The sequence below is a fragment of the Toxorhynchites rutilus genome, chromosome 1 (assembly GCF_029784135.1).
Source record: "Toxorhynchites rutilus septentrionalis strain SRP chromosome 1, ASM2978413v1, whole genome shotgun sequence".
NCBI classification, from domain to species: Eukaryota; Metazoa; Arthropoda; class Insecta; order Diptera; family Culicidae; genus Toxorhynchites; species Toxorhynchites rutilus.
Window position 1 is genome coordinate 81,467,423 of NC_073744.1, and position 72,089 is coordinate 81,539,511.

Genomic DNA, 72,089 nt, shown 5'->3' on the forward strand with positions numbered 1-72,089 from the left:
CTGCTTTGTTAATAAACAAAAATAGTCGCTGTCATTATTTATCCCCTCTCGCATCTTCCATGCCTTATCATCGACAGTATGAAAACGAACCACCTGTCAATGCCAGCTCCTTGGTCTGTAGTATGCGGGGGCTCTTAGGGTGCTCATACACTGTTTGACCGAAGCCAAATATTTGACTCTTTTTGACAGATAAAATTTGGTCAACGTGTACTGATCAAATATATTCTACACAAAACACGACAAGCAAATATTCAATTATTGGATGCCTAAAATATTTTTTCAGTCTGTTCTTCGAACCTGTCGGTGCATGGTTAGGTTACCTTGAATATTTCAGTTGATTTTTTCCATGTTCAGTGTTTGATATTGTTTACTACTGTTGAAAATTGAAGAGTGGCAAACAAAATAGTGTTTGTACAAATATCAAATCAAACCTTATCTGTCAAAAAATATCAAATATTTGACCTCCGGGCAAACAGTGTACGGCCACCTTTACCTCACGGACTTCCAGACTGAGTTGCCAGATTTGCAAGCGGACATTTAATTTTTGTTAGTCTTTTTTGCGATTGCAATTAAAATTCAAAAACTTCTGAAATTGTAGGAATCATAAATGAAAGCATTACAGGTCTGTCCAATTAGAAAAATGTCGCATTAAATGTAAGTTACTGTACTTTAAATAGCAAAATACGGTACTTTTCACGATACAAATCAAAACCTCAAAGTAAACTGACAATGTGATGGTGCTATCAATGAGCTATCAATAACGAGTAACTTATCGACGACCAACGGAGGGGAAATCGTAGGATTTAAAGTCTCCGTGAGCAAAGGAAAAGTAGAAGAATGAAGGGGAATACTTGTTTAGAGTATAAACAGTGGATCTCGCTGAGGCAAACTTTCATTCGGCATCGGACTGTTGAGCAATCCAGTTCACTTTGCTTTTGCTGCGCTTCGATCTAAGATTGGACCCCACCAGTGGTAATCCAACTTGGATATCGTCGTTTGATTTTTCTGTTCATTATTCGCGTTATTCGTATTGTGTGCTTTTCTTTCCGCGTCATAAATTGGACGCTTCGCGTAGTGTGTGATGAGCAAGAAGAAGAGGAAGGCAGCCTCGAGCCCTGCAAAAAACGAACGCATTGCCAGGGGCAATAAAATTTCGAGGCAAGCGTCGTCTAATGATGCACGCGATGTTGGTGCAGTGAAAAGCGCTCGCACTGAACCGAGCCTTCGCGAGTGCGACACCGACAAAAATCGAACAACATCGAAGTAGGCGATTTCGGCGCGTCGGTCGAAAATTTAAACGTTACCCAGGCAGCAACCAAAATCAAGCTCCCCCCGCTGGTGGTGAAGGCGGTCGCTCTTGACAAACTCATCAGCGAATACGCATCGATTGGTGTTACATCAGGGTACAAGCTGTGTGGCATAATTCAGTCTTTTTTCAAGCAGTTAACATTGTTTGTTTTCCATCATCATAAGGGCTTCGTTGGTGCCTTTGAGAATGCATCAATGCATTAAACTGACATTATGGCGAAGCAAGCGTAAAGGTTGTGCGCCAAAAAAATTATTTGGGGAATACCAAGCATCTTGAATGTCTTACTGGAATGGTATAAGTTATTTGGGTTCGCGTGCCAGTCGCAAAACTGCCTTCAACTAGGATTGCATTTGTGCAAATATTGATCATAATGAAGTATTGCTACTGTTTTCGAGGTTGTTATTAACAAAAAGAGTTCATTTCGCTTGTTTAGTCACCAAGAAAGTAGATGTCGTTCTAGAATTTTGTATGTGATTAGGTTTCGCTTGCTAGTAGCAAAACTTCCTCCACTAAGGGTGACTGCTGCGCTTCTCTCGAGCGTGAGAAAGTAATGAAACTTTTTTCGAGGCCAGTAATTATAACAGAAGCGTTTCTTTTGAGAATAGCGCAAAATGATGAGAAGTGTTTATATTCCTAGTAGTTTCAAGCCACGAATGTATGGCTATGTATGCATGCTATGGCGAACGCTTGTTTGGCGCTTGGTTTACGTTGTACGAACGATGCCGATGCGGTTCCTTTGAGGCAATGCTATTTCAAAAATTATTCTACTAAGCATTTGTTTCTAAAATTTCACAGCATTATAGAATAATATCCGAAGGTATAAACAAGCGACTTATATAAAATAACAGCGTAGTTCTACGTCAACAATGCGGTCGTATCTTGGACACAACATCCTATGATTTTTTTAACGTTGAACTCGGTCATTCTTTGCACTAGCGAATGCACTTTAGCCTAAGTTGTGTGTTTCTTCTCACTCTGCTATAAAATTTGGAGAATGAGAAGATCTGGGAAAATTACAGATGAAAAAACATAGTGTGTAAATTCAAGCTACAGTAGAATTCCGATTATCCGCGGAACAGTCAGACAAACTCACCGCGAATAACGAAAATCGCGGATGACCCATTAAAGGACTAAAAATAAGGTGCAAACGCGAGAAAAAGATGTTTCAACATAAAAACTATGTTTTATTAATACAGAAACCATTAAACTATCCATCTATAACGTCGTGTACACCCGTGGCTAAATAATGTAAAAGTCATGACCACCACAAAAGAGCATGGGCCTACCACTCACAAACAAATTCCGGAAAGGTCTATTGATTTACTATGGAACTCGCAGTCGCGAATAATCCACAGGGCGGATCACCCGCTCGCGGATAATCGGGGTTCTACTGTCATAGTCTTATTTATGGAATAAAAACATTTGCTTGCAGATAATATAACTTGCATATATTTTCGCAAATTAAAATAATCTGGCATCTCTGAAATTGAAGTAAACAGTCTGTATTAGTGAAGCGAGTATTATGATTTTGAGAAGGAAAAACGAATTTTTTAGTGTAAATTATGAATGAAAATTGATTTTTCCGTATCAAATAAGTATTCTATGTGAATGCGAATCACTTTTTTTTTGCAAGTGGTCAGAAAATTTCATAAAAAAATGTGTCTGAAATTGACGTTATATTATAATAACTAATTTTAGTAGGAATATCTGAAGATTCAGAGGAAATAGGTTAAGTTAGGTTTAGGACTGCGCGCTTCTAGTTTTTTTTTTATTCTTTATTTGAGAGGTTTTCAGCCTCCTGGGCTGGTTCGCCTCTTTATCGACGGCATTGCCGCAAGGTTTCGTTGGGAACCAATTGCACATAAAATTATCACATAAAAATTGGACGTAAAAATTAAACACATATAAATCCTTTTGCGAGACATGACTTAACAAAGAACTTGCTGTTTGCTTGTTGGACCAGATGGCATGGATGTCCTCGGACCATGGCTCCAGGCCAGTGGAGAGGAAGCCGTGCCGTTGAAAATGCCGGCGTGTTCTTATTCCCCTTCATCGTGGAGGGGAACGAACAAGGATCTTCTTGACTGATCCATTGTTCAGACGCTAGATCATAAAAAATAGTTCGGCATCTTTTAGGTAGCAGACAAGCGCTGCTACTCTTGCTGGATCGTCCTTCAAGATGTCCCTTACACTCCCGCTGATTCCATGCAGGTTTCGTAGATCATCGAATTTCGGGCAACCACACAAGAAGTGCTCGACGGAGTTGTGGATTTGGCAGAGGTCGCAGAGTAGATGGTAGTAGACTCTATTGAATCCGTGTGAGACCGAGCAGTGACCGGTCCTCAATCTGGACAGGATTCGTTGTTCTCTCATTCCTTTAACATTGTCAAACCTGACAATCGTGCCCTTGACTTTTCTGAGGAACTGCCCCCTCTCTGCAAACCACCTTTCGGTCCAAAAGGTGCGGAAAGAGTTGGTGATCCACAACTTCACATCGTCAAGCGGCACATCCCGAGTGAAGAACGGTCTGGTGTGACCGATTCCGCCAAACTGGTCGGCCGCTTCATTCCCTGCGATGCCGTTGTGTCCGGGGACCCACATGAGCACAGTGTCGGGCAATATGTTCTTCCTGATGGCCTGTACCCATGGATGTTTGGACCTGGTCGCACCGATGGCATCAATGGCGCTTGCCGAATCGGAAACGACCAACAGCGGCTTGGAAGATGAGGTTGTAGTTGCCTCGACGATGCCGGCCACTTCGGCCGAGAAGACCTGGCAGATGTCCGCGAGTTTCTTGCTGGAAATCAGACTATTATTATTATCGCTTACCCCAAATCCAACTCCCGATGGTCCTTTTGAGCCGTCCGAGTATCTGATCTCGTGGAGACGGTATTTTTCTGCTATGATGGCCTTGAAATATTCTAGCAGACCGATCGAGCTCGCCCTGGCTCGAAAGTTGTCCCTAATACCGTTCTCGACGAGAACAGTTGGGAACCTCCAGTCGTTCGCACCAAACCAGGATTGTTTTGCCACTGGGGAGAGGTTGGCGTGCGCCACCCGCTGCAGGATCGTGTTGCTAAGGGCGGTCAGGTGGGTCTCCCCTCTACCGCTGGTTTTCGACAAGAAACTGGCAGTCCTGGCTACGATCGCCGAGTCTATGATCAGATCGAAAGGAGGTTCTCCAATTTCGGCGCAGACAGAGGCAGCTGGTGTTGATGGCAGTAGACAGGAGACAGTCCGTAGTGCTTTGTTGTAGATCGGTGCCAGAGATTTATGGAGCTTGTCTCCAGCCAAACACGTCAGTTCAAGGCCATAGGTGAGGCGGCTGCTGATGATGGCTTTGGCCACCCATAGCCGAATATTTCTGTTGTTGCTCCGGTGCGGTTTGGAAATGGTTTTCAGAAGGTTCAACCGGGTGGCACAGCTCTTCTTAACTTCCTCGAAATGGCGGAGGAAGTTAAGTTTGTGGTCAACAAACACTCCAAGGATCTTTAGCGTTTTTTCGGCGGGGAATGTTGTTTTTGTATAGCTGGACCCTGATGTCTATCGCTGCAAATCACCATATGACCGCTCTTCTGCGCTGAAAGTCTAAATCCTCTCTCGGCCGCCCACCGGCCGATGGCATTGGTAGCTGCCTGTATCCTGATGCGTGGAATCCTATGGGTGTCACCCACTGCCATCAGAAGAATGTCGTCCGCGTAGACAAACACGAAGACTCCCCCAGACAGGACCTGGAACAGGCTATTCATGGCGACGAGAAAGAGGGTGACGGCAAGAACAGAACCTTGAGGTACTCCTGTTTCCTCGTGGAAAGCTCGGGAACTGATGTTACCAATTTTGACCTCAAAGGTTCGGCGTGTGGCGAAGTTCTTGATGAAGTGCAGTAATTTCCCGTCAACGCCCCAATCTGCCAGAGTTTCTGCACTAACGGGATCCATGTTCTGTTGTATGCCTTTTCTAGGTCCAGTGCTACCATCTCCATGTGCTGACGGTTCCTGTTGGCTTCGGCTATCACGTCTCCGAGGGTCGCGAAGTAATTGTTGGTGCCCATACCCGGTCGGAAGGCGAACTGTCGATAGTCCAATTTCCTATTTTCGGTTAGAAAGGTGACCAGGCGTCTATTCGCCATTCTTTCCAGGATCTTGGATGAACAGGAGGTTAAGGAAATTGGACGGTAGCCTTTCACGTTGTTGCTGCTTTGACCGACCTTCTTCTTCTTCTTCTTCAATGGCACTAACGTTCCTAGAGGAACTTCGCCGTCTCAACGTAGTATTACTTGCGTCATTTTTATTAGTACTTAGTTGAGATTTCTATGCCAAATAACACGCCTTGAATGCATTCTGAGTGGCAAGCTCTAGAATACGCGTGATCACAGTGCAAGTCGGAGGAAATTTCTTTGACGAAAAATTCCCCCGACCAGAACGGGAATCGAACCCGAACACCCGGCATGTTAGTTATGACGCTAACCACTCGGCCACGGGAGCACAACCGACCTTAGGTATGGGTATTACTAGGCTGTGTCTCCAACCCTCGGGAAATTCGTGTGTATTCCACAGGTCGTTAAAGATGCTGAGAAGGGTGGACTGTCCGAGCTGAGACAACTGTTTCAGCATCTTATAGCCGATACCGTCAGGGCCAGTTGACTCACCTTTTGCGGAACGTAGGGCAACAGAAAGTTCCTCGATGGTGAAGTTCCGGTTGAGAGGATTATTAGGACGACTCATAGGGACTACAAAGTTGCTGACCGAAGTGATACCCGCTCCCTGTCGACGGATGAAATCGGGCTCATATTCGGAGATCGAGGACAATCCCGCGAAATATTCGCCGAGCGTGTTCGAAGTATCTGCCGGATCGCTGAAGGTTATACCATCCACTTGAAGAATGGGATTGTATGGCCTTCTCTTCCCATTTAGTGCATTTACTCTGCGCCAAAGATCCGCAGAGGACTGGTTTTCGTTGATAGACTCCAGAAAACCAGTCCAACTGTCTAACTTCGCCTTCCGGATTAACCGCCGTACTCTGATGTGTTGCGCTCGATACCTGTTCATAGCAGCTTCCTTCATTGGGTCTCCTACTGGTAGTCGTTTGGTCGTACGCAGAAACTTTCTCCGCTTCTTGACCTCCCACTTGATGTCCTCGGACCACCAATGCAGCGCTTTTTTCCCCGGAGTGGTTTTCGTTCTTGGGATGGAGGCTTCGGCCGCCTCCATAATGGTTTTGTTGAAAGTGGCAATGGTGGTTGGGTTGTCTCTAGATATCAAGAAGTCGGAGGATGTTTGAAAGGCTGTCCAGTCAGCTCTTTCGAAGATCCATCTTGGTCTGCGAGTAGTGAGCGGCGGCGGGCCGTTAAAGCTGATGGTTATCGGGTGATGATCGCTGCCATGAAGGTCGTCGGCTTTGTTCCACCCTAACCTATCCACCAAGTTGAGACTAGCTGCTGAAATATCAATGGCTGTGTTGCTCGTACCTCTACGGAAAGTGTCAGTGCCGTCATTTAAGACCGAGAGCTCCATCACCTCCAAGAGGTCGGCGATGATATTCCCTCTGACGTCTGGTGTTTGCATTCCCCAGTTGCGGTGATGAGCATTGAAGTCCCCCAAGATGATTTTTGGGTCCTCCAAGCCTGCTACCGCTTCAAGCAGCTTCCGTCGTAGTTCCGGGATTACGCCACACGGCAGGTATATACAAATGTTGGTCACCGGAATCGGGGCCTCGATTCGGACTGCTATTATTGGCAGGTCAGTGGATATTTGTTTTCGCAAATGGGGAATGTTTCTCCGGACACCCAAAGCAACGGAGTGTTGCAAAACAGAGCCCCGCTTAGTGTACCAGTGGAATCTACCCCCGACAATTTTCTGTATGTTTGTTGTGGAAATTCGATTTATCTTTTGGATAGCGATGACGGACGGACATAGCTCTCGGTCAAGAATCTCCAGTTCTCCCAAGTTGTTGTACAGTCCATTGGTTGTTCCATTGCAGAGCGAGGTTGGAGGATGTGTTGGTGGGCATACTTTCCTGGTGATGGGCGGTGTGGTGGGGTATCGGAGGTGTAGTGGTACTGAATGTGACGATTCCCGGTGGAACTCCACCGACGATAACAGGTTGGGCAGCCATTCCACTCGGAAGCAGCCGAGGAAAGGTGGTGAGGTTCGTTGGGGAGCTGGAACTCCCGGCCATAACTTGCGTGAGATCTCCTCGGCTACGTCTCCATGCATCATAGATATTGGCATCGGACCTCGCTTCGGCTGGTATAGGCGAAACAGACCTGTCATGAGCTTCCAGTGGAGTGGTTGTGGCGACCGGCTTAGCCCTGGCGGCGAGACAAGCGGATCTTCGGCGGATTGGGACATTAACTGTGGATGGTGTTGTGTCGGCAGCTGGAAGGATCGCAGTGGCAACGATACGCGGTGTTGTCGAACAAGACAGCGGTGCGCGGCGACTGGGAGTAGAACTCTCAACCAGCGTTCGTTCACTTGACCCGACGACGGGAAAAAACGGTTCGGCGTCACTGCAATCCTCTGCGCTACTTTGTGATTTGGCGGTGGATACTTCGGTGATAATGGCACAGGGTAGCGGAAGTTGCACAATGTCGGCAGAAGAAACTCCAGTGAGATCGATCGGGGAACGAGTGATTCCACCCTTGTGCGTCCCGAGATCTGATGCAGTTCCCACGCAGTCCTTCGGGGAATAGACGTTGCCGCCCTTGTGCGTTCCGATTTCTGGTGCTGGTCCCACGTGGTCCTTCGGGAAACAGGTGTTGCCACCCTTGTGCGTCTCGAGTTCAGGTACAATTCCCACGTAGTTCGTCGGGGAATAGGTGTTGCCACCCTTGTGCGTCCCGAAAGCTGGATCGTAAAATACTGCATCTCCCTGGCGCCGGGGGTAGACCGTCAGTACCGGTGGGGGTATAACGTCCGCACTGACGGGGCCTCGACTACCAGGGAATATCGCTGGGTTTCGTTCTTCATCGACGTTGGTTTGTTTCTTCGTCCACAGGCTGCAGAGGTTGTCCAGCAGTTCCGGTGGGGGTGTAACGTCCGCACTGCTGGGGCCCTGCATTCCTGGGGCTCTGCTGCTTCGGTCAGCGACAGTTCGCGGCGAGGGATGCTGGAGTTTGTCCGTCGATTCCGGTGAGGCTGTAGCGTCCGCATCTACGGGGCCCCGACTATCCCTACCGGAGAGCTGATTGGTGAAGTAGTGGTTGGCGACAGGTGAGGTAAGAGTTGGACGAAACACTATTTGGGCTGACGGTCCTTACCGCTAGTCAGCGGTGGGTATGGAGAGTCTAATCGCTGATTAGATCGAGGGTTATATGGAGGCAAGGCGGGTTGCTTGCCTACTGTTGACGATCTCTGACGGATGTCCCTCGGTGGTTGTGTAAGCGGGGATTCAGGTTTTCTTTTATTCGAGGGCGTTGCATTTGTAGTTCGATCTCCAGACTGGGCGGTAAGAAGTACTGGTGTAAACGGAGATGGTGTTTTCGTAAGCGTGTCGTCTAGTTCGTTGGATTCTATGTCGGAGTCAGAGGAATTGACCAAGCTGGAGTTTTGTGGTAATATGCTTGTGGATTTGGCCGGTCGGGAGGATGTAGGGGTGTTTAACAAGGAGGGAGGGCTGGAATGGGTGACTTTTATTACCTCGGATGTTTCGACACTTTTTGTTTGGGGCAATAATGACCTGGCTTTAGATATCTCCTTCTGTTGCAGAGTGATGATTTTGTGCTTCTGGGTCAATCGTTGCTCCATGGCCGCTAGTGTATTGGCCATCTGATCGATTTTATCCACCAGAGACTTGATCATCTCCGTGTTTTTTAACGCCTCGATACGTTGTAACTCCATTGAAGCGGCCATGTTCGCGATAGTAAGATCTTTTTCTTCTATTTTTTTCACCAGGTCATTTATTTTTCGATCCGGGACTGCCTCCTTATTTGGTATGTGGTCGGGTACTCTGTCTCCTCTGACAGCTTGGGCATAGCTTACCGACCGACCATTTTCTGCCTCAAAGATTAATCTTGCCATTTTGTAATCGACGTCCCTGTCCACTTTAAGCTTTTGTATTGTATTCTCCTTCCGGTATTTCGGACAAGAACGGGAAGCAAGATTGTGACCTGCGGAATTGCATCTGCTGCAGAATGAGGGCTGCTGGCATTTGGGACCTTCCGCCGGAATCGCATGGTTAACGGAACAATTCGCACAGGTTGGCGTATTTTGTCTACACTTGGTTTTTGTGTGACCGAATGCCCAGCATTTAAAGCATTGCATGGGCGAAGGGTAATACGGCCTCGTTCTTACTCGCAGATAGCCAAAGTAGATGAATTCAGGTGTACATGTACCATTCACTGTCAGGATTAACGCAGGAGTGTTTTCTACTGCGTCTGGACCGGTCCGTCGTTTGAGTCTTCTAGCCGCTGTCACTTTTTGGTCTTTGAGGCAGTCCACAATGTCCTCCTCCGACATATTAATTGTTTGTGCGCAACTGACAACACACTTGGTGCTGTTCAAGTGTTTGTGGTAGGTGACCTTGACGTTTGTACCATCAGATAATTGTGTCAGCTGTAGTAGAGCATCCGCTTTTTTTTTATTACGAACTTTAAGAGCGTAAGCCGCACCATTGCTCTCTGGGAAGGCGCCCTCGATTTTCTTAACACAGCTCTCAATAGATTTACGAATGAGAAAAGGTGCGGGGGGAGGTCCTTATCTTTACCGTCATCGCCAACACCAGTAATGCGCAGTACAATAAGCTCACCGTGTTCACCATCCGGATTCATATGTTCTGGTATCGTTGCTCCCGAATAACTGCCTTGAATATTGCGGTAGTTCCCACCGCCTTTATGGCCCCACACCGCGGGTGCGGGGCCGGGGACATCCGCCATGGCGGCGGCCCAGCGAATACTCAATCACTACCAAACACCACTAAAATGTTTTTGTTATCACGCACTACGGGGGAGGCCCGACCCTTACCCGACAACCGGGACGGCTTCTATGTCCACAAACAGCACGAAAATTATTTGTTTTGTACAATTAAAAAGTGTTACAAATTGTACACCAAACAGGATAACACAAACGATATGTCCAAAAACTTGTGTACGGCGCTGTAACCGCACCAGCGCTAGCTACTCAACAAACGTAAACAATTGTTCACAATACTACTGGTACACACGATATTCGCGGCGGATAAACAGGCGGTACGGACACAAACTAACGACGGTAAAACTCACTTCCACGGCCTGCGTGGTGCCCCGTGAAATTTACACGTACAATTATATATAATGTTAGACAAAATAAACATAAACAACGATTATTCGCGGCGGGAGAAAAATCTATGTCTACTCGCTTGCGATATAACAATGGCTGTGTGTGGCGCGCTTCTAGTGATTAAATAATACCAAGCAGATATTTTCATTCAAATTTTACCAATTGAAAATTGCCTTTTAGCCTTCTAATCTGATGGAGAATAGTTTGGATCCCAAACTCGAATGTCGCCCCTAGCCATCGCGGATACTTCCGTTGTTTCGGGTTGAGGGTGATATTGACTCCTTAAAGGCTGATTTAGACGATGCCAGTCAGCGCTCTAGTTGAAGTATCCAGTGAACAGAGAACAGACACTCTGTTCAAGTTACTTGTACCAGTATCGAACAAGTAATTGGCCTCTAACTTGAACAGAGTGTCTGTTCTCTATTTACTGGATACTTCAACTAGAGCGCTGGCTGGCATCGTCTAAATCAGCCTTTAAGGTGGCAAAATATTGATTGAGGTTAGATCGGATGTCGGAGCTGTTACGATATTGAAGACCCTTATTGTCAATAATTTCGATCGTGTAAGGTGCCCAATATGCAAGTGAATCGAATAACGTTTATTCAATGTGTATATATGTTACAAGGTAGTGTCATATAATGATTGGTTAGCAAAGGTTATACATATACGTTACAGTACTTAGTTGAGATTTCTATGACGGATAACACGCCTTCAATACATTCTGGTGTGTTCATTCAAGCTCTAGAATACGTGTGACCACAGTGCAAATCGGAGTAAATCCCAAAGAACGGAAATCGAACCCGAACCTTCGACATGATAATGTGGGACTCTAACCACTCGGCCACGGGAGCACTCAAATCGATGCGTCCTCGTTTGTAGAATTCCGAATCGACTAGTTTGACGTCAGCAGGGATCGGCCATTCGGATACGTCGAACGGTTTCTCCGGCAGATCGCTAGTGATCCGTGGCGCTACGAGAAGTTACACCTCAGTAAAAAAAATCTCCGACATACGATTCAATCGTCGCTTGTACCTTATGATGGAGTCAAGTGTTCGCATCGTTGAGGCCACTTAGGCCTCGTGCACAAATTACGTAACGCGATAAGGGGGTGGGGGAACGGTGGTCGAGGTTGCGTTACTTTCTGTGTATTAGTTATAAATTGCGTTAAGTAGGGGGGGGGGGGGGCGGTGGTCCAAAAATATGGGATGCAGAGTTCAGCAATCCACGGACTTTAACCATAGCCGTAACGCCTGTTTCGTCTGACTTCCTACGCTGGCACACAAAGTCGCAGCTGTGCCGGGTCAAATCATCTCGCTTTGACTGCTCGATGTCGTTTCACTACGATTCAGTTGAATTATCTCTCTGGCTGCGATCTGCACAATGGTCGTTTTTGCTTGTATGATTCCCGAATGTTAGATGATGTGAAGCAAAGTATGGTGTCGTTTGCCACACTCTCTGCAGTTGTGTGATGAAGCACGTTCCCTCGCTCGATGGCCTTTCTGTCGTCTTCTTAAGGTTTCGCATTTCCAGAGTTCGTGATTACCTTTACAATCCGCGAATTTTTGATCATTCTTATTATCAAGCTTCGATTCATTAGTGGTGATCTTCACCCCCGCTTTCGTTTTTCCACTTTCGTATCCATTTAAATTTTCCAAATAATTCTACACTGTTCTTGCTGGAACGCCGTCGTCTTCGAGTAGCTGAGCAGAACTCCTGATTCCTGCCGTATTTCCCAGGTTACGTGCGTCGCTTTATCCATCCGCGATAAAATGATGTTGAGAAGCATTTGCTCGCCAAGCCCTTCCACTGGCAGATCTAGTTTCTTGAGCGCTTCCATAACCACACACTCAAACTCGTCTCACGTCATGTCCTGAAAGTGTCAAGAACGAAACACCTATCGTTCAGCATCTTGGTACAAACGGTACAAACAGTTTCATAGCATTGAAATCCGCATCGCACCGCGTTTAGGCGGATTCGCCGCCGCGGATATCGCGATGGTTTTTGCTCGATTTGTAATCACTTTCAAAACCGCCCCGCTCTTTGTGACATGGCTCATTTACAATACACTGTAGATCCTCCGCTGCGGTTTTACTCGCGGAATCCGCGGCGGCGAATCCGCCTAATGCGACATCAGCCTATGTCAGGTCCGAGCGGTTTGCATTTGATTTCCACATTCGTGAACGAAAGAGCTTTCCCGCAAACGAGATCGCACCCGCGCCCGCATCGTATCGCGTCCACGATGTCCTCAGCCTTAACATTCATATTGTGAAGTATGCATTAAATATCTTTAAATAAATCTGGCATCACTACTTTCTGTCAGTTCCCATACACGTTTTCAATTGTCCTTAAAATAGCGGCTCTAGTTTTTCTTGGAAATTTGGTGATAATATTTACTTAAAATTTAAATTCATTGCAATTTTGTCAGGACATTGCCCCTAACAATGGCAACGAAACTTATTTCGAGTTATAACGATCCAGCTATTGGTAAGTATATCATTACATTTGAGATTGCAAAACGCAAAACGAGAAAAATGATGAAATCTTTTCGCAGGTGGATTAATTGTTGCGGAACTGATTAAGGATACGAATCCAATTGAGATTGGCTGGGGGAACGAAACTTCAATTTCGTTTACTAATCGCACTCTCATTTCCGTAACCAACAATGATATTTTGCGTGCATTGTCTCGCGATGCACCCAAGTATCAACTTTATGGTAAAACGCCGATTGAACGCACTCAAATTGATCATTGGCTGACATACACTCTGTCGTTCGAAAAAAATGCTGTAGATGAATTGAACTATCTCAACAAATGTCTCGCCCCGCTTACGTATTTAGTTGCGAATCATTTAACAATTGCCGACCTAGCGGTGTTCAATGAGTTATTTAACAGCTACGATGAGTTGAGGGCTATCGGAATTCCGGTGCATGTTCAGCGATGGTATGACTTACTCTCTGCTCAGTTGCCCTGCAAAACAGTGCTTCAAAATCTTCCGAAAGTGGCAAAAGTCGTTAAAAGAATGATTCGGGCTGGAAGTGCTGAGAAAAGCAACGAAAGAAAACAAGAAGGAAAGTTTGAGGAACTTCCAGGAGCCGAGATGGGAAAAGTCGTCGTTCGCTTTCCACCTGAAGCGTCTGGCTATCTTCATATAGGACATGCAAAGGCAGCATTGCTAAACCAGCATTATCAAAAAGCGTTCCAAGGCAAGCTGATAATGAGATTCGACGACACAAATCCTGCGAAGGAAAATGTCCATTTTGAAAAAGTAATTTTGGAAGATTTAGAGATGTTACAAATCAAACCGGATTTATTCACACATACATCACAGTATTTCGATTTGATGTTGGACTATTGTGAACAATTAATGAAACAAGGGAAAGCTTACGTTGATGACACCGAACCAGAAGTAATGAAGAAAGAGCGAGAAGAAAGGATAGAATCGAAAAACCGAAACAATTCGGTTGAAAAGAACCTACAAATGTGGAAGGAAATGCTGGAAGGTACGGAATTTGGTCAAAAACGATGTGTTCGCGCCAAAATCGACATGTCTTCACCGAATGGATGTATGCGAGATCCGACCATTTACCGATGTAAAAATGAACCACATCCTCGCACTGGAACCCAATACAAAGTTTATCCAACTTATGATTTTGCTTGTCCCATTGTCGATGCTATTGAGAATGTTACTCACACGCTGAGAACGATGGAATATCACGATCGAGATGACCAGTTCTATTGGTTCATTGAGGCGCTTGGATTGCGCCGTCCGTATATCTGGGAGTATAGTAGACTAAATATGACCAATACTGTGCTCTCAAAGCGAAAACTGACTTGGTTCGTGGAACAGGGGCTTGTCGATGGATGGGACGATCCAAGATTCCCTACGGTGAGGGGGATTCTTCGCCGAGGAATGACCGTTGAAGGATTGAGAGAGTTCATCATAGCCCAAGGTGGGTGGTTCGTACTTTGTTCATATTTTTCTATAAACATATTCCACTTTTTCAGGATCCAGCAAATCGGTAGTTTTCATGGAATGGGATAAAATTTGGGCATTCAACAAGAAGGTTATCGATCCAATAGCCCCGCGTTATACAGCTTTAGAAAACGAAAATCGCGTGGTCGTGAATATTTCAGGGGCCAAACTAGAAGCTGTGCAAGTACCAGTACATCCGAAAAATAGCGAAATCGGTATGAAAACAGTATGGCTCGGTCCGAGAGTGTTAATTGACTATGTCGATGCAATTGAATTGAGGGAAGGCACAAATGCTACGTTTATAAATTGGGGTAATATCATGATAAAGAAAATCCAAAAGGATGCAGTCGGTAGAATTACGTCCATCGACGCTGAATTGAATCTGGAGAACAAAGATTTCAAAAAAACATTGAAATTGACCTGGCTTTGTGAGCAAGAGGCCACGGCGTATCCTCCAACATATTGCGTATACTTCGAGCATATCATTAGCAAGCCGGTGTTGGGCAAAGATGAAGATTTCAAAACTTACATAGGACATCAGACAAGGGTTCATTCATTGTCGACTATTTTCTTCTAGTATACTGATATCAATTCTTTCCAGACGGAGGTACCTATGTTCGGTGATCCAGAGTTGAAAAGTCTAAAGAAGGGCGACATCATACAACTGCAGCGCCGTGGATTTTTTAAGGTAGACCAAGCATACAAACCAGCCAGTGAATTCAGTTCTGTCGAAACGCCCGTTGTGCTGTTTTCTATCCCTGATGGGCATGCAAAGGAATTGCCTACCGCCGGTGTCCCGAAGAAAAAATCCGCTGAAGCAACAAAGGTAAGAAGTGCTTTAGTCGATATTGGTCATTCGCCTCCGGGAATTCTCCAACTTCAATCATTTTACGACAATCGCCGTATAGAATAGTTGGTTGATTCATGTTGCTAGGTTCCATCGCGGTAACATAGTGTTATCATGGGCGTCTCGCAGCTATTGTCTTGGCCTGTGACCAGGTTAGATTACGCTCTACTGCTATAAAAATACTGTTCAATTCCACCCAGAATCCTTCCAATTAAGCCGTATTCCAACGGGCGGTGGGTGGACGAACACTCGTATTGGGTGTGCGATAAATCACACAATTCAAACGTTCAATAAATACCACGCACTTGAATTAGCACAAAACAACATATATTTTCATTTACAGGACTATTTACATTTATTTTACAGCAAAATCAAATTTGAATTATCGACGAACTACACTCAACAGACTATTCTACGGTACTATACATCTATTCTTCTACTCTACAATCTATCTCTCCTTTCTTCCTATTTTATCCACTTGACGAAAACCAAAACAAAACACCACACACATTTACGGCACTCACTGCCGTTCTCGATCGAGCGCACTCTCGTTGTTGTATTGCTGTTGTTTCCATATCGTTGTAGCTCTTATGTTTTCTGTTGTTCTCTGAGCGGTTATGGTTTCATCAATCCAGGGATGTAGTGTTGGGTGGATGATAACTCTCCAACATTCTCACCCACCCTGAAATTTCCGAAATTTCTGAAATAAAAAACCTCTTCGACAGGAAAGGGAGTGGGGTGCAATGGGATTCGAAGCTATGGGTTTAATTATCCCGATCCTCAATTGGTAACATGCACAGTTTTTCCACCGGACGCTTCATTATACCTGAAGAAGTTTTGAGCGTCACAACTCGCACAACTCCATCGTCCCCCGGGTGAACCTCAACAATCCTCCCCATTTTCCAACGCATAGGGGGCTGGTTGTCATCCTGAATGATCACCAGCTTGCCAACTGCGATATACACAGGTGGTTTCCATCGCTTCATTCTCCCTTGCAGCTGTGCCAAATAGTCTCTGCGCCATCTCTTCCAGAAATCCTGTAGACGTTTTTGAATCAACTGCCATTTGTTCAAACGATTACTGGGAACTGCTTCTATATTTTCTTCCGGGATCGCCTGCAGAGAAGTTCCGATCAAGAAGTGGGCAGGCGTCAATGGCTCTAAGTCGTTTGAATCCTCAGACATCTGTGTCAATGGCCTTGAATTGAGACACCCCTCTATTTGGACGAGTAGAGTGCTCATATCCTCGGGAGTCGCAACACTTTCGCCTAGAACCTTAAGCAGGTGGATTTTAGCAGATCGTACGGCGGCTTCCCACAAACCTCCGAAGTGGGGCGCACTGGGGGGATTAAAATGCCATCGAATCCCTTGATTGGCACATTCCTTCGAAACTCGACTATGGTGACTACTATTTTTCAATATCAAATCAGGAATTCTCGTAGTTTATTTCGAGCTCCGACGAAATTAGTGCCATTGTCGGAGTAAAGATCCGTGCACATTCCTCTTCTTGAGATGAATCTCCGCAATGCTTGCAGAAATCGGTCGGTAGATAGGTCATTTACAAGCTCTAAGTGTACCGCCTTCGTACACATGCAAACGAAGATTGCACCATAGGCCTTCACTGCTGGTCGTCGTGGGGCTACCCTTAGGTAAAGTGGTCCAAAGTAGTCAACGCCCGTTCGTGAGAACGGACGAGATACGGTGACCCGTGCTGATGGCAGCTTTCCCATAAATTGTTGGATTGCAGACGGCTTTGCTCGGAAACACCTCTGGCAGTGATGCACAATGTAGCGAGCGAGATTCCTTCCGCCCAATGGCCAATAGTGGAGTCTTACAGCTCCTAATAGTAGTTGCGGTCCTGCATGAAGCAGCTTCTCGTGGTAGTACCTTATAATGATTTGCGTAAAATGATGCCTAGCTGGCAAAACAACTGGGTGCTTCGTTTCTTCGGATTCCGCTGAATGCTTCAGTCGTCCTCCAACTCTCATCAACCCGTCCTCGGATATATATGGGTTGTACCATCGAAGCGGAGATTTTCGGGGAACCATTTCCCCTTTAGACAATGAAATCCATTCTAGATGAAAACATTCCTGTTGCACCCTTGAAATTAGCAGCCTTTCTGCCTCTTTCAACTCGATTGCGGAAAGAAATCTCGTGTCCTTACGAGTATTTATTGGTTCACGAAGCAGTTTCATCAACCTCAGCCAATAAGCTGTACACCGGATTAATGCAATGAACGATCCAAACTTCCCAAAATACCAATCGTTGAATTCCACCATTCCAGAAGCAATGTTGGTTACTACTGTACGACGCTTCTCTTCCTCACCTTCTTCAACCGTAGAATTCTCTGGAAATGTTGGCCAATAATCGGGGCCCTTCTCCAACCAAGCTGGTCCATGCCACCAAACCTTGTTCTCAATGATGTCCTCAGGAGATATACCCCTGGAAATGAGGTCCGCAGGATTCTCAGCTCCTGACACGTGTCTCCACTGACAGCCAACTGATATCGTTTGGATTTTCGAAACCCTGTTAGCGACAAAAACATTCCAAGTGGATGGGGAAGCTGCTATCCAATGAAGGACACACGTCGAATCCGTCCAGAAAAACGTTTGCGCTGCTACTCTCGTCGAATCACGAATCTTCTCGAACAGTAAAACCGCAAGAAGTGCCCCACAAAGCTCTAATCTCGGGATGGATTGGGTTTTCATCGGAGCTATCCTTGATTTGGAAAACAGTAATCTGACCCTAATAGTTCCACTCGAATCCATGCTCTTTATGTAGACACATGCTCCATATGCCTTCTCGGACGCATCTGAGAAACAATGTATCTCGACGAGGATCGCATCGGGTATGATCACGCAGCGTTCAATGCGTATTTCGTTCAATAGCGGAAGTTGTCGGTGATAACATCGCCAGGTCTCACCCACCGTCGAAGGGACTGGGTGATCCCAGTTCAAATTTTCGTCGTTCTCATCCTTTAACATCCACAATAATTGCATTATAATCTTGGCTCTGGTTATGACAGCACCCAAGAGACCAAGAGGATCGAAAAGCGTGGCAATGACTGATAGAATTTTTCGCTTGGAAAGTCCTGTGCTGGTGTCCAGTATCGGAATGTTGAACTGGAACCTGAAAGTGTCGGTGTTCGTCATCCATGTTAGGCCAAGTGTCTTCACTGACGGATCGGGGTCCAAGTTGATACCCTCCACGTCTCGAATCGCTAAGGAATCTTCTGCGATTCCCTCCAAAACCATCGGATGATTTGATGCCCACTTCCGGAGGTGAAAGCCACCGGAATTCATCATATTGTCGAGTTGAATCCTCAGCTCGATTGCTGACATTACTTCATCTGTACCGGTGATGATGTCGTCCATGTATACATCCTCGCACACCGCCCTTGCTGCTAATGGAAAACGACTGCCTTCATCCATGGCTAACTGCTTGAGAGTACGAGTAGCGAGAAATGGTGCTGGCTTAGTACCGTACGTTACTGTGCCCAACTCGTAGGTCTCCGGCACATCGTCGGGAGAAAAACGCCACAAAATAGATTGCATAGATTTATTCTTTGGACAGACGTTGATTTGCCGGAACATCTTTTCCACATCGGCAACGAGCATGATCTGTTTCGTGCGGCACCGAATGATGATCGATCGTAGGTCTTCTTGGATCACTGGCCCCACCAGCAATCCATCATTCAACGATACTCCGGTTGAGGTTTTACACGAAGCATCGAAGACCACCCGTAGTTTTGTGGTAGTACTGACTTCCTTGACTACCGGGTGATGAGGCAAATAACACCGTTGAACCTCACCAGAAACTTTTTCAACCTTAAGCATATGACCGAGTCGAAGATATTCCTGCATGAAAGCCAAATACTGATCCCGTAAGTTGGAATCGCGTGATAATCTTCTTTCCGTTCCCTGAAGTCGACGTAGTGCGATTTCCTCGGATTTCCCTAGTCTGCTCAGAACGCCATCGTCCTTGGGCAAAGCCACTGTATATCGACCGTCCATTTCACGCTTTACCGTTCGCTTAAAATGTTCCTCACATTGAACTACCTCCGGTGAATAATGATTTGTTGATCCAATCTCTTCACATTCCCAAAATCTAGCAATCAAGGACTCCAAACTTCCCGAAGCGGATATGTTGCAGTTGACCTGAATGGATTGACTTGGTACCGACAAGCCTCCACATACTACCCAGCCGAAGACTGACTCATTCAATGCTGGCAGTCTCTCACCCAACGAAATCTTTCCACCAGTTCCAAAAAATTCGAAGAAAGCTTCTATACCCAAAACGATATCCACACCCTTGGATTGGAAGAATGCAGGATCGGCCAGTTCAATGCCCTTTGGAATCGACCACCCCTTTGTATCCAAATTTTTCACGACCCTCTCGAATCCCTCTAGTAGTGTGTGAAGTTCGCTGACCGATTCCCTAGTCAATGTTGGAAGATGAAACAGTGCTTGAACTTGACGCTTCCGCAACTGTTTACTATTGTCAAACCGCTTCAACAACATTTCCCAGGCGATCTGATAGTTGGCCGTCGTAATTTTCTGCGGGTCTATCAGGCTCTTCGGTTCCCCCTGAAGACATCCCTTGAGGTAGTGGAACTTTTCCACTGCTGGCAACTCAGTTTTATAATGGATGAGCGAAGTGAAGAGGTCACGGAAACTCAGCCACTCATCTATATCCCCATTGAACGACGGTAGACTTATTTGAGGAAGACGCACACGATCAGCACCAAAACCAACTGACTCGTTTGTTCGGACGGACTGCTCTAGTACCAATGGACCCTGCAACCTTTTGGATTTGTCTACGAGGAATGATTTGGCTCGATAATATCTATCACTGAACTCCTGGCGTTCCTTATCGTATGATTCCTCATCCGCGAGATAATCCTCATGTGCCCTAATCTCAACTAAAGTGTCACAAAACTTCTCCCACAGTTCATCAATTTTCTCTAAACGGATGTCAACATCCGTAACCGTTGACGTTTCCTCATAGTCCTCCACAAAACGCCAGATGTCGTTGAAGGAAGCCTGGACATCGTTCAACCTCGCTATGAGCAGCTTCAGCGAAGGAGCCTTCTTGGCAGCGGGTATCATTGGCGGCATGTTGATCTCACGTTATCGGTACCGTTAGTGAAAAGGGATGAAATGTGTTGGTAGTAATCGATCGAAGTCCTAGCTCCGCTAGGCATATACCAGTGTAGTTTACCTTAAAACGTAAACGTGTGCACCAAAATAATTATGGTATGCAACAGCGCAACGTTGAATCCTTGATCGTCACAAGAAATAATGATCTTCACGCTCCGACAGGACCAAGGGTTGGGAGAAGAAGAGAGGTATGCTATGTAGTTTTCCGTAAACTAACTTCGGCGGACATATACCGTTCCAACTCACCCTCAGAAACAATAGTCGCACCAATTCCAAACGATAAGTTGATTATGCTCAACAGCAGCGAATAATCAACAGCCAAATACCAATATTCTCGCAGGGATCAGTGTGTAGGAATGAGTCGAAGAGGATATATTTATTTAAAATGGTGTATTAATCTTGCCTAGCTTCGGCACATATACTGCTCTATGCACTCACCCAGGCAAAATATTAGCTGCACTTCCTCTTCTTATCTCATATGTCGTATTATGCTACTGTCCTCCTCGAATATGACGTTGTGGGTGGTAGTGGTGTCGATGTTTTCTTGTTATGCTCCTCTCTAACAGCAGGTATCCGGAGTCGATCAATCTTCGGTGTATCGGCTCGTACAATTTAATTTTCCAAAGGTGACAGCCCTCGTCAGCGCGCTCCAATTCCGTAGAATGTAATTTTGGCGGGTCCAAAGTACCGAGAATAATTCGGTGTTAGTATCCAATAGTGCGCTAGCTTCGACTGCACATATATTTATTTGTTCTCACTAACCTGAGCAAAAAATAATGTTGCCAATGTCCAGCGTATTGTTCTCCTCCGATATATTGCCTTGTGTAGCTGATTCCAATGGCCGCAGTGCTATTCGATTCCTTTCCACAATATCGATGATGATGGTAACGATCGATTCGGTGACTTCCACTAGTCAGTGCTCCAGACGGTTCCAGATCCGGTTCGAAGGACCATCAATGTTCAATTCCACCCAGAATCCTTCCAATTAAGCCGTATTCCAACGGGCGGTGGGTGGACGAACACTCGTATTGGGTGTGCGATAAATCACACAATTCAAACGTTCAATAAATACCACGCACTTGAATTAGCACAAAACAACATATATTTTCATTTACAGGACTATTTACATTTATTTTACAGCAAAATCAAATTTGAATTATCGACGAACTACACTCAACAGACTATTCTACGGTACTATACATCTATTCTTCTACTCTACAATCTATCTCTCCTTTCTTCCTATTTTATCCACTTGACGAAAACCAAAACAAAACACCACACACATTTACGGCACTCACTGCCGTTCTCGATCGAGCGCACTCTCGTTGTTGTATTGCTGTTGTTTCCATATCGTTGTAGCTCTTATGTTTTCTGTTGTTCTCTGAGCGGTTATGGTTTCATCAATCCAGGGATGTAGTGTTGGGTGGATGATAACTCTCCAACAAATACATTGAGGCTCCGTCGCCAGGTATTTGGCCTCTGCTGCGATGTTTATATCGGCTTCTGGTGGCAACGCAGATGGAGCTCAGTATTTGAGATCCAGTTGTGTAGTCATATACCACAGGCATCGGTTGACAAACACCGTTCTTCGAAGAATATTATAGTTCAACTCATTGTTCTTCAAGATAGCAAACGGCTTTTACTATAAAAAATCAAAATAGTACAAAATAGTTTTTTCCGTCCAAAGGGCCTGGCCGGGTAAGGGAGTACAAAGTCCCCCCAAACCAAATCACCAGCTATATGGCAACCCCTATGTGGTTTGACGTAGGATCTATAGTGAAAAATGTACTTTTTCGTTTATTTCACGCCATCCTCAATAGATTCGAGATAAAAATTTGAAAAAAATACTGAATGTGCATCAATAAAAATTATCAAAAAAAAAATGTACTAAAAAATATTGAAATTTCAAAAAAAAACTTTTTTGGGACTTAGAGATTCAGTACTACTCTAATTCATATTTAAATGTGTTCCTACGGCTTTTCTAGATATGTGTGATTTTTTCCAGATTTTTTTCAGTGTTGCGCGGTACAAAAAAATATTTTTTTGTATTTCCAAAGGGTCTGCCTGGGTAAGGGAATAAAAAGTGCCCTCAAACCAAATCACCAGCTGTATGGAAAATATTGTATAGAGTACTAAATAAAACATTTTGCCAGTAGTACCATATATTTGATTCCTCATATGGTACTCCATAGGATCTATGGCGAAAAATGTACCTTCTCGTTTTTTGCACACCATTCTCAATAGCTTTGAGATAAAAATATGGTAGAAAATATTGACGAGTGCGTTTTTCACCAAGTTCCTATGGTGTACCATATAAGGACTCAAATATTGGGTTGGGGGTTGGGGTCGTATATTGTCAATATATGGCAACACCTAAACATATCTTGTGTTGTACTTATCGCATCGGGTCATACTATACGGCTATTTAAAGACGACAATCTGTGCTACATGTGTCGTTTTGACATTGTTGGGATTGTCCTTTTCAGTCTCAAGTTATAGCGCGTCCACCCAGCAAGAAATTCGCCATATTTTACGTTTTTACTACCTGCGAGGTAAAACTGCAACGAAGATGGTTTATGGACCCGATACTGTAACGATTCGCATAGCACAGCGTTGGTTTGATCGATTTCGTTCTGATATAGTGGCTGTCGAAGATACACCCCGTACTGGTAGGCCAATCGTCGTGGAAACCGATAAAATCGTTGAAATCATCGAAGTAGACCGGCATGTGAGCACTCGCTCGATTGGCCAGGAACTGGGTATAGACCATAGAACCGTTTGGAACTATTTGCAGAAGATTGGATTCCAAAAAAGCTGGATGTATGGGTGCCACACGAGTTGACGCAAAAAAATCTTTTAGGCCGAATCAACACCTGCGATGCACTGCTGAAACGGAACGAACTCGACCCATTTTTGAAGAAGATCGTGACTGGTGATGAAAAGTGAATCACGTACGACATCCTACAGCGAAAAAAGTCGTGGTCGAAGCGCGGTGAGCGGACCCAAACCATCGCCACGCCCGGATTGACGGCCAGGAAGGTTTTGCTGTGTGTTTGGTGGGATTGGAAGGGAATCGTCCACTATGAGCTGCTCTACTATGGCCAGATCCTCAACTCGGTTCTCTACTGTGAGCAGCTTAACCGTTTGAAGCAGGCGATTGACCAGAAGCGGCCAGAAATGATCATTAGGTATAGTGTTGTTTTCCATCAGGGCAACGCTCGCCCTCACACATTTTTGATGACCCACCAGAAGCTACAGGAGCTCGGATGGGATGTCCTATTGCATCCTGGCTCGGATGGGATGTCCGGACCTGGCTCCAAGTGATTATCATCTCTTCCGGTCCATGCAAAACGCTCTTGGTGATACTAAGTTGGCCTCAAAAGATGCTTGCGAAAACTGGTTGTCTGAGTTTTTTGCAAATAAGGAGGGGGGGTTTTTATAAGGGGGGGATAATGAAGTTGCTTTCTGAATGGCAACAAGTTTGCGAACAAAACGACGCATATTTGACTTAAATTGGATAATTTTAAGTATGTTAAATAAAGCGTCAAATTTCGATCAGAAATACGACATTTCTTTTTCCCCAACCCAAAATATGGTACTACTGCCAAAATGTTTTATTTAGTACTCGAAGCAATATTTTCCATACAGCTTGGTTTGAGGGCACTTTTTACACCCTTCCCCAGCCAGACCCTTTAGGAATATAAAAAATATGTTTTTGTACCGCGCAACACTGAAAAAAATCTGGAAAAAACAAAAATATCTAGAAAAGCCGTAGGAAAATTTAAATATGAATTAGAGTAGTACTGAATCTCTAAATCCCAATTTTTTTTCAAAATTTCAATATTTTTTCAGTACTTCAATTTTTGATAAAAAATTTTTTTTGATAATTTTCTTGCTACACCGTAGTAAAATGCACATTCAGTATTTTTTCAAATTTTTATCTCGAAGCTTTTGAGGATGGCGTGAAATAAACGAAAAAGTATTTATTCACCTCGAGTCTCAACTTAAATTTTCTCTTGCATACAAAAACGTAGTAAGAAACACATGACGTTCCGCATAATGAGGCTTGGTTTAGTTGGAGTAGCATATTTATCTAGGGTCAAAGCCACAAAAGGATCTTCTTCAAGAGCAGAATGTGATGAGGTATATCAGCTTTAGTAAACAGAACATTGCAAGTTGTTATTCACCTATGATCACCTTGCTCCCAAACATGAAAATAATTTCTGTGCTAATTAATTGCTGAGATTAAAGCTTTTTACGATCACTAGAACTGATTTGATCCATATAATGTCTCTTGATTCATATAATGTTGATTATGTCGAATTATCAGTCGGGAGAGTATAGCAGTTTTCGATAACGACACGGTTTTCTCCACGTTTTAAAATGTTTCGAATTGTATGTTTTCATGATTAACTGTATTTTATTAGTCAAATCATTTCATTCGATACCCATATGCGGGAGTTACATGAAAAAAGTAATTGGCCATTTTGGAGTTAAATTTATCATAAATAACTGTGCTCTACAAGTCAAGCCCTTTCATCTGATTCCCATCTGATGGGGTTTTCGGAAGAAATGTAGGCTGCCATTTTGTAACGGTCGCCATTTTAGATTTACATATTTCATAAATAACTGTGTTCTACTACAGGTGAACTTCAATATAACGTAGCCTCGATATAACTTCACTCGATATAACGTACACATTTTCTAAGTTTAAAGCAATATTTTTTTCTGAGGGAACAATAAATTATCTATATTATTTTAATACTAAAACTTGTTTTGTAAGTTCAACCAATCCCGAAATACAATCGGTTTTGTGATTCCAGATTCTAAGTGAATCAAGCTTTAATCAACAGTACGAAGGGAAACATCATGAGAAAGGTTGGCTTCGTCTTCTAGTTGAATTTATTCATTAACCTTATCCAAACAGCAACACAATAAAGTAATATAAGCTACGTCTCACAGTTCTTTCTTATGTTTCGATATAACGTACAATTTTGAAAGGGAAAAGTACGTTATATCGAAACTAGTCAACACCTTCATTTGATACCCATTTTGAAAAAATAGATGTTTCGCCATTTTGGATTTGCATTTTTCATAAATAGTTGTGTTCTACTAGTCAAGCTTTTTCATTTGATATCAATATTGATGAGGTTTTGACAAAATATGTAGTCTGTCTTTTTATAACGGCCGCCATCTTTGATTTCCATTTTACATAAATAACTGTGTTTGTAATAGTCAAGCCCTTTCATTTGATACCTATGTTGATGGGGGTTTGAAAAAAAACATTTTTCACTATTTTGGGGTGGCGGTCATTTTGGATTTGCATTTTTCATAAATAACTGTGTTCTACTAGTCAACCCTTTCATTCGATACCTACTTTGAAAAAATACATATTTCGCCATTTTGGCGGTTTTGGATTTTGGATTTTTCATAAATAGCTGTGTTCTACTAGTGAAGCTTCTTCATTTGATACCCATATTGATGTCGTTTTGACAAAATATGTAGTCTGTCTTTTTATAACGGCCGCCATTTACATGAATAACTGTGGGGACCACTGTGTCCTACTAGTCAAGTCCTTTCATTAAATACCCATATTTATAGGGTTTCGAGAAAATATGTAATCCGTCAAAATTTCCAAACATACAAACAGCTCAATGAACCCGCTTATAAAGCAGCATGGGAAACTTATATTTCTTCCGCACTGCTGCAGGCCACGGTTCGTCAGAACGATCCGGTTCTTTACCAAGAAGCCGGCTCTTAAAAGAAACACGGTTCTTTTATGAACCGCAGTTCTTTTTTTAACCGTGGTTCTCATACGAACGGTTCTCAAATGAACCGTGATTCTAATAAGAACCACGGCTCATCGAAAAACCGTGGGTCTTTTCCGATCCGTGGTTCATTTAAGAGCCGTTCGTTTGAGAGCCGCGGCTCATTTTTTAAGAATCATGGATCGTACGCTTTTTCTGAAAAACCGGCTCGTGAGCGCTCACCCATCTCTAAGAGCCCACACCACTACAGACTTTTTTCAGCCGACAAAACCGACCCAACTGAATCGGTGTATTGTGCGCACATGCATACCTCTCCGTACTGATTAAGAAGCCGACCGAACTATCGACCGACAAGTCAGTCTGCAGTCTACAGGGGCTCTCAGACAAATTGAATCAAGATTTTGTTTAAAATTCCTCACAAATGACACGCTATTTACTTATACTAACGCGAGGACATTTATAGCATACCTGGTGATTGTCTAATTTCGTTGGGTTTGAGATATCCGCGTTGACGGCATTGAGCTTCGTATTACGAAATGGGGGAGTAGGCATGACAATATGTTTTAAAAATTTTGAATAAAAATTGTTTTTCCCAAATCAAATTAGTACTCCATGTAAATTGAAATCACTTTTGCTTGTTAGTAGTGAAAAAATATCATACAAAAATTATGTCTAGAGATAATATTAGTAATGGTAAGTTTTGGTGAAACCATCATAGAAAATAGTTAAAATTAAGGTCAGAACAACGTACTTCTAGTAGTTAAATAACGCTAAGAAAAAGTCACAGAAGGTTGTGTCCGAGACACGACCGCATAGTTGACGTAGGATTACGTTAGGCTATCTGTTAGGCTGATTTTGGATGTTTGAAAAAATATACCGTTAAACTCTTTGATAATGATCTGATGATCCTGAAAAGGGCCGTTTGGTTTGGTTGTTGGGTATTTTTTGTTCATTTCACCAGTGTTACAATCGAGTTTCGGTATCAGTGATAGAAAGTTGTTTCAGCTCCGAGGCACGTTTACGAGATTTGGTTTTCGTTGACACTATCACGTCGAGCTAAACGGCGAATAGCGTGTTTGATACACTGGATATTGTCATGTAGAACCTTGCGATACGCTTCGATCCTCCTTTGTCTTCCTTGCCGCATGAAGTCATGTTGGTTGATGTTGATCTGATGTAACCACACTTAAAACACTTAAAACATATATGTTTACCGATCTGAGCGTCGAACAAAATGAGAAATCTGACTGAGCAGCAGCATCAACAGAAAGAGAGAACATGCCTGAAACTTTCTGCTCATGATGTTTGCTGTTGCCATCAGTACTGGACCGATGCGGGACACAGCTCGATTGTTGATGTTAGGCTTCGATGTTTATCGCCGCTGCTGCTGCTACTGCCACTTAAGTTCGATATGAGACACAGCTCAATTGTTGGCCGCCCAGATTCGATGTTCGTCTTGAAGTTCACTGCTGCACTTTCACGATTCCAAGAAGCGTGTGCTCGCACTACTGATGGAGAGAGCGTGCCCGAAATGCTCCGCTCGCGATGCTTGCTGCTGCCACTAGTAGAGTAGTAGTAGTTTGCCGCTGCTTATACTGCCATAGAAGCTTGATGTGAGGCACAGCTAGCCTATTGACAACACAGTTTCGATGCTCGTCTATATATTAGCCGCTTTCACTGCTGCTGCTCTCCACTTGTTGTTGTCCGTTCCATGCCGTTGTAAAAATGAATAAAATCCACGAACGCTCCATCCTTTTATATCAATTGGTATGTGTGAAGTAGGCGCCTCCTACTCGATTGTCATGCAGCTAGCCGGTGAACGAACGAATCGGGCGCGGAAAAGAAATGACGTCAATTTCGATCAATCAGGCCTAGGTATCTTCTGTTTGGATAGTGGTTGAGACTTTTTAATTGTTCGATTGTTAGTTACATGATATATATTTTTTTATTCAATGTGAAAAATTATTATGGAGTGCCGACAACGTATGATGCAAACATCTCATCAATCCATCATGAAATGAATGAGCAATAAACGTTTGAAATTGGACGGGTCGCTCATTTATTTTCAAACGATCATTTATTTTCTAACCGGGAAGCAGTTGACATACTACGCTTTATGTACATGAAAAACCACTTTTAACATGCGGGGGAAAAATCTTATATGAAAATTGCCAGATGTCAATGTTGCCAAGCGTAGTTATTGATGGTTAACCCTTCCGTTACGAGCGTCGTCTATAGACGACATCCGCGCGACGAGCTGTGTGTACGAGCGTCGTCTTTAGACGACATGAAATTCATACTGCTCTTCGATCACACCAGCGCGATGTGCATACTTTTCGGCGCAGTGCTCCGTACAGGGGTAGCACTTCGGCGGAGCACCCATATCACGAACATCGACATTTGATTTGCTATTATGGTGCTACTCGCCCGTGTAGTTCGCGCAAAGGCATCGGCAAAATATTATTTTAGAAAATTCCTTGAGGCATGACCGGAGCCGTTTCGCAATATATATATATATATATATATATATATATATATATATATATATATATATATATATATATATATATATATATCTTTATCGACGGCATTGCCGCAAGGTTTCGTTAGGAACAGATTGCACATAAAATTATCACATAAAAATTGGACGTAAAAATTTAACACATATAAATCCTTTTGCGAGACATGACTCAACAAAGAACTTGCTGTTTGCTTGTTGGACCAGATGGCATGGATGTCCTCGGACCATGGCTCCAGGCCAGTGGAGAGGAAGCCGTGCCGTTGAAGATGCCGGCGTGTTCTTATTCCCCTTCATCGTGGAGGGGAAGGAACAAGGATCTTCTTGACTGATCCATTGTTCAGACGCTAGATCTTAAAAAATAGTTCGGCATCTTTTAGGTAGCAGACAAGCGCTGCTACTCTTGCTGGATCGTCCTTCAAGATGTCCCTTACACTCCCGCTGATTCCATGCAGGTTTCGTAGATCATCGAATTTCGGGCAACCACACAAGAAGTGCTCGACGGAGTTGTGGATTTGGCAGAGGTCGGAGAGTAGATGGAAGGGTCCTCTATTGAATCCGTGTGAGACCGAGCAGTGACCGGTCCTCAATCTGGACAGGATTCGTTGTTCTCTCATTCCTTTAACATCGTCAAACCTGACAATCGTGCCCTTGACTTTTCTGAGGAACTGCCCCCTCTCTGCAAACCACCTTTCGGTCCAAAAGGTGCGGAAAGAGTTGGTGATCCACAACTTCACATCGTCAAGCGGCACATCCCGAGTGAAGAACGGTCTGGTGTGACCGATTCCGGCAAACTGGTCGGCCGCTTCATTCCCTGCGATGCCGTTGTGTCCGGGAACCCACATGAGCACAGTGTCGGGCAATATGTTCTTCCTGATGGCCTGTACCCATGGATGTTTGGACCTGGTCGCACCGATGGCATCAATGGCGCTTGCCGAGTCGGAGACGACCAACAACGGCTTGGAAGATGAAGTTGTAGTTGCCTTGAAGATGCCGGCCACTTCGGCCGAGAAGACCTGGCAGATGTCCGCGAGTTTTTTGCTGGAAATCAGACTATTATTATTATCGCTTACCCCAAATCCAACTCCCGAAGGTCCTTTTGAGCCGTCCGAGTATCTGATCTCGTGGAGACGGTATTTTTCTGCTATGATGGCCTTGAAATATTCTAGCAGACCGATCGAGCTCACCCTGGCTCGAAAGTTGTCCCTAATACCGTTCTCGACGAGAACAGTTGGGAACCTCCAGTCGTTCGCACCAAACCAGGATTGTTTTGCCACTGGGGGGAGGTTGGCGTGCGCCACCCGCTGCAGGATCGTGTTACTAAGGGCGGTCAGGTGGGTCTCCCCTCTACCGCTGGTTTTCGACAAGAAACTGGCAGTCCTGGCTACGATCGCCGAGTCTATGATCAGATCGAAAGGAGGTTCTCCAATTTCAGCGCAGATAGAGGCAGCTGGTGTTGATGGCAGTAGACAGGAGACAGTCCGTAGTGCTTTGTTGTAGATCGGTGCCAGAGATTTTGGGAGCTTGTCTCCAGCCAAACACGTCAGTTCAAGGCCATAGGTGAGGCGGCTGCTGATGATGGCTTTAGCCACCCGTAGCCGAATATTTCTGTTGTTGCTCCGGTGCGGTTTGGAAATGGTTTTTAGAAGGTTCAACCGGGTGGCACAGCTCTTCTTAACTTCCTCGAAATGGCGGAGGAAGTTAAGTTTGTGGTCAACAAACACTCCAAGGATCTTTAGCGTTTTTCGGCGGGGAATGTTGTTTTTGTATAGCTGGACCCTGGAGTTGGGACCCTGATGTCTATCGCTGCAAATCACCATATGACCGCTCTTCTGCGCTGAAAGTCTAAATCCTCTCTCGGCCGCCCACCGGCCGATGGCATTGGTAGCTGCCTGTATCCTGATGCGTGGAATCCTATGGGTGTCACCCACTGCCATCAGAAGAATGTCGTCCGCGTAGACAAACACGAAGACTCCCCCAGACAGGACCTGGAACAGGCTATTCATGGCGACGAGAAAGAGGGTGACGGCAAGAACAGAACCTTGAGGTACTCCTGTTTCCTCGTGGAAAGCTCGGGAACTGATGTTACCAATTTTGACCTCAAAGGTTCGGCGTGTGGCGAAGTCTTGATGAAGTGCAGTAATTTCCCTCAACGCCCCAATCTGCCAGAGTTTTCAGCACTAACGGAATCCATGTTCTGTTGTATGCCTTTTCTAGGTCCAGTGCTACCATCTCCATGTGCTGACGGTTCCTGTTGGCTTCGGCTATCACGTCTCCGAGGGTCGCGAAGTAATTGTTGGTGCCCATACCCGGTCGGAAGGCGAACTGTCGATAGTCCAATTTCCTATTTTCGGTTAGAAAGGTGACCAGGCGTCTATTCGCCATTCTTTCCAGGATCTTGGATGAACAGGAGGTTAAGGAAATTCGACGGTAGCCTTTCACGTTGTTGCTGCTTTGACCGACCTTAGGTATGCCTAGGCTGTGTCTCCAACCCTCGGGAAATTCGTGTGTATTCCACAGGTCGTTAAAGATGCTGAGAAGGGTGGACTGTCCGAGCTGAGACAACTGTTTCAGCATCTTATAGCCGATACCGTCAGGGCCAGTTGACTCACCTTTTGCGGAACGTAGGGCAACAGAAAGTTCCTCGATGGTGAAGTTCCGGTTGAGAGGATTATTAGGACGACTCATAGAGACCACAAAGTTGCTGACCGAAGTGATACCCGCTCCCTGTCGACGGATGAAATCGGGCTCATATTCGGAGATCGAGGACAATCCCGCGAAATATTCGCCGAGCGTGTTCGAAGTATCTGCCGGATCGCTGAAGGTTATACCATCCACTTGAAGAATGGGATTGTATGGCCTTCTCTTCCCATTTAGTGCATTTACTCTGCGCCAAAGATCCGCAGAGGACTGGTTTTCGTTGATAGACTCCAGAAAACCAGTCCAACTGTCTAACTTCGCCTTCCGGATTAACCGCCGTACTCTGATGTGTTGCGCTCGATACCTGTTCATAGCAGCTTCCTTCATTGGGTCTCCTACTGGTAGTCGTTTGGCCGTACGCAGAAACTTTCTCCGCTTCTTGACCTCCCACTTGATGTCCTCGGACCACCAATGCAGCGCTTTTTTCCCCGGAGTGGTTTTCGTTCTTGGGATGGAGGCTTCGGCCGCCTCCATAATGGTTTTGTTGAAAGTGGCAATGGTGGTTGGGTTGTCTCTAGATATCAAGAAGTTTGGATGTTAGTGTGCATTGCTGGTACAGGAGTACCAGCAATGCACACTAGAAACACATATGTTTATCGATCTGAGCGTCCAACAAGAATGAGAAATCTGACTGAGTAGCAGTAGCAGTAGCAGCAGCAGCAGTAGAGAAAGAGAGCATGCCTGAAACTCTCTACTCATGATGTTTGTTGTTGCCAACAGTAGTGGACCGATGCGAGACACAGCTCGATTGTTGAGGTTCAGCCTCGATGTTTACCGCCGCTGCTGCTGCTACTGCCACTTATGTGAGACACAGCTTAATTGTTGGCCGCTCAGATTCGATACTGCACTTTCACGATGCCAAGAAACGTTCTCGCACTTCTGACGGAGAGAGCGTGCCTGAAACGATCCGCTCGTGATGCTTGCTGCTGCCACTAGTAGTGAAGTAGGCGCCTCCTACTCGATTTGTCATGCAGCTAGCCGGTGAGAGAACAAATCGGGCGCGAAAAAGAAATGACGTCAATTTCGACCAATCAGGACTGGGTATCTCTGTTTGGATAGGGGTTGAATTTTTTCAATTGTTCGATAGTTAGTTATATGATATATACTATTTTATTCAATGTGAAAAATTGTTATGGAGTGCCGTAATCGTTTGATGCAAAAATCACATCAATCCACCATGAAATGAATAAGTAACAAGCGTTTGAAATTGGACATTTTTCACGATGCGATCGATTTTCATTTTTCAATTTGTACCCCAATATGTTCCCGAAAGACGTAATCCTACGTCAAAAATTTTCATACAACTTTTAGCAATTTAAAACTGCCTTAGGGCCGACTAATCTGATAAAGAATAGTTGGCCTCATACAAACTGATGTTGTATCCAGATGTCGACAACATTCCGCCGTTAACGCGAATAAGGGCAGACTTGCATGAAATGTCATTTTGCCGTATGCGATGTATCAAAATACATTGCATGAAAAATTGAATACAACGCAGGTTACATGCTCGAGAGCTTTTGTGACGTGTAAGCGAAGATGCCGCGTGTATAGCTACGCAACACTAGTCCATGGTGGTGATCTTGCGCATGGAAGAGTGAAAGTAATCTAGTTTCTCAAGCAGCTGGTAGAAGAGTCATAATAACTTCGACCGTACATGTTCTGTGTATGAACAGAGCTGAATTATCAGAATATTTTTTTTCTTTTCAGCAGCAGATCACTGCAACGAATGTGGTGACGGTGAAAGTGCAACCTGTTTCATTAACTTCCGACCAAATAAATAATTCAATAGCCCAACAGGGTGATAAAGTAAGAAAGCTCAAAGCTGACAAGGCTTCCAAACAGGACATTGATGTTGCTGTGAAAACGCTTCTGGATCTGAAGAAACATTTCAAGGAAGCGACTGGTCAAGAATGGAAACCGGAAGTAATCGCTGCTACTAGTATTGTTCCTGCAACAGCACAAAACGATCATTCGTCCGCAGAACAAATTAATGTCAAAATTGTTGAGCAAGGTAACACCGTACGTGATTTGAAGGCCAAAAAAGCACCTAAGCCAGATGTAGATGCTGCAGTCAAGACACTGCTAAATTTGAAGGCAGAGTATAAGTCTATCACCGGCCGTGATTGGAAGCCCGCGGTTGCTCCAGTGAATGTAGTCTCGGTTGAAAACGATACGAAATCCATCAGCCCAAGCTCCGCTGAATCAATTAATGATAAAATTATAAAGCAGGGGGATAACGTCCGAGTTCTAAAATCAAATAAAGCACCAAAACAGGAGATCGAAGCACAGATTAAAGTTTTATTGGATCTAAAATCAGAATATAAATCAGCCACGGGACAAGATTGGAAACCTGGTTGTATTCCTCCAACAGCAACAAAACCTCCGAAGGAATCCAACACTTCGGAGACTAAAGAGTCCGAAATTTTGAAGCAAATTGCAGCACAAGGAGATAACGTACGCACACTCAAAACCAATAAAGCTGAAAAATCCGTTGTCGAGGCCGCAGTGAAGATTTTACTGCAGTTGAAGGCTGATTATAAAATACTGACTGGTAAGGAGTGGAAACCAGGTACTGTGACAACATCGTCGATTTCTAAATCTGACAAGGAAAACATGGCACCGTTGCCAAATGAAGCCAGATCCACTTCAGAGAAAGATGCATTAGTAGTTGAAGTGAATGCTCAAGGTGATGTGGTAAGAAACATGAAGCAATCTGGCGCTCCTAAAGAGCAAGTTGATGCTGCAGTAAAAAAATTGCTCGAGTTGAAAGAAAAATACAAGAAACTTACTGGAACAGATTTCCCTGTTGCTGGACGTGCTTCTAAGCAAACTGTTGCTAAGAAAGAGAATAAAAAGGAAGAAAAACCCAAATCGAAACAAGAAACGCTGAAACCGAAGGATGATGGAGCTAAAAAACAAACACGTCTTGGCTTGGAGGCTACAAAGGAGGATAATCTACCTGAGTGGTACTCACAGGTTATAACAAAGGGGGAAATGATCGAGTATTACGATGTATCTGGGTGCTACATATTGCGCCATTGGTCTTTTGCCATCTGGAAAGCCATCAAAACGTGGTTCGATGCGGAAATCACTCGGATGGGCGTGAAGGAATGCTACTTCCCTATTTTTGTATCACGAGCCGCTCTAGAACGCGAAAAGGCACATATAGCAGATTTCGCTCCCGAAGTTGCGTGGGTTACAAAAAGTGGAGAATCTGATCTAGCCGAACCCATCGCTGTGCGCCCAACGTCGGAAACCGTTATGTATCCAGCGTACGCGAAGTGGATTCAGTCCTACCGAGACTTGCCAATACGTTTGAACCAGTGGAATAATGTTGTGGTAAGTATGAATTCGTTCCCTGATTCATTATCTATACTTACCCTGTTTCTACCTTAGAGATGGGAGTTCAAACATCCACAACCGTTTTTGCGTACGCGTGAATTTTTGTGGCAGGAAGGTCACACAGCATTTGCCAGTCAGCCTGAGGCGGAAGAGGAAGTCTTACAAATTTTAGGTATTACATTACATCCTCTTTCTCGATTCTATACCATTTTCCAGATTATTATTCACTCTTATACTTTGTTAGTCCATTGCTATCTTTGTTCGTTGATTTTAATTGGTTTTTATACAGGGTGTCAACTACCTGGTAAAAACATGAAAATGAGGGAATATAAGAGAATTGGAACAGTGTCAGGGAATGGCAGGGAACTTCGTCACCAATTGAAAAAAAATGCAACTCCGCCGATTATAATTTTGACTATTGCTGTAATTAGAAAGTTAATGATACCAAAAAAGGTCTTCAATAGTTTGACTCTGTGTAGGTTTTTCAGTAGGTTGTTTGATTTTGCCTGTAGGTGAAACTAGTCCTTCAGAAGCGCAAACAGCGCTAAAGTAACGACTTCTACATTTACACTGTTTTTGCTAGTATTTGGCAGATATGTTTGCGTAAGCAGAAAGAGAGATACGATAAAATTAAAAAGTTGTCTGCCACTCTTCCCCGACTGTCAACTGAAGCGAAAGTATGGAGTTTCGATATTTTTTTCCTTTTGTCATAAACTGCTTTCTATGTTACAGAAAATATTACTATTGTCTGTAACATAGGAAGCATAACAGTAATAAGTTAGAAATGGCAGGTAAAACCACCCTCCAATGCATTTGGCTGCCTTTGGTTCACAATTAGGGTGCTGAACACTTCTTTCTTCTATAACTTGAACAAAAGCGGAAAACTTTTTGTCTCAATCTAGGTCATGCGGAGTCAATCAAATTTATTTTTTGAAGTGCATTTTGCATGAAAAAAAAAATTGCAACTCTTGTACACGTGCATCTGTCAAATGTTTCTCCACTCAAAGGAACAAACGATTTTGCGACTCGGAATTTTTTCATTTACGTTTTTGTGGCGTCACGAATTTTGTGTATGCTCTTAATCTTCCCACCTTAGGGGCTGTCCACATACCACGTGGCCAGAAAAAGCAGGATTTTGGACACCCCTCCCCCTCCGTGGACAAGCGCGGACATTTACAATACCCCTTCCCTGTTGTCCAAGTGGACGTTTCTTCTCTTCTTGGAAACAAAACTATATTGCGTAGAAATTCCATTTCAAGTTCGTTTCTATTTTCTATTCTATGTTTTCACATTGATAAAAATGTTAGTTTTATTAGTAATAGCGTTTTGATCACAATTTTTCGATTTTTTCCCTTACGCTGTCCGTGCAGTTATTTCGTTCAGTCAGAACATGGAAATCTATCACTCTCTCACAAAAATAAAATGCAAAATAAAATTTTGCATGAATTGCAACCAGTTTCTAATCCGTAATGTTCAGCCTATTCAGGATGGTTTCGAACAAGCTGTGACAAGTTGTAGGTTGTCTCTCGTTCCACACAAAGGATTTTTTTCCAATTCATTTATTTGTAAGGCTCAATCGCATAAGCTTTGCGGAGCCGCTAATTCAAGGTTTGTTTATACAAAGTTTCAACTAATTGCTATGTTTAGTAGGATTCGACCGAATACTCGCGGTTTACTCGAGGTTAAAAGGGCAACAATTTTTGTGGGACAAGACAAGTTAGGGATCAGGATAAGGAGTACCGTAGTCTTAACAGAGGGTTTCCACACGCACTGTAGCATTGTGCATAATCACCAGGGATATCATCTGGTGTTCGACTAGCTGTCGAGGGTGGGCGACGGTGAGATGAGGGGACAAGACAAATAATAATAAGTTGAAATTGTTGCCCTTTATTTCCACCGATGATGATCTAAAGATGCATTATCTGGTGAGTACAGCCAAAATAAGTGCTCCACCGAGTAGCACATCCCAGCCGAACTCCAAGCATTTTTGCCGGGCTATCAAAGAAACATGAGATTTGGCATTATTCTGGTGGAACAGCTTTCTTATCATATTGGCTAATTATTAATAGCTGATTTTGGTTCGTTTAGTTGCGTACTTGTATTGGTTGTAATTTATAATGCATAATGCAGAATTCTATTCGAATCTCACCAGACAAAGATCACTTATTTCCGGGTGAAGATAGGCTTTGGGGATAACTGATTATGGTTCAATTCGCTTGTCTCAAATATTTTTCGCTCAACATTGTAAATGATTGGATTTTAAATCGCCTGTTATGATTTCAAAGCTGCAATTTTCAGTTGTTGTTGATTATCATCAGTGGCGGAAGATCACTACTAGGAACACTGCTCCAGATATACGGCACTCATGAAGGAATTAGTTGTTCGTGTTCCATTTTCGCAAAACATTGGGAGTTCTCATAATAGAAAGCGGTTTTTACACCAAGAACGGAAGCTGAATCAAAACCAGCACCTAAGAAAACTATGTCGTGTATTTTAAATATTAAAATATTCTAACATGCTTTGATGGCAACTACATTCATGTATGATCCCATAAAATAATGAAAATGAATCGATCGCTCCCAATTCATGTGGGTTTCACTCAGAATACACATTTCAACAAAAAAACAACTATATGAATAAATATAGATGTTCAGCACTATGAGACAGCTCATTACTTTTTGTCGTTAAATACGGATGAATTTATTGAAAATTCAGAAGAGTTTCCATATATTGTTGAACACAGATGTGAATGATGTGAATAAACGTGTTCGCGTGGATATTGTCTATACTTCCTTCCCCCTCATTGTGGACAAACGTGGATATTTCCGTAACCCCCACCCCCTCTAAAGTTCTCCACGTTGTATGTGGACAGCCCCTTATATTTTCCATCTCGCTTTCAGCAATATTAGAATTGCTGTCGGTATTGCTTACAAACAGACTACCGCCGAATATTTCACCCATACTACATACCCTATATACAGATTCGAGAGGCTCCATTGTCGAGTTTGGAACCTAAGTTTGCCATTAATTCCTGAATTATCGGTTCTGTTACAAGTGGTCTTCAAACAAAAGTGTTATTTTGAAAACCATAACAAGAATGGTAGCAAAGCTCGGCGAATCTGAATGGAACCAGAAATATCTTCAGCGGTTGGTTCGATGCTAATCCTAGCGACAAGGGTAAACAATCTAATGAAAATGAACTGTGTTGTAATATATGCCCTATTTCAGATTACGACATTGGGAATAGAGGAATCTCTGGTAAAGCTATTAACACATGCCATGAGTTCACCGGTGAACTCAGAAGCCTGTGAAAAACCTATGGATATTTAACAATGGCAGTCAATGTGCTAAAGGAGCATATGTCACATTCGATATTGCACACACATCTGTTGACCCGCACTCAGGTGACCGTCTGGTCAAACAGGCATTCCCATTGAGAAAAATTGGCGTTTGAATAAATCCCAATATGGTGGATTAAATAAAGATTAAATAAGAATTGCGGCAAAATACAGAGAAGAGCAGATTTTTGTTTGGTGTCGTAGTTTGATGTACCACCCCCGGAAATGGAACATGCATTTATGGTCATATAAATATGAAGACAGAGAGTCATATTTCGATATTTTCAACTACTGTTGCAGTTCGATCCGCCTGACCTCAAGAAAAAGAAACTACTGAGAAAACACGTGAATATCGACAGAACATATGAAGCGTCTCTAATCATCAAACATTCTGTAAAGGTGCTTGGAAGTTACATTTCTTACATTTTTATATTTTTTGAAGCGCGAGCTAATTTTTAGCCCGCGAGTACATCCACCTCGTCGATCTCATATTACAGTTTTGTTCGTCAGCCAGTGTCGCTGACAAGGTTTAATTATTTTTACTGACACTAATTTCAGTACCGCGAATAAAAAAAATAAGCTCGGGTTTCTATGTGACTCGTGGACGGCCAGTTCAATATCCGCGCGACTTAAATTCCTAATTCGATTGCAATTGTTTAATTTTTTCCCCCTCTCTGAAAGCGACTCCAAGCACCTCCCGTAGGAATCTGAATTTAGAATGAACTTGTAGGATTAAGTATGTGTAGTGTTAGGTTAATTTTATATGGAGTTGACATAAAATGAAGAGTCGGGAGTTACACGTGAACAGGATCGGTCGTGTTTTAGTTGTACGCAAAAAAAAGAAACGCTACATCTAGTGACAGTGGTAAAGCATACCGCAATTAAGCTGACCATTTCTGACTGGTGCAAGTTGGCACGAAATCCGTCGTGTACTTATTAGTGTATCAATAGCGATTGTCTTTGTTTCTTTTTGAAGAAGAATAAGCGTGTGAAGCAAAGCGCTGATGATCAAAAACGCCTTGAAACTAGTTCTCCCTGTGGTATAAATTGGTTGTCCCTGAGGGAAGGACACTGAGTGACAGATGGGTTTTGACTGGTTTTTTTTATTCATTTGCTGCAACTTTTTTGTAGCTATTGCCTAAAACGTATCGTATCGGAAAGTATAGTGATTCGTCGCAGTGATAACGCACCGAAAATGGAATTCCTCAAAAAGCAGTTTACGTGTGTCCAGAAAAACATTGCAAAGGAAGTTATTAAGTGGAAGTGCAAGTTTGCTCCCCAAGAACGAGTGGGAGACAAAGTGAACGAACATAAATATAACTTGGAAGAAAATCTAGTTGCCTACTAGGCAACGCTACACATATAAACCTCATAAATCATCACCTTCATCTTCAACGATGTATGAATAGAAGCTTGGACCGCAGATTTAAAATAATATGACATGAAGTGAAAATACTATATTGACGAATTCACGATATATTTACGACTATATTGCGTAATGATTAAAATGATGATCTTTGTTTTTTTTGGTTTGAAATTCGTTTAATTTTTTTTTTAAATCATAATTTTTCTTCAAATTTCTCGGTTTCAAGAATTCTTTCTACGCTGAAAAGGTTAGAAAATCATCATTTTAACATAGTTTCATTCATAACATATAAAGAATGACTCGGGATGAGTGATGTAATTTACATTTTCTTACTAGGCAAATGATGGGTGGCATATGTTGCGCTTCAAATATTGCAGATCCTTCTCGTATTGTCCGAACGCAATCCCCTGCATAATCAATGATATCAATCAACTTTATATGGTACCGATTGCATCACCATTATCCACAGCTTGAGCTTCTAAAAAATGCCCGGAAGTTATTACTCATAACCTGTGAGCATTATTAAACATAAAAATTTGGAAGATTATCTATTACTTTGGTCCAATCGAGTGTTGAAACCTTTGTAAATATACGAAAATCTAACTTTCTAACTATTTACGGTACTTACGTATTAGAGTTACCGGAGCCGAATTTCAATAGATAGCAATTTTATTGTTTGCACAGGTACTCAGTTATCTTTTTTATTGTTGTTGCCTTGTTGTTTGCACTGTTTTGTTATGAAAATGCTTATTTGGCATTTGCGATATTTACTTATTAACGCCACCAGAGCGTCACTCATATTTCTAAGCAAAAAATAACCGGGTAAACGTAATGTACCAGGCAAACGTGTGCCGTCCGATGCTCGCTAACGCTCGGTCGTACCAAACTGAAGGATCGCCTCCTATGTTTCAAACTAACCGGGCAATCGGTGGAATACAGGTTTGCTTGCGAGAGACCGCCGCTTCCGACGAAGGGTTGGCGGTCGATTCGGATTGCTATCTATTGTGTTTCGGCTCCGGTGAAGCTAATACGTAAGTACCCTATTTACTGACGACATTTAATGGTTAAAATGAATTCAAATAGAAAAAGTAATAAAAAGCAATCTCGACCGAATATCGCTTTCAAGCGCGTAGGAATGCGCGTCACTTTTGTGGTTCTGAGCTTTAATGTAGGTGTTACATAAGCTGATGCAGCATTGCGTAAATTCGTCAATAGCGTGTAGTATATAGTATATAAAGGATGATTTCCTAGAGTTTCCTTTTTCCCATCAAACCTGAAATCAGTTTAGCAAACACAAAAAACGCACTGTTTTTTACAGCTATAGGTTCAAAAAATTGCAATGATAAAAGACAAGCCAATACTCAGTCATGTCCGCCACAGAGCCGATACGGTCCCGACGATACTCTTGTAGCTAAGTGGTCCACCAGAGCACAAGTCCAACCGCCAGCCTTGTTTTGGATTGACTATGAATACTAGGGTGCCAATGAATGTATGGGAAAAAACGACCCTTAAATTTCAACAAGTTACCCTATACAAAATGTTCACCACCTCGAAAAAACATCCTATACCAGATATCAGCTCAATCGGACTTAAGGGAGAGTGGCGCAAAGCGGTCAAAGTTTGAGTTTTTTTTAAATCGAAAAATCACCCAAGGGTGCCAAAAATTTTATGCCAAATGTCTTAAAATTGCATAAAACGTCGAGATCTAGTGTCATCTCGAATTTTTTTTTTGGGTCAAAAATCGACACTCTGGGACTTTTTCTCCGGTACACGAGACGAAACGTATGGTTTTAAGTGTCAATAAAAATAGTTATCTAGATTTTCACTCCCCCCTTGGTGATTTTTCGATTTTCATAAAACTCAAACTTTGACCACTTTGCGCCACTCTCCCTTAAGTCCGATTGAGCTGATATTTGGCATTGCGTGTTTTTTCGAGGTGGTGAACATTTCTTATTGGGTAACTTTTTGAAATTGGAGATGACCATTTTCATTGGCACCCATTAGCAAATATTCTCATTCAGAGAAATCGAGAAAATTTCCTATACGAAAAAATCCTAGACCGGCACTTAAATAGCTTTCAATTTAATATCCTTTATATCTGTGTCGGTTCCCCCGTGGCCGAGTGGTTAGCGACCCATACTATCATGCCGGGGGTTCGGGTTCGATTCCTGTTCTGGCCGGGGGATTTTTCGTCAAAGAAAATTTTTCCGGCTTGCACTGTGGTCACGCGTATTCTAGAGCTTGCCACTCCAAAGTACATTTAAGGCGTGTTATTCGGCATAGAAATCTCAAACAAGTAATACTAATAAAAATGACGCAAGTAATGCTACGTTGAGAAGAAAAAAGTTCCACTGGAACGTTAGAGCCATCCAAGAAGATATCTGTGTCACGCGCGCGACGCTCAAACTTTTGTAGACTACTTTGATTTTTTGTTCTCAACTAATACAACTATAAAAACGACAAAATAAAAATAGTCCATCATCACCAAGATCATGACAGACATGATAGAGATACAAATTTTAAAAAAAGGATAATTTAAAAAAATATATATATAGTCTACATAATATAATCCGTTCAAAAAACTTCGTTAAAACTAATTACAAAAAATTGTCCACATTAATTATCCGTTCGTATAAAACTTCGTCAGTAAAAATCGTTTAGCCACCAGACGTCGTTACTGTACCACTCCCATCGAAAATGTCCAATTACAGGTCAAAATCACCCCCTAGCGACACTGAGTGGTGCCTCGACATGTCGCATTAGATGTAAATTACTGTACAATGAATTTTGGGAAGCACATGACAAGAAATTAGGTGTTCTTAATTCTTTCGAGTTTCTAGTGTTATATCTATGAAAATCACTTCTTCTTTCAACTCGATCACACAAACATTGAGGCAGCAAACCGTTAACTACTTTAAAAATGAACACCATAGTTAAATAAACAATTCTTTGCTTCGCAGATAACCATTTTAGAGCGTCCAGCATCAAAGATGAGGAAGTGAATTACATTTTACAATCAACCGCATTATTTTGTTCTGCAAACGCTGTAATCTCGATATTTGTGTTGGCTAAAAATAGAATAGAAGAACATAAGTCTGAACGAGGATAGATGATCAATTTGTATAGCTGTATTTTGCTGCACATAGTTAAATCGTTTTTCAATCGGCGTTAGATTCCATACTTCTTGGCAATTTTCTTGATGACATCGTCAATGTGAGTGTTGAACTTGAGTTTGTCATCAATAATTACGCCAAGATATTTAATCTCCCGAACGTGATCAATAGCCTCATCATCAATTACAATAGAGACGTTTTCATTACGATTTCGCGAAATTACCATAAATTTAGTTTTATTTATATTCAGTTTCAATTGCTTATACTTCTAACCTCTACTTAAAGAACGCAAATCTCCATTCAAATGTAAAACGGCCTGATTTAAATCATTAGCTGCAATGAATAACACAGTATCATCTGCAAAAAGGTTAATATCACAAAATCGTAAAACTCGTCGCATGTCATTGATGTACGAAGGTCGTTCAAAAAATAAGTTTCAGTGGTTTAGAAATCGCGGAAAAATAATGTTAGGACAAAAAACAAGGAGATTTTCGTAATCTACGTTTTATTTTTTTATTTTTCTACATAATCGCCGTAACGTTCGAGGCATTTTTCATAGCGTGGCACGAGTTTTTCTATTCCGAGCGCGAAGTGCGTAGCGTCCAACTTTTTGAAGTACGATGTAACTGCGTCACGAATTTCTTCAGTGTCATCGAATCGTTGACCGCCGAGCGCCCGTTTCATCACTGTACTATTGTGAAGTTTTGGACCGATTAAGAACCGTGATTAAAAACAAAAGGCCAGATTTATTGACGAAAGGAGTGTTCCTCATCCACGATAATGCGCGGCCCTATTCTGCTCGCGTAATTCAAGAGCAATTGAATAAAATCAAATGGACTCCTTACTCCCCATACCCCTAGCGACTATCATTTATTCCCGATGATGAAACAGGCGTTCGGCGCTCAACGATTCGATAACACTGAAGAAATTCGTGACGCAGTTACATCGTATTTCAAAAAGTTGGACGCTACGCACTTCGCGATCGATATAGAAAAACTAGTGCCAGGCTATGAAAAATACCTCGAATGTTGAATCATTAAAAATAGTCCGTTGAGTTCTGTCATACAAATAGCTACCAAACTATTTATATGCAGTACTCGTAATTCCAAAGAACTTAATAGCCTAGAAATCGTCTCGAAAGCGTGTTTCAGATCCAAGAAAACAGCAATGATGGTATCTTTACATTTTAATTTCTCTTTCCATTTTACTAACACCAAGTTCAATGCGGTTTCACAGGAAAGGCCTTCCCGATATCTTGATTTTAAACATTGCAACAACTGCTTTAACAGCTTCAACAACTAATTCTGATATTTTCTCTAATGTGTGCAACATGTTGATGGGGCGAAACTCTTCGGTTTTAATCGTTCCAGCAACTTTTTGAATAAGAACTATTAAATACTCCTGCAGTGCTCCCGTGGCCGAGTAGTTTGCGTCCTATCTCATCATACCGGGGGTTCGGGTTCGATTCCTGTTCTGGCCGAGAGATTTTTCATCAAAGAAATTTCTTCCGACTTGCACTGCGATCACGCGTATTCTAGAGCTTGCCACTCCAGAATACATTCAAGGCGTGTTATTCGGCATAGAAATCTCAACTAAGTACTACTAATGAAAATGACACAAGTAATACCTACGTTGAGACGGCAAAAGTTCCACTGGGAACGTTAGTGCTATCGAAGAAGAAGAAGAAGAAATATTCCTTCCACACCTGAGGCACATGTCCAGTTTACCCTTTCCCATACAACATCGAGTCTCAATCGTGGTGTACTTACATAACATAGGGCGCTAAAACGCTCAGCAGAGTATTGAAATCATTTGAAGTGTGACGTATAAAAATATATATATATATACATATAAAAATAAATAATATTTTTAAATGATACTTTTATTCAAAAGCAAATAAATTGCTTTCTGCATTAAAATATATATATATATATATATATATATATATATATATATATATATATATATATATATATATATATATATATATAGCAATTTATTTGCTTTTGAATAAAAGTATCATTTAAAAATATTATTTTAACATGTCCACGCGGACGTTATCTATTCCCCCACCGTGGACAAGCATGAACGTTTTCGTACACCCCACCCCATCCAAAATTCTCCAACTCTTAGAATAAACGAATTCAAAAACTCCAGAACTCACGGAATCAAAGAACTAAAAAATCTCATTGAAATTCAATCAAATCAAAAATCGAAGAATTGAAGAATTTCAAAATTTATGAATTTAATTTCGGGCCTTGAGTATGTCTAATGTTTCCAAATACGCGAACTTAGATAAATCTCGATATTCTGAAAACGCTAAACTGTAATAAACCCGCGGATTATCACTGGTACAACTGGGAACGACTATGATTCACATGAGAACTGAGCGAAATAGAACTCGGTTGAGTATGGCTGATCTATAGTATAAAAAGTAGAAGTTGAAGCTGTTGATTCATGGATTCATGGAAGCCAGGAGAACTATGCCAACCTATCTATCGAGAAAGCGCTTGGCTGTTACAAAAAAAAGGTATTTATCCAACTAATCCTTATTGTGTTATAGTTATATTTTATTAAAATATTTGATTTGTTTTAAATTGAGATTATCTGAGCGATGGAACCGATTCTCGGCAAAACAGTTATTCTCTAAAGCGCACGTACTTCTCTGGTTTATTTCCTCTCCATTGAACCTTCTTCTTCTGGGACCGAAATTGGGATCGAATCATTTTCATGGCCTTCCGTATTAGTCTTTGTTTCTCTTCGTTGTTCGATATAGCAGCTTCGGGATCATCAACATTTTGTAGCTGCGGTCCCTCCACACACAATTCTTTTTTTATATCTTCTTCCGGTAGCATACTTATTTGGTCCAAATTAACTCCACTTTTCTTTGTCTCATCAATTTCTATTAAACACTCAATAGGTAATGTTATTGTGCATTCTTCATGAATCGGATCGTACTTTTCTTCGAATTCATTCTGAAACTCAATTTGAATGCATGGTTCGGTCTTAGCTTGAATTAATGATTCGGTTTTCTGGACAACAGACATCGATGTATTGGGTAGGTTTTGTTCCCGAGGCTTGTATTCGCTAGCATGAATAGCCGCCAAAGTGGTTAGGCTTTGACGGTAAGACTTCAAATCGAAATCGTTCGCCTTCCACCGCAATTTGATGCTTTGAAAATCCTCCACTTTTTTCTTACAATCGTCGCAAATGAAGCAATTATAATCAGTTGTAGAGTCAATATTAATACATGCAAGTTCTTCTATTAGTCCTAGAAGAGGATTATCGATATTTTGTGGTGAAAAGAGAGGACGCAGTTCTGCGGCCCTACCCAAACACAGCCGACAGAAAGGATTTACTAGATCACGCTCTTCGTATCGACTGGTTTGTTCATCAATTGATAATCTACGCTCCATCTTTGGTTCAGCTGTTGTATCCAATAGAGGACCGATATTTTCCAGCATAGCACTTAAGTTTTTACGTGCAGAAGGAACTAGATCGGAGAGCTTCAACGTTGGAATCCAGTCAATATCCTCATGTTGACTTGTAAGAGCTGGGCGCCCTGCGAATAATTATCATTCAACTAGATTGAAAAGAAAAAAAATATAACTTTCATACCTTGAACGAAATGTTTATGACATATCCACGAAGAAGATGCATATTTCGATGGCAGTTGGAGTGCATCCAGCCAAAGCTGATATCGTTTTCTGTACAAACATTTATCTCCCAGCCTATTTCTCAGTGGTTTCTTGGGAACAAAAGGAAACACTTTTGATCTAATATCTTCGACACATTTAACGCTGGTTGTACATCCAGAAACACAACATGTTACGGGAAAATGGGAGGCCATTCCAAATAACTAAAACCGCGAAAACTTAAAGAGCAAAGATTAAATATCTTTTTAAACTTCTCTATTTTCTTCGTTCCACTTGAGATGTACACTCATCTGCTCTGTAGAGAAAAAAAGGCGGTTGACTAGAGATGGGCAAGACGTTCGCGAACGGTACGAAAGAACTAGTTCGTAAAAAAGAGTGAACAAACGATCGTTCTTTTCGCCACACTTGCTGATTGCGAGTGAACTGTTTGGGAACGAACTGATTAAGACTGACAGTTTCGGAACGAACTGATCGAGAGTGAATTGTTTCGGAACGAACTGACTAAGGCCGCGGTGATATTGCTTCGAAGTACTTACGAAAATTTGATTGTACGATCACTGGCAAAAAGAATCAAACTATTTTATTCGCTCAAAGCAGAAGATTTCGTGCGAAGCTAGGGGAAGCAATGTAACCACGCCAATACAATACAATACAAAAAGGGTAAGGTGACATTGGCTTGGAGTACGCACGAAAATTTGATTGTACGAATTGGCGATCTAACGCAAAACGTAAACGATCGGTGAAACATCTGGATTTTGTTTTTGAACAAAGAAAATTATGCTAATGTAACCTAAAACTCAAAAACAAATCACGTATATTTTACTTCCGGGCTTTCCAAGGTAGTTCTCACATGCAGGAATCGTGCATTTTTCTACTTGTGTTTGATTGTGCTCTCGAATTTCCTTCTTTAATTCAACCATTGTCAACATTTTTATAGTTTTCAATACTGAAAGAGATAAATAAATAACATGTTATATATAAAATTGTGCAGAATTAAATTTCTTACAAACTCATCGCAATCAAATAATCTTTTATGATTATAACATTGTAATTTATGGAAAGAACTACAAACCTTCCATAAGCTCACATGGCAAAATTTAAAACCATCATCACTTTCACCACAGCGCCGCCTAGGTGTAGATTTGTACGTTAGATCGCCAATTAGCGAATTCGTTTTTAAAACTAAGTCAGTGCCAAACTGACTCTGTAATAAAAAAACGTTTTCAGTTTCACGAATGCGGTGGTTTGTTGGTGTGCGTTAGTCTGATTTGTTCATATTTGCGACGACAAATGTACGGTGTCGACGTCTGGTGGCGATATTAGTGCTTGGGAGGTAAATTATTCTCTATCAGATCAGCAGGGCCAAGTGCAGTGTAAAAATATAAAAGTTTGAATGAAAATTTTTACATCATATTGTTTGATTAATGTAGTTCTGACACTCACTTAATAATTTGTCGATGCATTTCCTGTTTGTTCCACAAATAATTACTATTATAATATAAAATCATCATTAGACACAGTTTCCGTTCGATATGTTTCCGTGATATCGAAAAAAACGTCTTATTTCATCACATAAAATAAATATTCGATACGTTAAAGTAAATTATCATTCATAATTTTGATTTTGAAAGCAGGTTTATTCCACCTGAATATCCATCATTATTTTTGCCTCCCAATGAAAGCACACGTAGCTTAATGTCGTCTACTCGAATATACTCTTCAAAATCAGAATCCGAATTGGATTATGATTCCAATAATACAAAAGCAAAAGCAGCAAGTTTTCCATTTTCATAGTCTTTATTTTTAGATTTTCCAAAACAATACTCGGAACTTGACAGTTCAGTATAGTTGTATTGGTGAACCCGAGTGCCAACCCGTGAAACATCTCAGTGCGAAACTAACAGCTTTCGGGGCGAACCAGTGCGACACTGAGTGCGAAACTGAGTGAATAAAAAAACGTTTTGACAGCAGTTAGCGCGGAACTGGGGTTGAAACTGAACAAAAACGAATTCGCTATATGTGTAATGCTTCCTTTACAATGCAGGCCTTTAATCGCATGCGATATACTCACTCGCGATATTTTTCAGTGCAGCTCTTTACAATGGTTAGCGATATCGCGCGATAATCTGTCATAATCTGTCTGTCAAACCTGCATCCCTCTAATCCACGGCTTACAGAGACAAGGCTAGCTACTCCGGATCAGCCATTTTTTAGTGACGTCATCTGAGTCGTTGAAGTAAACAATGTGTTCTTATTTTTTTATTTCTCGTGCTTCGTAAGTTTGTGCGTTGATAATATAGTTGATTATATTTAACACCATGAAAAATTTGGTAAAACATTTATCCACAAAGAACATAATTCTCGGTTTTTCGGAAAACGAAAGAATCTCTTTTTTGGCCCGATAATGTCATTTTCATAATTTATACACCCGCTCACAGCGCGTTGAACCATTTTCGATTTTTCATTCCAGGAACATTCACGCGTAAGTCGGAAAACAAAATACAACTGGCGACTGTTTACACTGACAATTCGGATGACGTCATAAAAAAAAAGTTTACTCGCTAAAGAACTAGCCTTGTCTCTGTAAGCCGTGCCTCTAATCATACTGTCATTATTTGTTATGGACAAGGTCGTACTAGATTGGTGGAACAAAATCATATCGCTAGAAATGTGAATGCAAGTACAAAAGCATATTTTGTTCCACCTGTCTGATGTATGTAGTGTCTCCTATCAAAGCAACGCGATTTTCGCAGCCAAAGCATGGAGAGTTCTATTTTTTTTCGCACTGTCATGGGTGATTTCGCGCTTTGCTCTGATTGGTTGACGAATAAAAATCGCTATTGAATAAAAAAAAATCGCGCTCATTGTGGATGATTGTAAATCTGGCATGCTTATGAAGAAAACGAAAGCATCGCTCGTTGCTGGTGACGTCAATACATCTGACTAGTGGTATCTACCTATTCATTGATCGCTCGAGGCGATTTTTTTCCATCACTGATCACAATGAATAAAATGTTGCCTTTATATATTCAGCTCAATGAATTTCTACGTATACTTTTTTAATGTTAATAACCATTTGAAGTGATAACGTCTATTGATTCAAGAAAATGTGTTCGACATGCATATCAAAATCGAAACTGATTGCCTAAAGTTCACCAAATCAAGCAAATTCGCGGTTCTTCTTCTTGGATGGCACTAAAGGCCCATTTATACGTTGCTAGTAGCTGACTTTACAGTGAGCAGCTACTGGGCCGGTGAACTCGCTTGACAGTTGGTTGACTCGCCTTGTCCGTTCACACAGTGTGAGCTGCTGACGAGAAACTAGATACTACTGCATTGGCTTACCAGGGATGCCAGATGATTTTTCAAATGTCCATCAAATAGTCAGAAACAGCAATCAGGTCCGAATTTGTCAGATGATTGATCCCAAATCGAGTTCTCTATTGACAGTTTTTTATTACACATTTACACATTTTTATCGCGAAATACACGCTGACCGTGTATAAAAACACTTTGAGCTGAATTTCTTCGAACTGAAGGTACTATCCGAAAAAGCAGAAGGGCAAAAGGATTTGGGCCAGGAATTGGATGCAAGGAAAAGGAGCAACAAAAGTAATACTGAAGGTACTCTACGATGATGATCCTCTAGAGTACAGAGCAGTGTTGAGAAAAACACCTGAATAAGTGGAAACACTGTTGGAATTCATTGGTCCAAAAATACAACGCCATGATACACTCATGAGAGGTGCTATACCTGCAAGAGTGAAATCAAAAAACGACATTGATGTGGCTTTCTTCTGGAATATCGTTCAGATTGTTGTCGATATGTTTTAGAATCTCGAAAGCATTCATAGCTAAGATAATTCCGGAAGTATGTGATGCTATAAATGGCAGTCTAAAATATTTTTTAAAATTTTATTTATTTCGCCTTGCCAACAGCTTGTACCAATTCGTGAAATAAAAATGATAGTAGATTTGCAAGTGAATGAATGAAAATGTCCTTTTTTAATTCGAATATGTATTCTGTTTCTTAGATCAATACTTTTTTTTGCAAGTTGTGTGTGAATTTTGAATGAAAATTGTGCCTGATAATCATTCTATATTAGAGATTCTCAAGAAAACTATCTCAAAAAGAAAGCGTGCCCGCCAGCGTGCAAAACAAAATAACAACGATTTCGTTTAGAAACTATGAGATTTTTATTTATTTTTCCAATAATTGTAAAGTCTATAAATATCTTCGTATATTTTCAATTATCTTAAAAATAGAGACATTTCTTTACATTTGGCATCCCTGATTCGAACACTAAATTTTGTTTTTGACGTTTTGAGGGATGCGAGTGCGAGTGAATTCAAAAAACTTTGAAGTAGCTCGCACGCCGGAAAACACATGACACTAACTGGCATGATGTGTTCACACGGTGTGAGTAGCTGCACTGCAGCAACTGACTAGACCGACTCGTATGCTTACTCGCACCGTCTGAACCCGGCTTAACGTTCCAGTGGAAATTTTGCCTTCTCAACGTAGCACTACTTGCGTCATTTTTATAAGCAGAACTTGGTTGAGATTTCTATATCGAATAACACGCCTTGAATGTACTCTGGAGTGGCAAGCTCTAGGATACGCGTGACCACAGTGCAAGTCGGAAGAATTTTCTTTTGCGAAAAATCTCCTGACCAGAACGGGAATCGATCCCAAACGCCCGGTATGATAGTGTGGGACGCTAACCACTCGGCCATGGGAGCACTAATTCGCGGTTCGCAAAAATTGAAAAACCAACAAAGAGTCAATCTAGTCAAATACATTTTTGAAATTTTAATCGGCGGAATTGATTTTTTTCCAGATTGGTGTCGAAAATCCCTGATATTCCTTGACATTATTTAAAGGATTTTCCATGTAGTCGACACCCTGACGACACTATGTTGTACAAATCTTTTGGATACACAACCTTTATTTTCTTTCCACTATCTAGATTTATATGCTAAGGTTTACACCGATTTGCTGGCGATCCCGGTCGTGAAGGGTCGCAAAACCGAGAAAGAAAAATTTGCTGGTGGAGATTACACTACAACCGTGGAGGCTTATATTTCGGCATCAGGTCGGGCAATTCAGGGTGCCACAAGCCATCATTTGGGTCAAAACTTTTCCAAAATGTTTGACATCGTCTACGAACATCCGGAAACGAAGGAGAAGGAATATATTTATCAGAACTCATGGGGTATGACTACTCGAACCATTGGCGTAATGATCATGGTACATGCTGACAATCAAGGTTTAGTGCTTCCACCGCATGTCGCTTGCGTTCAGACTATTATTGTACCTTGCGGTATTACCGCTAACACCACCGATGATGAGAGGAAAACGTTGTACGCTAACTGCAAAGAACTGGAGAAAGGGTTGCTGAATGATGGAATTCGATGTGAAGGGGACTATCGAGATAACTACTCTCCAGGTTGGAAGTACAATCATTGGGAGCTGAAGGGTGTACCAATTCGTATCGAACTCGGATTTAAAGATCTGAAAAATAATCAATTTGTGGCGGTTCGTCGAGACACTGGTGAAAAGATAGTTGTAAAACGAGAGAGATCCTCAGATGACATCAAATCTTTGCTGGAAACCATCCATGAAAGCATGTATAACCGGGCGGAAAAAGATTTGAATGACCACATAAAGGTAACTAAAAACTGGGATGAGTTCATTCTCTTTTTGGATTCCAAGAATATTATCATGGCACCATTCTGTGGAGAGATTCCCTGTGAGGATAAAATAAAAGCCGAGAGTGCCCGTGAGGATGCAGAAACCGAGCCAGGAGCACCAGCAATGGGAGCCAAATCATTGTGTATCCCATTCGTGCAACCCGCCCCAATTTTGAATGAAGATAAGTGTGTGCATCCCGCTTGTGGTAAGAAAGCTAAATTCTACACTCTTTTTGGTAGAAGTTATTAAAGGAATACTTAGGGTGAATGAAATCAAACATCTCCCAATAATTATTTATTCAAACTTGTTTGTTGGTGTTAAATTTATAATTTTCTATTGATGTCTGCGTAGTCATAAACTTTACTGCCTACTATTGCTTAATTTCAAATTAAAGCAAAACAAGACTCTTAAAAAGCTTGTTCTCTACAATATAGAAATTGAAGTCTCGTTAATTCATCTGTATCCGAAATATCTCATAAATAGAACGGAATATACCTACTATTCAAGCATAGTCAACAGTGTAAAATTCTATATTCAAGACCTTGGTACCTACGTTCCATGTGTGCTACATACATTAACTTTTGAGTTTACATAAATTTATATTTTCGTCCATATTCATGGTACATATAGTGTAATTTTTATAGGGATTGTATAGCTCCACGTTATCTCCGTAATATTATCGAACAATATTAGCTTCACTAAATTATGAGGGGTTCCAAGGAATTGAAAGTTGTTACTCTATTGTACCCGTTGCTTATTCAATTCTTATCGTCGTCCTTTATCGTTTTCGATTCTGCATCATTGGTATCATCTGATGCGTCGTTATGAGAATTACGAGCGACATGCTCGGGAGAGGATGATGCCAATTCTGGGGTAGCAGCTACCGCCATTTTCGGTCGATCCTGTTCTAGCTTGGCATGCTCAATTTTAATCATCTCGCGTAGCTCATCCTATGGAAAAAGATAAAAGTAAAGTTCATTATAACTACCACATCTTCATCGTAACATACCCCCATTCCAAGTTTGTCGGCTAGAAAAAAACATCCATCGTCACAATCGCCTGTCCAGGCTACGTCTCGACGATTACCTGGCAAATCAAAACACAAACCCTCCCCAAACATCATTGCTCGGAAAAACCCATAACCCCCTCCTCCGACCTTATCTCTGTTTATCAACAATCGCACACAGTCGTCATTCACGTATTCCACCAGCGAAGCAAATGGCTGAACGGTTAAGGAAGTTCCCATAATTATCAATAGATCACATTCGGCAAAATCTTTATGTGGCAACACATGGAACCGCTCTGGCAGACCCTCGCCGAAGAAAACGATGTCCGGTTTGATTACGCCACCACAAGCGCATGTCGGTATCTCGTCAGCGAAGATTTTCTCTACAAAGTTATTTTCTTAACCCTCAATCTCAAGATGGTACAATTTGTGCCCTACCTTTGACGAATTCTAGAGGATAAGCGATTTTACACTGCAAGCAATGATTAGTGAAGAATGTCCCGTGAGCTTCTACTATCTTGTCTTCGCTAATACCTGCGATACGCTCCAAGGTGTCTATATTCTGTGTGTAGTGACGAATAAGTAATCCTTTTTGCTGCAGCAATTTTACGAAGTAGTGCGATGGTGTAGGCTTGAACGTTCCAGGGTATAACTCTTTTGCAAGCTGGAAGAATGGTTTCGGGTTTTGATAGAAATATTCTAGCTCAAAAATAGCTTGTGGATAAGGCAAGTTGTACTTCATCAAATTGTTGTATAAACCAGTATCGGGAGATCGAAAATCGGGTATGCCAGCAGCTGCAATGAATAAAACACAAGTTTCATTGGAATCTCATTTGTAAAACTATTCTATCGAATGTTCGATTAACTAGGGAACAACAATTGTTTATGATAGTGTTATCATCATGAATAATATATACACTCACAGGTTGAAATCCCGGCACCAACCATTGTGACAATTTTCTTGAAGCCGCCGTTTTTCCAGTGCTGTATTACTCCATCAATATCAACTGTATCGAGCACCTTCTTTCGTGGAGTACCATCTTTATCATCGTAGCTATCGGAAGAATAAAACCCTAACTTGTCTGATAGATACTGCCGGATTCTCTCGATACTAATATTATCTGAGTGAAATCCACTGCTGTGGTACTGTTCATCGTCTTCACTGTCATCGAATTGTGAGAAATCTGGCGGTGGCATCGATGATGAACGCATGTCTATTGAACTATGATTGCTTTCACCCGAGGCTAGAACGAGACCTGCGGATTTGCCAGAGCTCCTTTCTCCATCTCCGAAGCTGGAATTTGATGACGTGAGCTGTACTTCTGGAGCAGGAATGACGCTTGTTTGGTGTCCATCGCCCACAACATCCGGAAGATTGCTCCTTAACGACATTATTACGCGGCGAACGGGCGAAAACAATTTATAGAGGTTTAGATTGTGTATTCGTTCCAGTATTATTTGCGCTTTCGCTTCAGTCCCGTTGGTAGTAAACAATATGATGGATTGACAGCTCTTGGATACAGGGATGCCAGGTGATTTTATCAAATGTCTTCACATGGTACGAAAAAATGTCTTCTATTGTCTTCACAATCGTATCGAAGGAAATTAAAATTAATAACTTACTTTTGAACACCGTTTGATAGCTTATCCAATGCATATTCTAATTGACATTGCTATATAGCGCATTTCATTTAACTTACCTTGAGGTTTTGAAGTTCATTTCAATAAATATGAACAAAGAATATATTGCCCAACTGTAAACTGTCGCTAACCATTGTAAAGAGCTGCATTGAAAAATATCGCGAGTGAGTATATCGCATGCGATTAAAAGCCTGCATTGTAGAGGAAGCGTTAGTATATGGCTGCCCATGGTACGTTTATGAGAAGGTATCGTGTACTCGAAGTGTGTCCGACACGATTCACTTATAGCGAATTCGTTTTTGTTCAGTTTCAACCCCAGTGCCGCACTAACTGCTGTCAAAACGTTTTTTTATTCACTCAGTTTCGCACTCAGTGTCGCACTAGTTCGCCCCGAAAGCTGTTAGTTTCGCACTGAGATGTTTCACGGGTTGGCACTCGGGTTTACCAATACAACTATACTGAACTGTCAAGTTCCGAGTATTGTTTTGGAAAATATAAAAATAGAGACTATGAAAATGGAAAACCTGCTGCTCTTGCTTTTGTATTATTTGAATCGTAATCCAATTCGGATTCTGATTTTGAAGAGTATATTCGTGTAGACGGCATTAAGCTCCGTGTGCTTTCATTGGGAGGTGAAAATTATTATGGATATTCAGGAGGAATAAACATGCTCTCAAAATCAAAATTAGGAATGAAAATTTACTTTAACGTATCGAATATTTATTTTATGTGATGAAATAAGAGGGTTTTTTTCCGATATCGCAGAAACATTGAACGAAAACTGTGTCTAATGATGATTTTATATTATAATAGTAATTATTTGTGGAACAAACAGGAAATGCATCGACAAATGGTTAAGTGAGTGTCAGGACTACATGTGTTAGGTAATCAAACAATATGAAGTAAAAATTTTCATTCAAACTTTTATATTTTTACACTGCACTTGGCCCTTCTGATCTTATAGAGAATACTTTACCTCCCAAGCACTAATATCTCCACCAGACGTCGACACTGTACATTTGTCGTCGCAAATATAAACAAATCAGACTATACAACGCACACCAACAAACCACCGCATTCGTGAAACTGAAAACGTTTTTTTATTACAGAGTCAGTGTGGCACTGACTCAGTTTTAAAAACGAATTCGCTATTATACACTCAGGGATGCAAGGTTTGAAGACATGTCTTCATTTTGAAGACATTTGACTTACTGTGAGGACATTTGATTTTGTGAAGACATTATGAAACATGTGAAGACATTTCAGTATGATAGCGTATGTGAATTTTTGAAAGATATTATTTCCATAAATTTCTATTGGCCGGAAAGATCGTCAAAAAAAAGTAGGGTTTTGTATCAGTGTCATTCGATCGCTTTTTTATCAGTGTCACTTGTTTGCTTTTGTTCTTAGTTATCAACAGAGAATCGGGACTTTTTTAGTGTTCAACTAGCAATAATCACACCTCTGATAAACCTCAATGTTTATGATATAGCCAAAGCTAGTCTCGGGGTCATTCACTCGCTTTTTTCAAACTTTTCCAAGCAGAAAATCCACAAGTATATAGAATGACAACGAGGGATTTTCAATGTCTCTAGAAGACATTAGTTCATTTGCACTAGAACATTTGAATGATTATGACATTGTATTTTTATAAATTTGGACCCATATTATACAATAGATTAACTTAGATCTTTCAAACGACCACTTCACAAAACGAAGGTTTTCCGGTTACACACCGTTTTAATAATCAGTTTTGTGGATATGGTTTGAGTTACAATCAAAACTTCAAAGCTGAAATAAACAAATTGAGTTATCACAGTTTGGTTTTAGTGGAAAAACCGGGGCGATATTCACCCAAACAACGGTATATCAAGCTAATTTTTTTTGACGTAGGATTACGTCTTTCGGGAACATATTAGGGTACAAAATGAAAACGAAAATCGAGCACATCGTGAAAATTGTCCAATTTCAAATGCTTATTGCTCAGTCATTTCATGGTGGATTGATGTAATTTTTGCGTCAATCGATTTCGGCACTCCATAACAATTTTTTATATTTAAGAAAATAATATATGTCATGAAACTACCTATCGAACAATTGAAAAATCTCAACCTCTATCCTAACGGAAATACCCACTTCTGATTGGTCGAAATTGACGACACATGCGGCGGGTCCCTAACAGAGACATCAAAACCAAGCTGCATGGGGGAAATCGGCATTGCAAATACATGAATGTAAAGGGAACTTTTGTTTCCACCGAGATGTGTTCCCTAACAGAGACATCAAAACCAAGGTGCTAAGGGGAAATCGGCCCTGCAAATATATACAAGTCGGGGGCATTTTTATATTGCAAGTTAGGTAAGTGATACGATTAATTCAAGCAAAAAAATTTTAAATTTGGAACTTTAATGTTGGTTGCTTTGTGAAATTTCATATTAATGCCCGATCGTGTATTGTGAAAAATTTAGCACAAGTGTGGAAGTGGAAAAGTGAAGAAATATTAGAAAAAGTGATTTCCCATATGCTCTACATATATTATGAGGTGCTGTTAATCCAATTAAAATTCGCATTGGGTTGAATAAATATTCAGAAAGTAAAAGTTAATAAAGAAAATTATCTTTTCCAATTCAAATATGTTTTCTGTATATTAAAGTAACATATTTTTATTGATGAGAAAAATTGATAATTGTGTTCGGTATTGGTAATTATCGTACAATACATTGGTACAATACAAAACGGCCCTCGTCAGGGCCACCAAAACATTATCAAAGAGTTTAACGATGTAATTCTTCAAACATATCCAAAATCCACAGATAGCCTAACGGAATTCACGTCAACTATGCGGTCGTGTCTCGGACACAACCCTCCTGTGACTTTTTTTTATAGAGACTGCCTAATGTGGCATTCGCCTCTGTATCAAGCTAATTATCATTTCTAAACTAATGAAATTTAGTTTGCAGTTGTGAAATATATTCTTTGTTCAAATTTTTTGAAATAAACTTCAAAACCTCAAGGCAAGTTTAGTGAAATGCGCTATGTAACAATGCAAATTAATATAAACATTGAATAAGCTATCAAACTTTGTCCAAATGTATGCTATGAATTTTAGTTTTTTCGATACGACTGTGAAGACATTTGAAGACATTTTTACGTACCATGTGAAAACATTTGAAAAAATCACCTGGCATCTCTGTATACACTCCCAACCAGCGTTGCCAATGTTCCAGTTTAAACTGGAATCTTCCAGTTTTTTTCCTCGATCCAGTCCAAGGCGCTTATATCAATGTATAACAGGTGAAGCAACATCATCACTTCAATAAGAAGGGTATTACGGTTAGTGGAGCGGGGGTTGTTTGTTTTGTTATTGCTATGATACGCCATTTTTGCATTTTCACATGCGAGAGTAGTGGAAATAAGAATAAAATTCTACAAAACCATCTCTTCTTTTTCACATAAATTCACGAAAGTCGAATATAGTAAGCATCGTTCGAATAAGCGTTGTAATAGTTTGTGGAGAGCCGCCGGCAGCGATCTGATGCTGTTTGTAAACAATTCCGACAGCAATTACAATATGGCTAAAAGTGCATTTCATATGATTGTTTCACCTTGTTTATATAGAGGCGCCTTGATCCAGTCTAAAGGCGCGTTCACATTATGCCGAATGATGCCGATCGGACTGTACCAAGCGGCATATTCGGTTCGTTATGTAATGTGGACGCCACATCGGGTGCACTAAGCCGAAGCCTCATCGGATGTACGAAGCCGTCACGAACACACGAAGCACAACGTCGTCAACGCTAATTTACTTGTCTTGTTCGGTTTGTTTCGAGTCGGTTTCCGCACGTCGGCAAGCCCGGGCGTTTCGTCCACATTTAGTCAGCTTTACCGGGCGGCCAAGGCCGCTCGGCGTAATGTGGACGCGTCTTAACAGTTAAACCTTGAAATCTTCCAGTTTTTTTTTCAAATATTGTCCAGTTTTATCCAGTTTTTTTGTTATATGTGTGCTTCAGTTTTACCAATTTTATGTGAAATAAATTCACAATGCATAAATATTATCCCTCCCTCACCCTTTCTATTCCTTAACCAATTTCGTTTTTTGACATTAATCGTTCGATCGATCGAAGGTGTATTTGCCTTGGATCGATCTTTCTTTTTCTTACACACTCTCAGTGTTATTTTCCTTCTGCTTACACTTCCGAATACAATACGGTTAGGGTGCTCATACACTGTTTGACCGAAGCCAAATATTTGACTCTTTTTGACAGATAAATTTTGTCCAACGTGTACTGATCAAATATATTCTACACAAAAGCAAACAAAATAGTGTTTGTACAAATATCAAATCAAACCTTATCTGTCAAAAAATATCAAATATTTGACCTCCGGGCAAACAGTGTACGGCCACCTTTAGTGCGCAGAACGTGTGGTGCCTACCCAAGCAGCAACGTTCTATATTGTCTTCGAGTTTATATACATATTATATGTTCTAGGTCCTCCAAAACATGCTGAAGTTCAGACCAATTGATCTACCATTTTAACAACGACTGGTGCAATGTTCACAACATGAAATCTAACCCTAAATGGTTCATAGAGCCCGTGTGCTATGCTGACTTTAAGTTTATATAAGTATTATATGTTATAGGTTATAGTGCACCCGTGGCCGAGTGGTTAACGTCTCACATTATCATGCCGGGTGTTCGGGTTCGATTCCCGTTCTAGCCGGAGGATTTTTCGTCAAAGAAATTTCCTTCGACTTGCACTGTGGTCAGGCGTATTCATGAGCTTGCCCCTCGGAATACATTCAAGGCGTGTTATTTGGCTTAAGAAATCTCAACTGAGTATTGATAAATGACGCTAGTTAATGCATACGTTGAGACAGCAAAAGTTCCACGGGGAACATTAAAACCATTCAAGAAGAAGAAGATGTTATAGGTTATCCAATTCATTCTGAAGTTTAGAAGATCATAGGATCGATGTGCTCAATTGACTTTAATTGATATGAATATTTAACCCAAGTAATCTTGTTTCCGTTTACATCAATCGACTCTTCAACGAAATGAAAATCCGAAAATCTCATGTGTCACAACATGCGTCAAAGATTATTTTTAGGTAACCTAAAAAGGAAAACCTTTACAATTAATCAGACCGGCTGTATATTCTATTATTTATCGCATCTTTCTCAATCGAAATCCATTATCACAGTTAAAACTTTAGAGGGTATCCGAGAGAACTTCTCTAAAATCAATCGTCCCGGCGATACGTTAATCATAGCTTAATAGAACTCCATTTCTATCTCTTTTCCAAATATGGGTGTGAGATATTCAGATTTATTTATGTAAGGGAGCCGATCTGGCGTGGAGGTAACATCCATACTTCTCACGCTCAAGATCACGAGTTCAATTCTCACTCCCGACATTCTTCCAAAATGGAAGGTAAAAGTGACGAACCAGCCAGAAGCGTTGAAAGTCACTATAATACAGAAAAAAAAAAAAAAAAAAAAAAAAAGATTTATTTATAGTTTTAGAGTTGCTTCTGAAGGTTACATTCTGCACTGTAACTGTGCAGTTACCTGTTTCAATAATAGTTGGAGCGGAAATGATTTGTGATTCTCCACATGAGTCTAAAATGTAGACTGCTTTATTTGTGTCGATGAGAATAGTTCCGACACTGATTTCCTTGATTATTGGACGTTCTGGTTGTTTATGCATCGGACACTTGGCTTTTTGATTTGTCAGGATATTGGAGATGCAACCGTCGTTCACTGGCAAGTTATTGTCGCAAATGAAACACCTCTCACTCTGCTCGTATAATGACTGCTGATACTTGGCCACATAGCGGATGCTCGTGTCGATTCTGGTTCCATTCACGTTGACAGGTTCTAACTGCATCAATGAGTACTCGTTCGGTTCAATGATGGGGAGTTTGACTATAATGATTATGTGATTATTTTATAGCGATACAACTGATCTCACGAATTTATAAATTTCATCTTCAAATTTAATGACAACATGTTGGCTTTCTAAAAATTTCAAAATATAATCTTTTTCAGCCATACTGAGAATTTTTTTGTTCAAGCTATTAGATTTTGAAAAGGCAATCTGTTCTTCGAAGTTTTTATCAGGATATCAGTATTCAAAATAAGATTTATGAGTTCCAAGTCTTTTCTAATTATCGTGTCTTGAGATTGTACATGTTCCTTATTTGATCTTATGATTTTTGAGACTTTATTAATAGTAGCTTGAAGTACATTGTTGATTTTTACTTGTTTTATTTGATTATCTATGATTTTGTTGCTATTAGTTTCAAGCATCTCTAAATTTTGATTGATTAAGTCGAGGTCTTCCTGGTCGGGGTTGCCTGCTATAAATTTTATCACGTTTCCTAAAGCATTAATAAGTCCTCTTTTTGCACGTTTTGGGTAAAATCCTGTCAACTTTTCATAAGCCTTTTTAATTTTAAACTGGATTGTTTGTTGTAAGTGATCCGTTACATTAAGGTTATTTGCAAATTTTTCGATATAGTTTATATTTTGTCCTATTTCATCTAGGTTAATTTTATGTATTATACGGTCGTATCCTAATTTTATCTTAACCGAGTCTAATTTTAAGGTCAAAAGTCCGTTATTTGTCGATACGTCGTGGTAAAATGTCGCTGAAGTCAGTGGAATGATCCTGAAACAGACCGAAAAGAAAAAGAAAAAAAAATCATTTTTTGATCCTATTTTTATGAATTTTTACTCCATAAGTATCTTTAAATGTCAATTCGTTATCGTCCACGACTTTTGAAACCTTGAATGGGTCTTTGTCCTTTGTTATTCTCTGATTAACTTTTACGTATACATTTTCTCCTGGTTCTAAAGTTTTTGGCAAGGTTTTTACCTTGTTTTCATTTTCTATCTGCTTTCTGCGTTTTTCCATTAGGACCTTAATGGCAGACTGAATTTTACTGTAATTTTGAAAAATTTCTTCCGCGCTTGTTTCATTGTGGTGGTTAAAGACTACTTGCTTTGGCTTAAAGCCGGTCGCTGAGTGAATTGTGTTATTATAAATATCCACAAGAATGTTAATTTTGTCGAAGAATTCCATGTCTTTGTATTTCGAATTTAAAGTTCTATATAGTTCAATGAGTGTAGAGTGGAATCGTTCCACTATTCCGTTTGAGTTACTTGAACTAGCAAAATGAATTTCAATATCCAAATCCTGCATGAATCCAATGAAGGCAAGCGATGTCAAGCTTGGTTCTTGATCGCAAGTTATCGATTTTGGTTTGCCGAAAATTCTGATGTGCTCTGTGATTGCCCTTTTAAGGTCTACGATAGTCCTCAATTCAAGAGCGATCACGTTTGCAAATTTGGAAAAAGCGTCTACTATAGTTAGCATTTTCTTCCACTCATAAAAAATATATCCATATGAATCCTTTCAAATGTATTTTCTGCGGGGTTAGTTTTTTGAACCAATTTCGGAGGTTTTCTGTCGTACTTACATTTTTTGCAAGTAGGACAGTTATTTATATAAACTTTCAATTTTTTATCAATTTGGGGGAAGAAAAATTCTAACAGGATTTGAGCTTTATTCTCTTTGATCCCTCTATGGGCATAGTCTTGAGTTTTGCGCACGATTTCGTCCTGTTCCTCTGGTAGCCTTATGTCCTGGAGTAATACCTGTGAAATAAGGAGCTTGAAGATTTTGTTATGAGAAAAATGTTTGCGATATGTTTCCTGAATTAATTGTGTTAGCATTAAAGGGCAATAGATGCAATTTATACCGTTTGGATCAAGTTTTTCTTTAAAAATAGTTACTATGTCTTGCTCTGTGTAGTTTGGTTTTGAGATTATAAATCTGTGATATTTTGTGAAGATTTGTTCATGAGCTTCTATGTCTGTAGGAGAAATTTTAAATATGATCTGGTTTTTGAATGAATTTGTTGGTCTTTCTGTTGTCCAAATATAATGATCGTCGCTGGTGTCTGCTGAATGTACTGTCATGCCGTCGGTGTCGGGTTCGTCTTGATTTTCCTGTATATCATTGGAGTTTATTTCTGCTGGTTTTATTCTAGACAGGGCGTCGGCTACGACGTTTTCTCTGCCAGGTTTATAAATTATTTCAAAGTCAAATTCAGTTAAAACTAGTTTCCATCTAATAATTTTTTGGTTTGCACTTGTCATCGAATATATTAATGGTTGATGATCTGTGACAAGCTTAAATCTTCTTCCATACAAGTATGGTCTGAAGTGTTTAACAGCCCATATAATAGCTAATAATTCTTTTTCCGTTGTGCAATAATTTTCTTCCGATTTGTTTAAAGTTCTTGAAGCGTAGGCAATCGGGTGATCTTTCCCTATTTGTCCCTGTGATAATACAGCTCCCACTGCAAAGTCACTAGCATCTGTGGTAAGGATGAATTCTTTTGTAAAATCTGGGTACGCAAGTATTGGATCCATGGTCAGAAGTGCTTTGCATTTTTCAAAACATTGAATTTTATCTGGAGTAAATTCAAAGCAAGTATCATTTCGCAAGAGTTGCGTTAAAGGTTTGACCATTTTGGCAAAGTCTTTTATGAAACGGCGATAGTAACCTATTGTTCCGAGAAATTGTTTAAGTTCCTTCTCGTTTTTTGGTTTAGGCCAATTTTGAATAACCTCTATTTTGTCGCTGTTTGGCTTTACGCCATCTTTGGTCACGGTATGTCCATGGAATTGAACTTCCCGTCTGAAAAATAGCATTTATCTAGTTGTATCTTCAAACAAGCATCCTTCAGCTTGCGAAGAATTTTACATATGTATTTGACGTGCTCTTCAAACGAACTCGAAAAAATGATGATGTCGTCCATATAAACAAGACAACAAACACCAATGTGATCTCTAAGAACGGCATCCATAACCCTCTGAAAGGTCGCAGGGGCGTTCTTGAGTCCAAAAGGCATCCTTGTGAATTCGTATTTACCCGAGCTCACGGAGAACGCTGTTTTTTCGACGTCTTTTGCGTCTAGCTGAATCTGGTGAAATCCAGAAACTAGATCTAGTGTCGAGAAGTATGTCGCTCTTCCTAATTTATCCAAAATTTCTGTTATATCCGGTATAGGATATTTATCAGAGATGGTTTTCTCGTTAAGTTTTCTGTAATCTATAACGAGTCGAAACTTTTTCACACCTGATGGATCTGCTTTCTTAGGCACTATCCATACAGGTGATGTGTAGGGCGATATGGATTCTTGAATAATCCCGTCCTTTAACATTTTTCTTATTTGAGTTTGTACCTCTGTTTCAAATATTTGTGGATAACGGTATGACTTGGAATGAATCGGTATATTGTCCACAGTTCTAATTCGGTGTTTGATTTGATGTGTAAAGGTTAATTTCTGGTCATCGGAATATAGAATTTCAGAATATTCGCCGATAATGTCATCCAAAGCTTTTCTTTCTTATTGATTCAACGAATCGTCTAAGATGCTGAATTTATTTCTAGGGCTTTCTATGGGTTTCTCGGCTGTGACAAATTCATCGTTATCAGATTCAAATTCATTCATGTTTATTTCGATTTGCGATTCCTCATGATTTTTTACTGCAACAAAAGCGGTATTATTACTACTGTGGTAGATCCCTGGTAGAATTGAAAAATTTCCCATATTTCTTTCGCTGCTTATGATGAAATCTCCGTCATTGGTGGTTCTGATTTTGATAAATTGTTCTTTTTTTTCAGTTAAATTTATTATTTGTTTTTCGGGAAATCTTTTTTTCATTTGAAAAGTTTTCTTTCCTATTCTCAAAATATTTTTGCTTACATCGATTTTGGCATTTAGATCTCTCAACGACTCGTAACCGATGAGAAATTTAAAAATGAAAAATTTTAATTTTTTGTTAATTCGAAACGGATCGAAGGCTGCTGATTTGTCGATTGTGTGTGTTCCTTTTATGTTGGTTACCTTAGATAAGGGCTCTGATTTACAGTTTTCAACGTTTACGTGGGCTGGCGAAATGTAATTTTTGTTCGCTCCTGTGTCGATCAAAAATTTCATCTCTCCCTTTGAAGTTTGGATTGTAATATATGGCACGAAGTTGTTATCGTTTTTCATACTTTTCTTTGTGCTTGTTCTACCACGTGAAAATTTAGCTCCTCGTCGACAAAATAATCGTCGTCTTCCGAGTTTAAGATTGACTCTTCGAGCTGTTGGGAGGTGTCGTGTTCATCCTCACAATTTTTGCCGTCGTCCCTTTTTTGTCTTTGCCCAGTTTCGTGGTTGTTAACCTCCGTCCGAGATTTTGCTGTTCTCATGGAAACATCGTCGTCTGGTAGCGGCTCTCTATTCTTAAATCTAACGGACCCATTTGACTTTGCAATTGGATAGGATGGTTTCATATTCGAAGATCCACCGTTGTTGAAATTGTTTGGTTTTTGATTGAACGGGTTGAGGTTCAAGTTGGAATTTTTGTTGGTGCTATCGGATGGTCTAAAGTTATTTGCTTTGGTCGTCTTTTGATCTATTGTTTGTTTGTTGAATCTTTGTCTATATGCTGCATTAGAACATTGCATAGTTATGGAGTAAGCGTCCTCAAGGGATTGCGGTCTATAACTCCTAACGTGCATTGATAGCTCGTCATTTAGCCCGTCGATGAATCTTGTTAAAGCCATAAGACTTATTAAAATATTTATAGCTTTAATGGATGATTTGTAGTCGTCCATCAAAGCTGCTGTCGCCTTAATTGATATCAATTTTTAATATAAATTTTCTTAACTTGGTTGTAAAACTCAGTTAGAGTCTTCTTTCCCTGGTTAACATAGAAAAGGGATTGAATATGAGATGTAAGATCTCTTCTATCCCCATAAGAATTTAGGATTATTTCTTTGATTTGTTCCCACTGATTTGGGTTGCCAGTCGCTATTAATATTTCTTTGGCATCGCCAATAATTTTATTTTTAACAGCTCTCACTAATTGGCTGTAAATGGGTTCATTTTTGTATGACTGGAAGAGTGCGAGTGTATTCTCCGCATCTTCTAACCAAGCATGTGTTTCTTTTTTGTTACCCGCAAAAGTGGCCAGATTTTTAATCGGGTCTGGTGTTCGGAACTGTAAGAAGGGATCTTCTGATTTCGATCGCAATCTATGGAGTTCGTCAATCAAAGCGTTTTGATTGCTCGTTAATGTTTTTATATAACCCAACAAACTTTCAACTGTGACTTGTTGTGGGTTCTCCTGAGGTTCTTGTTCAATAATTATTCTCCCGTCCAGCTCTGGTGCTGGCATAAGGTCGGGTGAAATCATAAATTCGCGTTGATCCATTTTACCAATGATAATCTTGCTTATAATTTGCACACACAAGAATGCACAGCTATGATATTCGCTCACACTGCACTGCACCTCGCGCTGTTGCTGTGGCTGTGGCTGTGGCTGTTAGTTTCGCTCGCTTTTAAAATTGCTGAACGTTGTATTTTGTGCCGCTTGCCTCCGTGCTTTACTTTTGCTTGCGGGGCAGCTGATTTTTGTTGCGAGAGTTATGTTACTTTTTTTTTAGCGATACACTTTAACACTCACTTAGGAAGAAATAGAAAAAATTACTTACAAGAGGATGATGATGATCATCTCCTGGAGTTTCTAAGTTGATGATTAGGTTCGATGGTAGTTCCTCGCTTCTGGGCTACGCTAATCAGTGATATTCCCTCCCCGGTGGTTTCCCGGTAGTCCAGATGTTTCCAATAAACGTTGCTCGGTCGTGCACTTTACTTCACTTTACTTCCACTTCACTATGACTGCGCCAGTTATGTAGCTTCCGTTAAGGAAAGCATAAAAAATAAATTTATTCACGATTTCACTTATCGCTATAACATCATACTTAGAACTAACTTATATTTCAGCATCGAACCCATTATAAAGACTACAGACTGCTGAGTCTGCGTTCATCCCGGTGGCTTGGTATTTATGCAAGGTGATACCTTGTTTTCCTTTCTGGCGAATTCTCGCGCGCATCATGCGTGAGCGGATCCGGGTGCCACACATCGAGTCCTCGAGTCCAACTCGAATTATGAAAACATATCTCACAAATTATCATTCCATCGATCCCCAAGGGATGTGACTATTCGGAAGAAATGGCTTCGGTTCTTTGGACAGGACCTAAACAGCAATACTAAAAACATGTACATTTGCTCGCTTCACTTCAGTCCAGATTGTTTCATTCATATCGATGGCTTGGAAGTACAATATCTTCGAAAACTGATACAAACAGGTAAATTTGAACAAATCCATATTATAGTTACAATTATTACACAAAAATGTTTATTTTTAGCTGTTCCTACTTTCAGAAAGACCAACGATTCTCATGCCTCGGGAAATCAAAACAGACGGCTCGCCGAAAGATCTTGATTGACATAAAGCAAGAGTAAAAAATCATAAATCATCCATAACATCCGTGGAATTGGTCCAGTTTTCTAATGGGACGAAACATGACTATCCTGAGAGGGATATTCCGTCAAATGAAATCGGGAGCTGCACTATCAACATCTCTAATGAAAAACCTAGTGATTCGGCTAGTTCTGAAAGCTTAATTCGAGCACTGCAGTATGAGGTATCGCAGAGCTATAGAGAGCTCCAGGAAGCTAAACTCTGAATTACCGAACCACAATTTCCCCTAGGTTTAGATTAGAAAAAACTCTAAATAAATTATCTTTACGCAGCAATGAATAAATGTATACATTTAGCTAAAATTAGACTTTCCGATATCTCGCACAGCACACAAAAGAGACAGTGTGCTTTGCGTTATCCAGTCTCGCATCTCACAAAGTCATTGAGAGCTGTCTGCAACAAATGAGCGAGGTAGAAGGCAGCCAAGCGAGCAGACTTCCTGGGCGCGCTGAAATTCCGAGAGACGAGTATCGATTTTCTCTTCCTCAGAGCCCTTCCATGTGCAAGCGATGAGACCGAGCTTGGGATTGGCTCTTTCTCTTCTCTCACGTGAAATTTTGTGATGTGTTCAGGAAATGCCGCGTCGCTTTTCGATGCGAACGATGCACATGTGTTTTGTACACGAAGAGATGCTCGTGCATTAGTGCTCGCGAGACTTTCTCGTGTACCTGCCTCAAAGTGACATTTGGTTAGGCCTTCTGAGAACTCGCAGAGCACGTAGAAGAGACAATGTGCTTTGCCCTATTCAGCCTCATATCTCACACAATCATTATGAGCTGGGTGCAACAAATGAATGAATTGATTGGATGACTTTAGCAGCGATATTTATGTGAAACAGTTCACTTATTGTTCTACGTGCCATATTACGAAGATTAAAATTTTAACACCAGAAGCACAACTTCCCCCGATAGCACCAAATGTCACTTTGAGGCAGGCACACGAGAAAGTCTCGCGAGCACCAACACATGTGCATCACTCATGTTGAGGTGCAACGAAGTATTATTGAGCACATCACAATGTTTTACGAAAGAGAAGAGAAGGAGACGAACCCAGGCTCGTGTGCTAAAGCCCGGTCTCATCGCTTGCACATGAAAGGGTTGTGAGGAGGAGAAAATCAATACTCGTCTCTCGAAACTTAGCCGCGCGCACAGAAAGTCTGAAAACCTCTCAATGTTTTACGAAAGAAAAGAGAGAGAGCCAATCCCAAGCTCGCGTGCTAAAGCCCGATCTCATCACTTGCACATGGAAGGGTTGTGAGGAAGAGAAAATCGATACTCGTCTCTCGAAAATAAAGCGCGCGCACAGGAAGTCTGGCTAAAATACAAAAGAAATAAACTTATTTAGACGAATTCATTAAACCGCTCCATGATACTTGCAAAGCTAACGCGTCACAGCCTCACTGTTAGGCAAGGCGCAAATTGAGACGCATATAGCGCGAGTAACTTGGCGCGATATAGCGCCTGTTTTTGTGGCTAATGAAAACAGATAGAACAGCGCAAATTGGCCAGATGACGCGAGATGGTGGAGCGCTCGTGAGACACGACTCGCGCGACGCTGTTTCTCGTTTCTCGTGCTGGTCATGCCGGTTGTGGTAGTTGTGTTGGTGAACAATCATATAGCGCCGTGGTGGGGGACACTGTATGGCTGTACTGGTCGAGTGATTGTGTTAGTAAATAAATATATCGCGCAACTCTGTGTTAATCAGTCGTTGTATGCGAGTGGCATGTTGTTGTACACCAAACTGCGACTCAATATGCGCTTCACCACGCTACGTTTGTGGCACGTATGAGTCGTGTTGGTAGTCTCGCGTTCGCTTACGAGCGCTATACGCTTCTCAATTTGCGCCTAGCCTTACTGATGCACTAGTCTTCTTCTTTCTTTGTTTTTAAGAGGCTTTAAACTTTGAAGTTCATTCGCCTCTAAGACTAGTCAGTAGACTTCCTTTTTATAAACGTACCAGGTGTATGGCACGATTATCGCTATCTCACTCTACCTACCGTCATCACATATTTCACTATCCCTCTGCTGTAAAAGTTCATCATAGACATCACGATATGTCAGATGGTGGTAAAATCAGGGGTTAGACATCAATTGAATATAGGCTACCCAAAATCAAAATCAACATGGCGTCATTTGTTTACCAACATATCTTTTAAGAGCAATGAAATCGAAAAATGCGCTGCTTTATTCTAACTGCATGAGCGATTTTTACATTTCGGTTTCACATGGAGGTGTTCACATTTAACATGGAGTTTAAAGTTAGCCACTATTCGACTATATAACCGGACCGAGTTGTAAACAACAGTAATTGATAGAACCAAAATGTCAGTGAACCGCAGCAATATTGGGTACACTGGCAATATGAGGGATTTGACGTTTTAGTCGTACCCCTGGGTAAAATTGGTAATTCGCGATGGTGTCGACGTCTGGTGGCGACTTCAAATTAGGGCCATAATTTGTGTCCCAAACTCGTTAGTGTAATCTCTATTGGCGATCTAACGTACAAATCTACACCTAGGCGGCGCTGCGGTGAAAGTGATGATGGTTTTAAATTTTGCCATGTGAGTTTATGGAAGGTTTGTAGCTCTTTCCATAAATTACAATGTTATAATCATAAAAGATTATTTGATTGCGATGAGTTTGTAAGAAATTTAATTCTGCGCAATTTTATATATAACATGTTATTTATTTACCTCTTTCAGTAGTGAAAACTATAAAAATGTTGACAATGGTTGAATTAAAGAAGGAAATTCGAGAGCACAATCAAACACAAGTAGAAAAATGTACGATTTCTGCATGAGAGAACTACCTTGGAAAGCCCGGAAGTAAAATATACGTGATTTGTTTTTGAGTTTTAGGTTAGATTAGCATCATTTTCTTAGTTCAAAAACAAAATCCAGATGTCTCACCGATCGTTTACGTTTTGCGTTAGATCGCCGTTAGATGGCGTATGTTTTACTTCCGGGCTTTCCAAGGTAGTTCTCACATGCAGGAATCGTGCATTTTTCTACTTGTGTTTGATTGTGCTCTCGAATTTCCTTCTTTAATTCAACCTTTGTCAACATTTTTGACGTAGGACTACGTCTAACCGGAAGATATAGGGGGTGAAATGGAAATCTAGGCACTGAACAAGTAGGAAAAAATGCAAGATTTGGAGAGTAGCTAGGCCGAGCACGTTAGTACCAGTGCACCAGTCCACCTATAGTTTCGGCCGCCGAAGTGATCGAGTTAGCTGGCAAAGATGCTCGCGACGATAAGAAAACCCGCATTCGGAACAGAACACATTCGGTTCGGTGGACATCAAGACAACAGGCAGTTGCAGCGAGTGGCGAGTGGCAAACGCAATCGCCAAACGGCTTCAGGTAGCAGAAGAAAAAAGTTTGTTCTTTATACAAACTGCTTTGATGGCAAATCCAGAACAATGCGGCATCGAGGGCGTTCGAAATGGTTTTTTTTTCAAAACCACGAGTACTAAGTTTTCTAAATTGGAACCATTCCATAAAACAAGGCGCTTTTCAGGGCCATTAAACCTCCCAAAAAAAGACGGGTGGGTAATGTCGGGGACATAACCGGAGTGACGTAGGACTATACAAAGGGGACAGCTTTTGCTCAATATATATTTTAAATATATTGTTTTATTTTCTTCTCCTACGCGAATACCTACCTATCTAACTGAAAAATGAATTAATTTACCATTTACTATCAATATCACATGCTGGAGGTTCTGAAAAGAACCTTTGATGATGTGTTTTGCGTTTTTTTTTACAAACTTTCTCAATTGTTTCTCACTATCTTATAGTTGCTTCTTGATATTTTTCTGAAGGCTTTGTACTTGTTAAATGTTCAACGCCGGTCATCTTTTGGCGGATGCACATATCGTACAATCAAAATGATGGCTATGATAGGGAATGCATAGTGGTCCTCAGCTCATTTCTCATTTCTATACAATGCAGATGTAACCTCAGTCAATTTTCAACATCAGTTATTAACCAAAGAAAGCAGTTCTTGCTACCGAGAAAATTCGTGAATGCCATCCTGCATATAATGTGTTGTAATTTGAAGCCAATTTCAATTCAGGAACCATGCATGGATTTGTGAAAACTGAATGATTAAATTAAAACACCCCAATTACCAATAAGTTCAAAAACAAGCATAAACAAAATAAATCAATTCATATTATACGTCATATTATGTCACTTTAGAATGCATTGGTATTGTGAATAACTTTTAATAACTCTCCTTTAAAAGGTTTAATGGCCCTGAAAAGCGCCGTGTTTTACGGTGGCTGGTTTTGCCACCATAGCAGTCTGTATAAACAAACTTTTTCCTGCTTCTACCTGCTGCTGTTATGCGATTGCGTTTGCCACTCGCTGAAACTAGTTGTTGCCACCGAACCGAATGTGCTCTGTTCTGTAGGTGGGTTTTCTTATTGTCGTGAGCAGCTTTGCAAGCCAACTCGAGCACTCCGGCGGCTGAAATTCTATAACCGCTATTAGGCAAACTGGTGCTCCGGCACCAATCCGTTAATGCGTTTCGATGTGAAACGATGCCATACAACCACACTGATTTAGGGTTTGAAAGAGAATGATATATTTTTCAGCGGATCCGCACGTTTTGTACTTTAGCGGTACACGCTTACAGGATAGAGACAAATCGGCAGACTCAGCCAAAAGGGCGATTCCACCGAGACGAACGAATGAGCGTTAAAAGGCAGCGATGGCAAAAAAATACATTAGAGGCGAATGAACTGCAAAGTTTAAAGCCTCTTAAAAACAAAGAAAGAAAGAAAAGAAAAATACATTCATTACGATTTGTTCGCTCGTTGGATTCACATGCAGTTGTTTCTAACAAACACGAAGCCACCGAAGAATAGTGGAATAGTGGAAAAGCCGCCAAAAAGTTCGGCACGGCGCAGAAGAATATCTCGGAACCCGACAAGAAGAAAGAGAAGGAGTCATATGCTATCTACATCATAAGGTGCTGAAGCAGGTTCATTCCGACACAAGTTTCTC

General features: G+C 41.2%; 2 protein-coding genes across 4 annotated transcripts; one reads left to right on the top strand and one right to left on the bottom strand.

Annotated features, from left to right (window-relative positions):
- Positions 1-12,872: 12,872 nt before the first annotated feature.
- On the top strand, positions 12,873-52,473 carry LOC129766427 (bifunctional glutamate/proline--tRNA ligase). 3 transcript variants are annotated; one of them, XM_055766958.1, is made up of 7 exons: positions 12,873-13,047; positions 13,115-14,512; positions 14,568-15,082; positions 15,137-15,361; positions 33,234-34,865; positions 34,923-35,040; positions 51,312-52,473. In XM_055766958.1, the coding sequence occupies exons 1-7, from the start codon at positions 13,005-13,007 to the stop codon at positions 52,283-52,285; spliced, it is 4,905 nt and encodes a 1,634-aa protein (XP_055622933.1). In that variant the 5' UTR covers positions 12,873-13,004; the 3' UTR covers positions 52,286-52,473. The 3 variants fall into 3 exon arrangements, with proteins under 3 accessions (XP_055622933.1, XP_055622940.1, XP_055622943.1); XM_055766965.1 differs by having other exon boundaries at positions 33,237-34,865; XM_055766968.1 differs by lacking the exon at positions 51,312-52,473 and adding an exon at positions 38,097-38,860.
- On the bottom strand, positions 52,318-54,600 carry LOC129766457 (NAD-dependent protein deacetylase Sirt2). Its single transcript, XM_055766994.1, has 4 exons — positions 53,966-54,600; positions 53,481-53,837; positions 53,046-53,425; positions 52,318-52,986 (listed from the first exon to the last, which is right to left on the bottom strand). Exons 1-4 carry the CDS (start codon positions 54,432-54,434, stop codon positions 52,795-52,797), a joined length of 1,398 nt encoding a protein of 465 aa, XP_055622969.1. The 5' UTR covers positions 54,435-54,600; the 3' UTR covers positions 52,318-52,794.
- Positions 54,601-72,089: the final 17,489 nt, after the last annotated feature.

Excerpts from the sequence above, each read along its gene's own strand:
- LOC129766457 (XM_055766994.1), bottom strand. The coding sequence starts at position 54,434 with ATGTCGTTAAGGAGCAATCTTCCGGATGTTGTGGGCGATGGACACCAA. Across the intron at positions 53,426-53,480 it reads TCCTCTAGAATTCGTCAAAG|AGAAAATCTTCGCTGACGAG; the intron begins GTAGGGCACAAA and ends ATAACTTTGTAG. Across the intron at positions 52,987-53,045 it reads CCGACAAACTTGGAATGGGG|GATGAGCTACGCGAGATGAT; the intron begins GTATGTTACGAT and ends CTTTTTCCATAG.
- LOC129766427 (XM_055766958.1), top strand. The coding sequence starts at position 13,005 with ATGGCAACGAAACTTATTTCGAGTTATAACGATCCAGCTATTG. Across the intron at positions 13,048-13,114 it reads TTATAACGATCCAGCTATTG|GTGGATTAATTGTTGCGGAA; the intron begins GTAAGTATATCA and ends ATCTTTTCGCAG. Across the intron at positions 14,513-14,567 it reads AGAGTTCATCATAGCCCAAG|GATCCAGCAAATCGGTAGTT; the intron begins GTGGGTGGTTCG and ends CCACTTTTTCAG.